This window comes from Rhyacophila brunnea, unplaced genomic scaffold (assembly GCF_057557595.1).
Source record: "Rhyacophila brunnea isolate RB1 unplaced genomic scaffold, BYU_Rbru_1.0 scaffold_6, whole genome shotgun sequence".
In the NCBI taxonomy this organism is placed as follows: Eukaryota; Metazoa; Arthropoda; class Insecta; order Trichoptera; family Rhyacophilidae; genus Rhyacophila; species Rhyacophila brunnea.
In genome coordinates, this window is record NW_028233276.1 from 39,246,369 (window position 1) to 39,318,457 (window position 72,089).

General features: G+C 31.0%; 1 protein-coding gene across 2 annotated transcripts; it reads right to left on the bottom strand.

The window, feature by feature from the left end:
- Positions 1-16,802: 16,802 nt before the first annotated feature.
- LOC147065672 (uncharacterized) lies at positions 16,803-53,742 on the bottom strand. Of its 2 annotated transcripts, none has more exons than XM_085957119.1 (7): positions 53,410-53,742; positions 37,925-38,040; positions 36,063-36,229; positions 30,750-30,942; positions 21,522-21,655; positions 18,401-18,683; positions 16,803-17,278 (listed from the first exon to the last, which is right to left on the bottom strand). In XM_085957119.1, the coding sequence occupies exons 2-7, from the start codon at positions 37,986-37,988 to the stop codon at positions 17,211-17,213; spliced, it is 909 nt and encodes a 302-aa protein (XP_085813245.1). In that variant the 5' UTR covers positions 37,989-38,040; positions 53,410-53,742; the 3' UTR covers positions 16,803-17,210. The 2 variants fall into 2 exon arrangements, with proteins under 2 accessions (XP_085813245.1, XP_085813246.1); XM_085957120.1 differs by having other exon boundaries at positions 53,406-53,742.
- Between the last annotated feature and the right edge of the window lie 18,347 nt (positions 53,743-72,089).

Sequence of the window (72,089 nt, forward strand, 5' to 3'; positions counted from 1 at the left end):
ATAGCGTGAAATAGATCCATCTCTGAGAAAACAACGAAAATATTTGCAAACATGCATTTTATATAAACAATGTCTCGTGCACTAGATAAATAATACTATTTCTTAGAATATGCAATTAATGAACATAACCTTATGATTAAATTCGAATCATAATATGATGTATAATGCAGAAAACAGCTAATAAATGCTATTTTAAATTATTTTAATTCATGTTTGTACCAAAAACAATTTTATTACATTATTAGAGGTTCGTTTTAGGAATACTTAAGCTGATTTTTCACAACCCCCAAACTGGTTGGATTGTACTCGTATATAAGATAATATATAACATTTCTGAGAGTATAATGGTAACAGGAGCTTCCAATAGATCACTCTCTGGTATTAAAAACGTTACCTTGAAGCGCTATCAAGATTCAGTTCCGGTTCAAGTATCAATAATAATAATAATAAGTTAATAAGTTCTTCTAGACATACGTTAGATTATTGGCATACATTCTACAGAAAAAGAAAATGACAAAATAATAGAACCTAAGGATTTAATTAATTCCTTATTATCGTTGCCTAACATATAAATGGTTGGGCCAATTACGGTAGCCATAATTTATTTCTTCCCACCTATCTCAAATCCCCAATTATTGTAGCGAAACCAAGCGACCATCAGTCACGAGTCATCAGTCGACCGTACTAAAGTTACATTCAGTTACTTCAAAACCGCGGACGCGCCTAGTCTTATACAAGCTAATCCGTCGTTAACCACAGAGTGACTCATCTAAAATGCATCTGATCGACCTTCGTTGCGCTAAATATGAAAGGGTTTAATGAACGTCACGTCTATCATCTATCCTAAACTTGTCATCATCATTGATCCCAAAACACAAGTTAAGCCATGAGAGTGATATTTCGAACCGTTTCGAACGTTTACCAGTGCGTTAGTATGAAATTGTAGTTCACTGCAAAAAGCGCAACCAATAAATAATATGCTCTCTATGGTAAATACCAATCCACCAAAATAACTTCTGATCTGAAGCATAAAATATTCAAATCAATCGTATTTTCTTAACAATATAAGCATTATATTGAAAAATCTATGTCAAAAAATATGCTTGTAATATCAGCTAAAACACTTTTCAATTTAAAAAATACAGAAACAATATTTAGAGGGGTTTCTTTAAATATTTGTTAAGGTTCCTCCTTCAATTTTGTGTAATTTTCACTTTGTTAAGAAAATATAACCTAGCCGCCTGAGGAAAGTTGAAACCTGTTTAATAAAGTATGAAATAGATCCATCTCAAATTCTGATGGGTAGCGTAATAAAAATAACTAACTACAAAATTATTATTTTGATAAAACATTTTTTTTTTATACCAAGAACGACTTTTGATTGGAATTTTTTATAGCTATTACAGTCAGGTTTATAACAATTACTCATTACTAATATGATGAGCATAATAGTATAGATAGACCAAATTCCATTTTTTTCCAATACCTACATTAGTTCTGAATAATTTGTAGACTTTATTAGAAAAATGTATAAATCATAATGAAATCTTTGTTTCATGCATTGTTGATTTCTAGAATGAAAAATTATATGGCAAAATACTATGTTCTAACCATAACCGATCCTAATAGGTCTCATAGAGGCTTTCAAAGAGTGGAGTTTTTTATTAGGATATTTTTGTTTTTATGAGAAATTGATGTTAGCCACTTGCTCTACCAATTAAGTCCATTCTTCGGGTCCAAACACAGATTGAAAAACAAAATGAGTATTTGCCAGACGCAGGATCCAAACCTAGAACCCGTGATATTATAAGCTGACACGTAAACCGCTCTGCCGTTGTGGGCATAATACTGTCACAATATATATATTTTTTACACCAAATTGTTCAAACTAAGCTCCCAAATATGCATTTTTTTATAGTCTTATTTACATGTGAAATGTGTTGATATTTCTTAAAGCCATACATATTATTATCATACAATTAAGTTAAAACGTATAGTAAATATACCTATATTGGTGTATTTTGTTCATAATTAATATATTTTTAATCACAAACTTTTTGAAAAAAATCATGTAACATAATATTATTTAAAACGAACTTTTAGTAGTTTAAAAACACTGCCAAGGCGATTCACTACTCATGATGAAATACGAAATTTTCTGAAATCGTAAATGTGTGTGTATATCTTTCATTTTTAAGGGCAAGCATAGAGTTTTTTAATATGTTTTTCCATAATAACTCCTATCAAATGAAAGAAAATAATGCGATACACATTTTTTGTCCATCGCTAAGCTGGTAGCAGCGTAGCTAAAATTTTTAACTAAGAACATGAATGGCTACTCTATGAACTATACAACAATGGAAGATACTCGTAGTCCTGTGAGATAAGCGTAATATTGGCTCTGCTATCTAAATTCTAAGTGAATAAAAAACAAATTAACTTTATTATTCTTGTTTATCAGAATGATATCTACTCTTGAGAGTACAACAATTTGAAACAATAAGATTGACATTCTTCGACTGTGATATTCATCTTCTGTATTGTGTACCATTAGTTCTTTTTTCCTTATATGATACACATTCGGAAGTGATCTAATAGTTTAATGGTTAGCTCAATACAATCACGATATTTTAAATATAAAACACACCACTACCCCAATTATTTGTCCGATATTTTTACTAACACATTTAATATACTTTTATTTTATATGTCGTTTGAAAAACATTTACTATCTACGGAAATTTATATAATATGTTTTGAAATAAACATGTTTAGTTTTATTTATTGGATTGTTTCTATCGAAAAATCCTTTTTAAATAAATTCGACCAATTAAATACATAAGTAGGTATATTATCCGATTAATGGCTTGAAACAAGTACGTTTTTACAAAAGTATTTAGGTTTTAAAAAAAAAGACAGAATAGAGAAAAATAAAATTTCTCTCATTAGATACACAGTATTTATGAGTTTTCTTAATACTCTAGATTCGTATTCATCTATATAACTTATAGCTTTTCTCTATATACGAGCACGCCCATTATCCGGCAATAAATTTGGACAAAGAGTCCTTTTTCAGACATTATCCTTTTAAAAACCTAAAAAATAGGTTTGGCTTCAGCTGCCTTTGAGGTGAATTCATTTGGCGTTTGAAAAGAGTTAAGCTGGCTTTATCCTTTTTGTGCTCTTGGATAATTTTTGATAGGAACATAAAATGGATACCGAGAACTTGTTTTCCATATGTTTATTCTTCATCTGAATATAGTATTTTTGCAGTAGTGATATATGAGTAAATATGACTATTATAGTACGAAGTTAATAATCTAAACAAATTAAACTATGAAGAATATTACATGGTAATGATAAATATCACTGGTAATTTTAAAAAATAATTATAGATTGCTTTACGTTTTCTAGTAACTACTAAAAAAATATTTTCTTTTAATATTGACGAAAGAATTACATCATAAAATGAACATTTTTTATAATATACATAATTTGAAAAAATCTGAGATAAAATATATAACTATTAGAAAAAATCTTTTTGAATAAAATACGATGTCCAGTGAGATTCTAAACCATATTCACTGAATTTGCATCAATGTTCTTTACCAACTAAGTTATGTACGTCCTAACTAATTACGACGAAATTAACTAGTAGTTTTTATATTTTTCGAAATTAAACACTTCACAAATTGTATTGATTTTGGAATTCGGATTTTTTATTTTAAATGAAAGTATCAATTACTTATCCTAATTATTACTAACCGGTTTCAAAATCTCTACAAATTTGTAGTCATAGAATATTTACATTTGCTAATAAAGCAAACATAATAATAATACTTATTACCTATTTATTAATTTCCCATGTAATCTATGATTTTTTTAACTTTATAATTACATTTGTTAATTATTAATTATAATTCAAATACAATTCTCATTATGCTGTCTCGATAAGTATTATAATAAAAAACATATTAATATAGGTATTAGAAATACCTACACAGTTTTTAATGATACAGTCAATTAATAAAATTAACTAAATTTAAAAAAATAACACAAGTGTTTATATATAATATTTTTTATGATTATTTATTAATTTAGCTGAAATTTGTCACAAAAAATATATGTTATCTAGACTAATACATATTATATGCTATCATTGCTTAATTGACAGACATTCCTTTGTATACATAAGAGTGTCCATATTTTCATGTATCAATATTGCTAAGACTTTATCTTTAATCATTTTGAGGTTATTTACATTACATTATGAGGTATCTATTTAAAAATATGTCGAATAATTGCAAGATAAAAAGAACTTTTTATATACAACGTTTTTAAATTTTCTGTTGAATCATATAAACTTGACTTGACAGCTTAAACGATCCATCTTAAATTGTACTTGATAGAAATAATACTGAAATGTCATTCTGACATGTCATATTGATTTCCATAGTAACGCACGTATATATAAATAATTTAGTTGCTAGGATCTCAGACCTAGCAACCAATAATAACTTTTCATACAAAACAGAATTAACTGAAAATGAATTCAATTCTACTTAAAGATGGCGAAAAGTAGTAAAAAATGCATTGGCATCGTGTTCTAATATATTCTAAAAGTTTTAAATATCTATCTAGTCGGGAAATTCATTAAAAATCGATTGCAATATTTGTACCGGACAAATAACCACCGGAAAAATAAGAATACGAGCTTAGAAAAACGTTGTAAAATACCTAATTGGTTAAGCAAGTGGGTAACATCCATTTCTCGTAAAAGCAAAATCTGTTAATACAAACATCCACTCTGTGAAGGTCCATATGGTTTTATTAGGATCGGACATCGGTGAGCGTAGAGGTTTAATAGTTATTATCGTTATAAATTACCCTCATTATCATAAAATATTTATTTTTAAATAATTTTCTTAATAATTTTTTTTAATTTAGCTTTTAAATAAATATTTTAAATTGGGTATGTGGCGAGTATTTTCTTTAAATCTCACAAATTAATGCAATAAATTCACACAGTCCTGATCGATAAGCATTCCATTTGGCTTTGACGTTGTTCTGCCATTTGTTATCTGTAATTCGTCTAATTATTTTTCATATAAATGATATATATTCCGTTCAATTAATATCGCAAGTGTAAAAATGGAGGTAGGCTATTAAGATCCATCATAAATAGTGAAAAATAAACTTTTTTAGTCATACGTATTTATTTTTATTGAACTAAGATAACAATTTAGACATGGATTTGATTAGTTTTTAAAAATCAATTAAACTCTGCCTAAACCTAACCACACGGTTTTAGTATATTTTTGGCGATACGACAAAATTGTGCACACTTTTTCAGTCATACTTATTTATTTTCATTAAATTAAGAATACACATCGACTGTGTTTAGGAAAAATGGCGTAACCCTCGATTTTTCGAAAAGTGTTTTTGTTAGATATTAACAATGTATACAACTAAATACACGATCTGTAAAAAGGAAGTAAGCCGCAAATGCCGATTTATAATCTAAATTTAGTTTTTCCCTCAATTTTAATAATTTTTCTGTAATAACTTCATTAATTATTAGTAGATCGAAAACATATTAAACCAAATAATCAATCATCATGCACCCAATGTCTGTCACTATTTTTTTTTATTAATATTGAACCAAAATCATTCAAAAAAACGTTTTTTGCCTCTCCTGTAAAATTTGTTCTGTGTGGGTTACGTCCTTTTTCCTAAACACAGTCGATATTACACATACTGTTTTTTTTTTTTAATTCATTTAGCCCTAATAATCTAATCTAACCTAACTTAACTAATCTAACCAAACTATAATATATACAAAATATTATTCTATCTATAAAATGTCCAAATAATGTATTATCTAATTGCATAAGTTTGGTTATTTTATTGATAGACGAGTATTTTTGACTATATATTACTTAGTTTTCGCAGGGTTTAATTGGCAAAAAAATGTTACCAGTAAATTGCAGTATTATTTCAATGAAAATATGACTTAAGAGATTTTAATGTGCACTATTTATGGCGGATCTTAACAGCCTACCTCTGCCCTTCGCTAATAAAATGAGCAAATATATAAGAAATAAGTATTACAATCATCAATACCATAGATAATTGACTTCTATATTTTGAATCAAGACCTACAGTATTTATCACCTAGTTTGTAGCGGTACCACATTTATTTTCATAAAATTTATTGTGTAATAAAAAAAAATTCATTAAGTATAGTATCTAAATTTTGGTCACTCATAAAACTTAATGAATACAGCTTTTTGAGGTCATATGAGTGAAACTACACACACGAAAAATATAAGTAGACAAAAAGAGACGGGCTATGTAATTAGCGGTCACGTGCGTGATACGTGTCTCGACAAATTGTGATAAGCAAATTAACCAATAAAAATGATTCCCTTAATAAAACGTGTGTTTTAATGTGCTTACATTTGTTATAATTGGATGACTTGTGCTTTTATAAAACAGGGTGGAAAAAAAACAACTCAAACGACGATGAATAAATTATACCCCGCTGTAATCTAAATTAATATACCTACACGTTCTTTAATTAGCGTGCTTTACATTTTTACATGAAAAAAATACACAAAATAAACTCTCTACAAAACATAACTAGGCTATAAATTTTCACCGGTAATTAAATTTGTAATTTAAAATAATTGAATTTTTAGTCTAATTATTGTTTATTTTACGTTAGTTTAATAAAAACAGAAGCTGTAATTTAATTATCATTGTTGAACAATATGAAAAAATTATGGAATTAAGTTATTAAATTTTGTATTAAAAGTTTGACGTATTATAAGCTACGTGATCACTGTACTCTGCATATTTACGCATTGCACATAACTTCGCGTGCTCTCTTGAATTGCACCTTCTTGTATATTACACCACGATGCAGCAGGTGTTGAGAAGACTTCGCAAGGTAAGGTTTCTAGACTCTTCAGGTAGCAAAATATATGCAAAATAAAGCTTACATCTAGGATAAACTTTAAGGTGACAACTATATCTGTGGCTATCTAACCTGAAAAGGACTAATACTACCCTAACCAGAAGGAGACAGACTGATTACATGGAAATCGATTATAGCCATTTATAATATTAAATTATAGGTGAAAATAACTATATTAGTTGCCGTCAATGTATATAGTTTGGTTTCAATTTTCAGTAAGTTGTTATTGCCATATTTCATCAATTATTATATTTGTAATCTACTGTAGATAGAAAATTTGTATATATTTAGATTCAATGTTCAAATTTGATTGATTCAAAACTTATATATGAAAATCACAATAACAAAAACTGGCTGACGATATTATGTAATCGTGTTCTTGTAGGTAGATTATTTAATGAATAATTTTAACTGTAGAGTTAGATTAAAAGCAGTATAAATAAATTCATGATTTTAGCTTGAAAAAAACTAACAATATAATTATTTTTTTAATTAACATTTTAGAATTGACGAAACTTTAAATCCATATTTTTTTTTATGTAATGGAAACTCTGTTTGTATAAATTGTTTTAAATCTATATCAGTTCATAGTAATCAATATTGTTATTTAATTAATATATATGAACGATTGTATGTATTATACAGTGATTCCTTTATCGCCTCATAGAGTAGAACACCTGAACTGGGATCGTCTTATTTCAAGGATAAAAGGCATCCAAGTAGTCAAGAAGCTTGTCTGCAATTGACTTGGAGATAAATGAGAGATTCGGAAATAGTATGAACTGATGTAGTAGGGGTGTGTAAAAAAGGCATAGCAGCTACATAGCTAACCCCGTGAAATGAGCTTATGAAGAATATCTATTAAAGGAAGGTAATCTGTGATCGGTAACTAAAAAAAGGCTTAGGACAATCATATTTTACGCGACATGAATTAGAATATTTTGTTGTCTTCAGTATTTTACTGATACAATTTGCTAAACATAATATATTAAATTTTTTATAAAAGATATTTTACTAAAAATACAATATGCACAAAAATTGGCTTCGTTAGTTGGACTTCTTATGCGATAAAACAGCCAGGTTTCCCTGCTGTATAATATATACTTAATAACATAACCAATGCACAAAAGTAGGTATTTAGGGTTTATTGTAAAAGCATTGCCCGTTATACAATGAAATAGACGGTTTTCATGTTTCAAGGACAAACACCACCAAAGTTCATAAAAATAACTTTGGATTATATCAAATCTTTGTTTGCATACTATATTTATACATTATAATTATGTATATATGTATGTGAATCCTATTATAGACTGATTACTCATATTTCTTAAGACGGTAGACTATAAATAATCATATATGTGGATACCTAGAATGAAGTCTTTGCCGCTGGTGTCTCATGATGGAAAAGTTTCCAGGAGATAACGAAGATCGATATTAGGTCATATTCCTGATTATGATGATAACATTATATTTTTGTCGACGGTACGATATAACCCACGGTGCTTTAATTGATAAACTCTTGTATTTTGTATTGCACCAAGTCTAATTGACTTTTACTGAAAATAAATGCCAGTAAACAAAATTGTGGAAGATTCTCCGTGTTTGATGGACGGCAAAGCGTACAAATATATATATTCTGGAATAGCTTGGCATCAAATAACCTTTTAGGTCAACTGCAAGAGACGCATTCTCCAAATATTCGGTCAGCAGCCTGAAAAAAATTTGATGTCACCTTATGTTACCATACGAGATTGATAATATTACAGTAGATGAAATAAAAGTGCATATTATTATAGCAATATAAATAAGGTCTAATAAGGTTTCGTCATCGTTATTTGCTATTTTTTTAATCTATAAAATGATCAAAAAGGCAACAAAACTTACATCTAAAAAGTCATCTTGATCTAACGCCTTATTTTCATATATTTATCCCACACTTATTTCGCTTATTGTCATACATACTTTTAGATCTATCTCTTTTGTTTGCAATGGAATGCGACGCTCTATTAACAGTGTGAATTTATAATAATTTATGACACGTATATGAAATCTGACGGATATCTATCAATAATTATACGACTGTATTAACTGGATAATTATAATAATTTTGAAAACAATAACATTTTATTTGGTTGTAATATTAATGACTATAGAATCAGCTGAACTATAAAGATGACGAAGAGAATATTAACTGAAAAAAATTCTCTTCAATGGACTGGCTAAACTAAGGTGACAATACAGTGTTCAATAAAACAATAAATTAATCAAGACTGAACATTATGAACACAAATCTTAATTATTTTCCTTATGTATCCTCTTTTATACTTTATACTCCCAAGTAAATTTGCTTCGTGTACTTTTATGTTTATTTTAGATTTTCATTATTCGTATTATTATGGTATTTTTCACCATTAAAATTTGACGTAAAAACTACCCTTCAATACAACTCTCATGACAATATAAAACGTTGATTAAAATATATATTTACTAAGTGTACATTACCACAGGCGTACTTAAGAAAATTCTCTGAATGTTGTAAGTAATAGCTATTCGTAATATTAAGCGAAGCTGGCATAGTTTGTTCATTTATTTCTAATGTACATTTTTGCGTCCAACCACCGCATGGCTCCCCGTGACACAATTTCTCTGAGTGCTTTTTTCATATGAAGTTTGACAAAGGCCTGCTTATTTTTTAGGTGTAAGTATTTTCACTTTTTTATTAATATCAACATCCACAAGATCTTTTTCGCTAGGTATTGAAATGTCAAAAATATTTTTAAGGAAATTGATCATATTTTTCTTTGTAATAAAAGCTTGACGTGTTAATTGAATAATATATAAAGCTTACTGAATTAAACTTAATTACAAACTTACCTTTCTATTCCATTTAATTTAAAGCTCATTGAGTTATACCTACATAAGGAAATTATGGTGATCTCACGCATAATGTCACGTCTACTTATGATAATAGCGATATTTATTTTCTGCATTCAAATATTTTAATATTAACGCAGAATAATTTTTGAAATCATTAAATTAATTTAAGTTGTCTAGAATTATAATTAAGATTTTGCAATTTTGTCATTTTTTAGTTAAATATACCAAGTGATTCTAAAGGTATTAATCTATATAGAGAAAAAAAATTGTCTATCAAAAATCTCTTTAAACCATGTGAATATTGTTGACAAACACTTTTTTTAGTCATCAAGCCTTTCTGACCAATCAGGTAGCTCTATTTCTCATATTGTGCTGTGTGTCTGCAGTATTATATATATATATGTAAAAAGTAATTTAAATCGGCTTACTTAATTATTTAATATTCAAGGGAGTTAAATACTTTTCTTCTAATTACAAAAAACAGTAGGTACTCTGGTGGTTTATTGGTATTATCTCAAAACTCGATTTTTGGAATAAATGCTTTATGACTCTAGGCAACTCATTTATTTATATAACCCATGATGTCGGAGCATTTACGCATCAGGCATATAATATTGTGGATCCCGGGTTCTAATCCCGGGTCTGGAAAATACATACGTTATTTTTAAATGTGTTTTTGTACTCAGAGTATGAAACTAATAGGTTGATCCATCCATTTCTCGTAAAAAGTAAAAAATCTGTTTCTGCAAAAAATGTTTTTTTGTCTCTTTTGTAAAATTTGCGTAATTCAAGATAAGTGTTAAGATTGCACAATTATTACTGTTTGTATTTTTTTTATTTTTCGGGATTTCGGCCTTTGGGATTCCGGCCATTCGGGATTACAGCATTCGGGATTTCGGTCTTCGGGATTTCGGCTTTCAGGATTTAGGCTTTTGGGATTTCGTCAAGCACCCAAATTATAATATATATTATAACGATCAAAACAATGCACTTTGTGAAGATCTATATAACTTAACATATAATATTTTTTAATACAAAATCTGCATTTAGAATAAAAAAGAAAAACCAAAAACGTTAAAAAAAACTTTTCCATATAAACCGAGACTGTAAGAAAGTTAAAAAAAAATACTGAGATAAATGACGAGGTAGGCTAGGCTGCTCCACTGGGAAACGGAGTACTGGTAGCATCCAGATTAGATGTGCAATCAAGTGAAGCACCTCTTTGTAATTACGCCAATCAGCGACGACTGACGTATAAGCTCACAAACTCAAGAGTTTGTAACAGGGTCGTACTAGTGTACCCCCAAGATTCAGCGGAGATATCGAGTCGCAATGCTCAAAAATCGACACCTATGGACTCAGGTAAGATGCCACGTCTCACAGCCATACATGACTACAGGTAGTACGCATGCACTGAACAAACTGCATTTGGACTCATTAGTCACTGTATGTTATCTTTTCCACTACTTTTCCCACGGTGGTCGGGTTCTGTGAAACTTTGACTCGCATGTTTGATCCCACGTTTGAAGAAAAATTTTGTATTATTTTTTTAATGCAAAGACCCTGTGTATTGCATGAATAACTAACAATGATTCCTCGTAAAAAAATGTTTATTAATACGACCTCTATATTTCAAAAACATCTTCTTAGAACTAACATGCTCCTCCCATTTTTAACCGCACTTATATTATAAACTAACAAACTCCTCCCATTTAGTCGGCAACAGCGCTTCCTTACGTAGCCAAGAAGATGTTTTCGCACAGTACTTTGTGGCTGCCCATATCCTCCGCTTATGAGTGAAAATGGTAAATAACTTTTGATACATATTTTTCAATGCGCTAACGTCCAGAATATTATTTTTCTCTGCGGCTTTATACACAATAAATAAAATATAAATTGAATATAGATATTCTAATGGATTTAAGTTTTGTACATATATATAAATTAAAATGTTTATATAAGGATGTACTGTTACTGACGTAATATATACATCGGTAACACATTGAAAAGATGAATTATTGTTGCAATCGTAAATAATTGGCCACCAGAGAGCCTGTTTGATTTTTATTTGAAATCCACGTTGTTTTAATTCCCGCCTTACAGAGAAAACTTAACTAAGCGCTTCCGAATTCATATATCTGGGTTCATTAAAATTTTGCTCTTATTCCATGCTAATATGAGTAAGATTCCATTCAATATTCAACATCAGCTACAGGCTTATTTTTCGGGTTGACAGAGCCTGTTGTAATCTCGAGCCCCGCCAATAATCTGAAAATCAATTCCATAACCGTACCATGTATAATTACGATATAAATTTGTTTTGATATAAAATAGTATCAAAATAAATGTGTTTGGTTAGACCCTACTGTAAATTAAGTACATTATTATCAATTAATTATCCCTCGAATCGAAATTATATTGCATTTCCTGCCATTCGCTGTAAAGTACCATACGCCAAAAATGACACTACATACGTATATTTGTAGGCCGAACATTATACAAATTCGTACGTATTCATTGTATGATCTGTAATGCATCTAAAATGTATTTAGTTTTGAAGGATACACATCGAGTGTCTAATAACGATTTTCTAATGTCAATACCCTGTATCTGACCCATATGACGCAAATGACTTTTTGATGTAGGAAAACCAATATAAATATTGCCCATCGACTGCGAAAGTCCCATATCTGTAGTTACGAGTATTTTATCAAAAATGGTACAGCCGTTTTACTAATTTCCCGTATTCGAACATTGCAGGAACAAGCCTGTTAATAGCCCGTACTTGCCTCTAACCAACCTGTCAAGCGTGTTGCATGACGTGTGTTGAATTCAGTTTTAAAATGTCACTTTCGAATTATTTGAAAGGTAAAACAGTAACTAATATAAAAAATTTGGATGTTTATCTTTATATATAATAATGTCACATTTTATTGGATGTTGTCATTGTATTAGGCAGTATGTGCATTGTTTTACCATTTTTACGTTATGGATTATTGGCATGCTATGTAGTTACAATAAATGTGTGAACCATTAACAGTCAGATACGGGATATTAAATATTTAGTTTTTTTTAGCTTCCTGCCCAATTTGTAAACAGTCACTTACGGGATATTAACATTAGGCCATCGATAAGAGATATTATTCAAGTTTGCTATATTAAAATTACAATTATTTTATTATGTGTAATCTTATTTTGGGTATTTTTTTTTTATAAAAAACATAAGCATACTCAACGTAGACATAATGATAGAATTGAATGTGTAATGCGTGATGATTTGAATGGTACAAAAGAATAAATTAAATGTACATGTCAAGTTACGAAGAGTACACATCGAGTTTTCAGTGAGCGGGATTCAAGTTTGATGCGCTGTCAATGTGTTCCTCCCAGTACAATTTGTACGTGTCTTGAAGATGCTTGGCGTGCGACAGATTTCCCAGTAGAACCATTGTTCATTACAATGCAAAGAGAATGCGCAAAGTAACAGAACTCTTGTCGAATGATATCGAGAGATGAATGTATATAGGGATTTGGCACCGTATTTCTTTTACTCTTAGTGTTTTTTTTCACATACTTTCCATACGTAATAAGGTTTCAAGTATAATACAATTGATAGATAGATAGATACTTACTTATATTGACTCATTTTATCGACGCTGGCGGCAATCAATTCCTGAGAATAGATTGATTGAAAACGTGGTATATTTTACTAAGCTATTGGCATAGTCGTATAGAGAATAGTCATTTTTGAAAAAAATACCATAATATTATGTATTTATCGTGTTAATTTTTAAATTTTGATGGAATTTTAATTAAAATTATTATTGATTTAATTTTTTTACTATTCTATTTAAGTCGCTTTTTGCGACTCGGATATCCCCATTTGGTATTTGCAGCACACTGTTAATGCACACTGATAATGGATACAGTTAGAATATTACATATTATATAAACTATTTATTGAATTTATCTAAGATAGTAATATAAAAAAATTGCGAATGAAATAATTATTCTAGTAAAATGAATTACCTAATCAATCAATAATTCAATTCCATGGTTAAACAAAAACAAATGAAATATTGAGCATACATAATTCGGAAAACACTTTTGAAAAAATTTAGTCAATAGAAAAAAAAATTCGAAAAAAGTACGGCACCCAGCAGGAATCAAACCTGCGTCTCTTGGGTATCACGCCCTGTAAATTATCACTATGTTACGACTGCCATGTTGAATTGCGACAAACTTTAACGATTTGCTTGTTGAATACCTGCTCATAAGCGCCCTCCAATGTCGCGATTAAGGATGGCAGTCGTAGTATAGTGATAATGCACAGGACGTGATACCCTAGATATGCAGGTGCGATCTTACCGGGTGTCTTACTTTTTTCGAAAAAGATTTTTTCTGTTGGCTATATTCTCTCATGAGTGTTTTCAGATTTATGTAATATTTTCAATAATTAGATTGGTATATTCTTAAATTTTGTGAATTATTCGATGAATAAAAGAAATAGTAAATTAAAAGTGAAATTTTGTCATAGAAAAATTACAAAACATCTGAATTTTATAGCACTCTCTTAATTAATGATTTTGTAAGTAAAAAGTTATAAAACCACGAATAATATTGTCATTTCAGTAAAACCGTGTATGTTGGGACTTTTTGTATTATTAAACAAACTGTTTATTTTAAATTACAATCTCTCTGTTGTCAAAACATATATAAAACCACCAAAAGTCACCAAATACAGGATTCCAGAATTGATAACTCTAGTGTATACTTTTAGCTTGTTCAAACAATTTTTTCCATTACCCTTCCGTTGTTTCATTCAGTTGTAATATTTCGTTCAGCTCCAAATTTAATTTTGCATACCTATAATATTATATTATATCAAAATTGTAAACATCTGAAACCAATACTTGTTCATTATAAATTACAACCAAAGTTAATTACATTATGCGGTTAATACTTAATTTGTGATATCGTTTTCCAATAAAATTAATATATTTTTTAATAATCACAAAAATTCATTACATTACACTACATATTTTTTGCTAAACTGATTAAAATTCATTATTTTAATAAGTTTCAATTTAGAATACACAAACAGAGTTTGTTATAACGGAACATTAAATTAATTTATCTTCGTACTCTTTATCAAGTACATGTCGGTGGTAGAATCTACGTATAATTTGTATTATTTTGTATTTATAACTAGCGATAACCCATGACTGCATCTTCGTCCAAATACGAAAATGAGGATATCGACTGAGTGCATTTTTTTCAAATGAATGAGATATGCAATTATTGCATGGATGCGCTTAGTCGCGCTACCCAGATATTTCATGTGTATAAATATCCAGTCAGATGACTTTAGAGAAATACATAAAGATTTGAAAGGTGGAGTGAACCCGCGTAATCGACCATGGTTTGTTTTAGATGCGCATCGTCTACTCGGACCCTCTACTTCTACTTCTCTTCATCATTCCACCGCTATCTATGATGAATTTTTTCGTGTGAAATAGTATCTATTATCTATTAACTTAGAAAACTTTTAAATTTTCAAATTGATACTGGTTAAACTAAGTGTTCTTTTCATATAATAACAGAATATACAAACAGTTAAACGGGTAAACAATGATTTTAAAAATAATTTCTTAGGTATCATGAATATTGTCAAAATGATGAATGCTCAAAGAGTAAAAACTTTAAAATCAACCCTTATTATTAGTATAGATAGATATATGTCTTAAATAGATTCGTATTATATACATAATAAATACCACAGAAAGTATATTCGAACAGTATCTTCTTGGCTATGTGTTAAAACTATGAACTAACAAGCTCCTCCCATTTAGTCGACAACAGCGCCTTCAGGCTTTTGCCTAAATCTTATTGTTGGAGAGTAGTAACCTGTATCAGTTAACGCTAAATCTTTATTTTTTAAATGAATGTTTATTAAATAATACTATTTCGTTACTACACCAAGCTAGTTTGATTTTACCACAATCTTTAAAATCCATATTTTTCCTTCTGTTGCTACAAGCGTTGCCCACCTCTAACTCCTGCCTTCGACAAAGTCAGTCCAAAACTGCTTCCTTCCAGTTTTGAAGTCCAAGGTCTTAACTCTTCTTAACTCCAAATTCTAAGTGATATTACTTACGTATAACACTTTATTTAAAAACAACTATTTATTGAAAAATTGATTAAAATAATAATAGTAACATCATTGTAAAAAATAAACCTACCAAAAAATAATATTATCGTAAATTATTTTAAGAGACGTACATGCTAAAAATAAACACTTAAGTTTTAAAAGATTTTTTTATCACCAGACTTCAAAGATTTCTACGTAATGTACAGTAAGTGATTGGTTTGTAATGATTTTAACAGGAATAATATTATGTTATAATGAAATACGTCAAAATGAACACACGTGTTTGGGAAATATGGCATTTCTATTAAATTTTCACGTTACCAATATGTGAATAAATTTTCCAATCTATACACCTATATTATAATATTATGTCTACCTAAAAATCACATCAAATAATATGTCACATACAGATTTTGTCAAAATATTCTATTAGGCTTTTTTCTTTTTAGATTATTTTTTTTTTGCCATAAATAGCTTGACTGAATGTGTGGAAACACGTCATGTATGTAAGTATAAAATGGTAATTTTTATTGATAAATTTACTTACAATATTAATAAAAAGGAAAATTTATATATAATAATAACTATAAACACAAATAGTAAAAGAGCTTTTTAAATATTTACATGTGTATTTATTTTAAAAATTTCTTTTAATTCTTATATATTTTTTTATAAATAATATAATATATTCATTGTAAATATTTATTTGACACATAATTTTTTTTAAATTGATCTGTCAGCATTTTATAATGTAATACAATCATCATTATAATAATGCTTTTACTAACCCACAAAAAGTGATGTATTTCAAATTTAAAAAATGTGCTTTAATATAATAGGTATGTATATATTATTATGACTAGGCTTTTGTTGATAAATCTAACGTTTTGGCATTGTGGTGACTTCTTTGGCTTATATAATTACATTATATAATTAATATGTGTTGTAATTTATCTTATTTATGTGTGTAGTATACATTTTATAATATTAGATTGTGAATATTTTAAATTCATGTGCATTTTTTTCTTTATTAAATATAATACTGCCAACTTAAATGTGATGCAATTAATTTTTTTTACACTAATAATACAATTACACAATACATAATCATATTTGGTTTTACTTTAGATACAATGGAATGTAAAAAAATTAAAACTACTTTTATTTTTTTAATATCTAAGCCGACTGAAAGTGAAGTTATCAGTAGTATTCATTTAATACGATATAAGCTGCCAGCACTATGCACAAGAGTGATGTAATTCTTTTATCTGAAAACAAAAATAAACATAATAATTAATTAAAATTTTAATATTCAAATAGTTAGTTCCAGGCATCAAATGGCGATTGGAGATACCAAATATTTGACTCCTGACCATCACACCAGTCAATTTGTGACTGGTCACTGTGGGTTCGCTGGCAAGCTCTTTGAGCTTGGACTTGCAGGCCGTCCGACATGTCCATGCGGAGGGGAAATACAGGATGCCAACCACATCCTATTAGAATGTCTGAGTGCGTGTTCCGAACGGGAGAAGATGCTCAGGTTGGTCCAACTAGCTGTTGGGCCCATCGAGCCGTCTGACTTGGTTGCTACTAAGGCCAATTATCTTACATTTAAAAATTTGCGGCGTCTTACTGCGGGCGTGAAGATCTCTTCACATAATCTTTGCTGTCCGTATGATAAGTTTCATTTTCATATACCTTAAATTTATTTTATTTTTCGTAATTTCCATGTGGTTTTCACTTCCTGGCACCTTGCATTAGAGTAAATTCTTTAAACCTTGACCTCACCTTGAGCGTAGCAACCTCAGTCTTGGGTATTTTCTCCCAGGGCATTCCTAGGCAAAATTGAAATAGATGCTTCACATCACCACTGTGGGGTCCCGTGATACGCTCGATTAAGACCTAGTGTGGTGCGGGGCGGGTTTTAGTTTGGAGGGATTATCATTAATAGTGAGTAGGTACTATTATCTATTAAAGATAATAATACGTTGTGTTATGTAAGATTTTGTCAAAGAAAAATCAAAATAACTTAAGAATTTAACATATAATATAATATATTATTATAACATACTCCGGCAAAAATATTGAGTACCTCCTTAAACCAATAATTACTGATAGAGATGAAGCTGTCTTAAATTGAAATGGGACATCATTTTGCTTTTAATAATATAGAGTTTTAATAAAAATAAATGTCCTATTTATTATATTCAAATGTCTTGAAATGAACATACTTTGCAAATTTCTATTTTCTACTTCAAAGAAAAAATACGTCATGATTTAATTCACCACGTCATTATTCTATTCAATAGGTATTTTACAACATAATATTCAAGTAAAAAGTGCATGCTCTATAAAATATAAATAAGGCAGTATAATAAAATAATCTTTACCGGCGGAATTTGGCAAAACCAGTTTTTGATTCCTTAGCAGAAGTTGTGGAGCAACCAGAGTTGCCACTGCCTCCGAAGTCACAACTGTCTCTGGTATGGAGACTACACCAGCAGAGCACTTCAAGTGAAGTGTTGCACCATTCCCAGCATTATTTCCTCCTGCTGCGCTGGCAGATGGTGACTGGAAGTGTTCCAGAGTGAGCGTGACGACAAAACGTGCGGATGTGTGGTAAAGCTTATCGTCCAACATGTCTGTTTTTCGAGTTATAAGATTTTCATCAACCTGTGTTAAAATTTTACTTCATTAATCGCATATTTATATAATTAAATTAAATATATTAGAATATCAGAGAGCAATTTTATTCAAATAGTACACCTCAAGTTCGACGGCACCGAAGCTATACGATAACAAAATAATTTAAGAATAATCTTAATTCATCCGTGATGGACAATCACGACAATAAATTCTTATTAGCTTATTTTTTTCGTCATCATCATCATCATCATCATCATCATCATCATCATCATCATCATCATCATCATCATCATCATCATCATCATCATCATCATCATCATCTGAAGAGGTCGATCCACTGTTGATGAAAAATCTCCCCTAACTCCCTCCACTCTTCTCGGTTTCTAGTTTTTCGTAGCTAATTACATCTAGCGAGCTTTATGAGTTCGTCTATCCAGAGGGTTTTAGTGCGTCATTTAGTACTATTTGGGTATAATAGCAGCATTTATCTAGTGGTTGTCTATTCGGCAAGTGATATGTCTAGCCCATTGTTATTTCATAACCTCTATCACATAGCGTTCGTATCATAAGTATACCATAATGAAAATATATAGGTACTATAAAGAAAATCTTTAAAAAAGCTTGACTATTTCAAAATATTTCCTATTATTATTATTATTATCATCTGAAGGGGTCGAACCACTGTTTGATGAAAGGCATCCCCTAATTCCATTTACTCTTCTCGGTTCTAGCCATTCGCTGCCACTTTCATCTAACTAGTTTTATGAGTTCGTCTATCCAGAGGGTTTTATGACGTCGATTAGTACTATTTGGGTACCACTGTATAACAGCAATTGTCGATTGTTTGTCCACTCGCCAAGTGATACATCTAGCCCATTGCTGTTTCATAACCTCTATCACATTGCGTTTTTAAATAAGGTTAAAAAAAAGCTTAAATATTTTAAAATCTTTCCGAAACACCGTAAAATACACATTATGGTTGCCATAATTTTATATTGGCTAAACATTGTTTTAGTAAAATTTTCAGGCTTTTAAAAAATCCTGAAAGGTACACAAAAGAGTTTTATTTAAACTCAACATTTTGAGTTGTTAAAAATGAGCGGTAAAACAAAGCTTATTTGTATAATAAAATCTCAAAGCGTTTTCACAGTAGGTATGTATGAGAAAAAAACAAACTGTGTTGTTTCCTTTGTTTCAAAAATATATAAAAAGCTGGCGGTGGCATGAAATATAACATCAATCTGTTGACTCAAAGGCGAGAAAGAAATGGCCTTGGAGATGCGATAAGATAACTCGGTTTAGTTAAGAGTATTTACTTTCTAAAGGTCGAAGAACTTTGAACTCAAAGAAAGGTGTCACCCCACCTAAGTCATGAGATTTATCCAGCTGGTATATATTTAAGTAATGATACCGGGGGGAAAGAATGAACTCACAGGTCTTCTGGGTAGATGTGGGGATCCGGCATCACTTCGGATTGCATTTATTTACTCTAGGGCATAAGCAAACATTGATAATATTACATCATTTTTACATCTAAAGAGGTCTTAAATTAGTCACCACACTGTCTTTATATTAGGGGTCGGTTTATCATTATTATCCCGCGCACTAAGCACTGATTCATTTTTTCTCTCACTAGGGAATCGATTAACTTTCGTTGGATTTTTGCGCGAGTCACCGATTGGTATTACAACGATTACGAATTATTAACGATTGATTTAAAAATGGGCCGGGAGCGCCATTAATTGCGCGGGGGCACGCCTCGCGCCCCTCCGGCGTGAAACTTATTTCATGTTGTTGCTTTGGTAGGTAGGTCCAAACTGACTTTTTTTCAAAAGCATCTTTAAATTTTGGCGGGTCTATTCTACGGTGGGGAAGAGAAAGGGGCAGGTCACTAACGGGAAAAACATTTCGGGGCGGGCCAGGTAATAAGATGTATCTTTTCTGAATGACCGTTTACGAAATGTTATTTGTAATATTTTCGTGTAAGTCAGCGGTTCTAAACATTCGTCAGGGGCAATAGTGTTTTTGATTAAATCGCTGATCTGGAATTTGAAACTGTCGGGCACCAGGGACTTTCTTTTTCTTCTGGTGACAGTAAGTATTAACTTACATATTAAACAAATATAAATAATATAATAATCTATGTAGTAAAAATTTGTGAAACGTGCAAGTAAAAAAAATATTTGAATAAAATACTTTTGGCACAACCTAATTGAATTATTTTGAAACAGTCATAAGAAAATAAATTGAATCTAATACCCCATTTACACGCATATGGATTTACTGCTGACAGTATATATTATCGCGGTCATAACAAGAAAATGCACGTGTAAACATGTATTATCATGCAAGTTGCAAGATTGCATGCATGAATCAAAAAAAATCGGAAGCTTCTGAATTTTCACGCGACAGTTGGTTTATTCGATATCTGCACCTGCGCAGTAGAACGATCGTAGCAAACCTGGTGGTAAAAAACCGAACTACACCGCGCAGAGACTCGTTTCACTACCTGGCAAGTTTTACACTACCTACTTTTAAATAACAAGGTCGTGTCTCGCTTACTCTTGAAGAATGAGATTGGCAAGTCAGTCAGCACTTTTACGTGTAAACAATTATTATCGCGATAGTTTAAAATACAAGTAAATCCACGCACCTGTACAGGCACTATAATGAGATGATTTTAAGTCCGGTCATACATAGAGACTCATCTCGACACAGCATGTCAAATTTATCGATGTGATTTTATTGTTATTCATAAAACACATGTCATTTAACGTACGAGCGCACATGCTAGAGCGTGACATGGTGAAAGAAAGAAGAAATAGCAAAATAAAATAACTTAATTATTAAGATTCATGCATTTACCTCTCCGTTATTTAAATACATTAAAATATATGGTGGTATTGATGACAGTGGAGGGGTACAAGTAACATCCAATATTTCTCCAATTGTGTAAGAGTCCCTTAACCCTTCAATCTTTGGGAGCTCAGGGGGTAAATCTGAAAATATTCATCTTTATTAGAGACCTACGATGTATTAAGTTATTTGTGGTTAATAAAACAAAACAAATGTTTTAATCACTCAAGATATTTTGATAACAATCAAAGCTAGATTTGTTCATTTAACTCTTATAATATAATTTAAGCGGACAAAAATAGTCGCTGTTATTAATAAACTGCTGCATTAATAGTTATGTGTTGTGTTTTATATAATTAAAGTTTTCAATAAGATAGAAAGTTAACCACATTAAGGTTTTTTATAGTTAATACATTAGTTTATATCGTCTCTCTGAGATGCCGTACATTCTTGTTAATATGAGAGCTTTTCCAATATTATTTAAATCGTCAAAGCATGTATATCGCGTCAGACCATGGATGACTTAACTTTTGCGTTCTGGTAAACGTCATAAGTTCTAAATAAACTGTTTGTGTATATTTTATAAATAATATTAATTTATCATTTTAGTGTGAATTCACGATAAACCCGAGAAACATTTTAGTTTCGTAAGTTTTCACAAATATTTATCATTCTGTTCCTATTTAATATTTTTTAAGGGATTTATTTTATTCCAAAAATAGCTAGCCACCTACAAAAATTGGCCGACAGTGAAAATGTTAAATCACATACATAATATTAATCACACCTACCGATATACAAATAATATTATGACAAACTTTTGGAGGTAATCAATAAAGAAAATCCAAAATTAAAATGCAATTAACAACGCATCAAAGAGAAATTCTTTACATACTGCATAGTTTTTGTGGTGTAAGAGCTATGCAAAATTTTTCCGATCGTCCCAATTTTGTTCCAGTTTAAATTTTCATTTGAACCACCTTACACAAAAAAGCAAGGGCGTGGTTATTTAAAAAAATATGTAATTGTAATTTTTTGGGGAGACATGCTCAGCGTAGGTCAAAATGGAGCTTTTGTTCTATTTTCAAAGCATGATCCTGGACATACCTTAAACATTGTAGATCGTTACCCGAAACGTTGTAATCTATTTTTATAATTTTGAAGTCTGTCATGTTATTTTATAACATAACACACTAAGTCAAGGAAGTCTTTACGAGGGCAACACTACGCATAAGTACGACCGGATCGCGCCTGCGCACGGGATAGTTTGTACGGAGTTCGTGACACTATTTCCGGCGCTATCGGAGCTAGCGGGCTTTTGACACGTAGGCGAAGCGAGAGTCGTTCTCTCAGTCCTGATCGTTCGAAGGAAGCAGACGTCTTGGCCAGTTCCGAGCCTCGGGCCCTGGGCACAGGGCTTTCGATTTCCTGACGTTTTGGAGACGTGGACGATGATCATCTGAAGGACGTCCCCCCCACGCCAGGAGATCGGAGTAACTCAACGGTCCCCACACGTTTGAAGACGCACTCCTCGATTCCGTCCTGGAAGGAATCGAGGGCAGCGAAAAGGCTGGAGAGCCTTTTGTGTGATCGGTATTTATTGTTATTTTATGTTACGGTCCACCGGAACTAGTCTTTGTTTCGAATTAGCTTTTGGGTTTTTGTTCTAATTTATTTAAATATTGTATCGCATTAGGTGCTCGTGAATCACTTAAGTAATTATACACTTTTATACACTGTAGCCCGCAAGTTATCTTATTTATTAATATACAATTGTTGAAATTTCTCTACTTGCTTTTCATTTAATTTTCCTTATCACAATTGTCTCTATGCATCAACATAGAGTGGCGCTCAAACCGAGATATTTATATTTATCCCATTTATTATGCCTTTTTATTAATCTAGGAACATCCAACGAATGAGTGTAGTGACCGGACAGGTAACTGAGGTCTTAGAGGCAATAAGTCAAACCACCCACGACCCTGCATCCCATTTCCCCGAGTCTCATGCTTATTCCTATATCCCTAACCTATCCCTACATCCCCTATCCCGTTCCTGATCCCATCCTTCCTTAACCCCCATTAAATCCTTTTTCCATGACATTGGCACCCAACAAGCATCGTGTTTCTTTTTGAATATTTCTTTTCCAAAACACGATGACTTACCTCTTAAAGACTCGCAGTTATTTGTTTCGGATTATGAACTCGTTCGTTATTTTGTCCTAATGTTCTAAATTTTACTTGTTCCGATTATAAAACTTTAAATTTTGCTAGTCACGATTTCATACAATAATTGTTACCGTAACGGTATTTTGTTTTCAGAGTCATTAGTTCTAATTATACCGATTTTTGCCGGCTCACTTTTAAATTTTTTGGTTTACCGTCGTGGAGTTGCAAGCGAATCCGCATCGGCCGTGATTTTAGACGCATTTTGATATTTTTTTTTAATCCATAGTACTTATTAAACTTATAAATTAATTAATGACAAATTAAAACGTATTATTTGCGTAATATTTTTCTTAAATTATTCTGGTTCGGTGGTCGTAACTATGTGTGTTATATTTTTCATATATTTAGATAGTCTTTTATTGACTTACGCGGTACTTGCAACAGACGTGAGACTAGTCGATGCTGTACGCGAAGAAGGACGGATCTAAATGATAGATCAATACGTCACGCCAATTTCATTATTGACCTTGTGGAATTTATTTAATTTTGTGTTGTAAGTTACAATTATTCCTTCGCAAATTAATATTAAGAGTGTTATATATGGTTTACACCTAATTTTGAAATACAATTTGCACATTTATCATCAATACATACTTCTTCTATAATTTATGTGATACCCACATTATTGGTATGGAAATGTCAATAGTTGGGCATCGGAATTTGTGTTAACCATTGATTGTTTCAGCAAAAAGTTTGTTTAATGTTTAGTATGGTGCTATAAGTGATTTAATAAAGTTCCAAAGGAGAAGGAAGGATGTTAAACTAGGACGATATCGACATGAACATTTATATACCTACTGGATGACAAGAATTATTAACCTCAAATTTGATAGAACCATTGGATTGAAACATACTATGTGGATGTAACACCAAATCAATTGGACAGCTGGATGAACCTTATTATGGAATGGAGTTTACAAAAGGTCCTTTCGTTCCATTTCTATATTGTGAATAATTAATAATTTCTATATCTCGAATAAAATCATTATCGGGTTATTCCACCATTTAGTAGACAGTCGCGCTGTCATCGATTATTTGAGTGATATATTTTCATTCTTGTTAAAATTTGACACTAAATTATTCTGAATTCATTTCTTCTTAATTATTAACTTTCTATTCATTTTATTTTGCTATTACAATTAATTATTTGCGACGGTAGAATACATTTATTTCGGATAATATGTTTCTACATTGTTTTTCTTACTAGTTTGACAGTTCGATATTAGTTTTTCAAATCTGTTCTTTTTATAATGTAGACAATTGAAATTATTCATCTCGCGTTCATTATTGATAAAATTGAAGTAATCTTTCGTTCATTGAAATAAATTTAGTCATTTTTAATTCCTATTCAATATTCATATTTCAAATTGATTTCTGTTTACGTTAAACGTCAAGCGCGCTTACATTTGCGGTCGCTAGATGACACCTTCATAGAATTTATTTGAAATATTTAATTTCAAGATTCTGTTCTTTCGTAAGAATGATTATTTATTATACATAAATAATTATTTTTACAGGTGAATATTTTTAATAAAATTTTCCTTCTTAATTCCTATATAAAACTTCCGTCTACATATTTTTTTGAATCAATTTAATTTTTTCTCTCCTGTCAATCCTTTCTAATTTAAAGACATATTTTTTTTAAAGCTTTTTGATTTCATTCTACATGCTTTCACTCAACTATATGCAACTTTCCGTCCTCTCCTAATTTTTTAAAAAAGCATATAAGCTAACATTAATTAATATTTTTAAATTCTTTTTTTTCTCTTTTCAAATCCTAGCATTCAGCTATTTATTATTCATAAACATTCAATTTACTTTCACTAAAATTATTAATTACATTCTTTTTGATTTTGCAATTTTTTTATATAAATAAATAATTATTATTTAAAACTTCCATATATGCATTTAGAGTACATTTTAATTTTGAATATTCTCTTTCATTGATATTTGGAAAAAAAAAATTTTTCTTTGAGTATTAAAATGTTTTTCTTTCAAATACAATCTTGAATTGATATTTAATTACATTTACATTGGAACTAACTAAATTATTTTTTCTTTCAATTTAACTTGAATTTAATAATTGATTATTTTTTTTGCTTGTTCAGCGTGCTTATTTTACTGGGCAAATATTTTTTAAAAATGCTGATATTTTATTTATTATCAACTATGTTTGAAACTTTTAGGAGTTGTCAAACCTTCATTCAGTATGACACACAATGTCAGAGATTTTTTCTTTTGTTATTATGGAAAGGTGTGTTTCCGTGCTAGTCACACTCAACAAATTATTTTGGAATTTTGTCAGGGCCGCATTTTAATAATGCCTATTTATTAATATTCAATTTTTTTTGTGAAGGAATTTTGTACTGTTTGGTCTTTTGTCTATTACACACCTCAGATATTTATAAATTATAATTATTATTTTTGCTCTTTTACAAGCTTCTTTTTTGGATTGATTTTCTTTTTATCGAATTAATTATCGCAAATTTTATACATATATTATGTCATTGAGTAATATTTTCTATTATAAAATTCTATATTTCTTTATTTCAATTTCTTTGTGAATTTTTACTCACCTATGGTAAACTATTTCAGTTACTGACTTCTTTCCTGCACATGGCAATACACCCTTGTTCCGGTGAACGTCCATCGCAAAGGTGGTGGTTGCAGACCTTTCGGGAAGGAGGCCTACTCAATTCATACCACACATTCAGCATCTGGACCTACTTTTGGTAAACAAGCATAGTTCTAAAATCCACCATAGTGCCAGGATGAGAGTTATGGTGTTCCCGGAAGACGCAACCGCTGTCTTAGCGTTTGGAAGGGCCTGTCAGTTTAGTTACCTAGTGATATAATATCTATATTTAAAATTACCTACAATTGTCTAATTAAGTACATCGCGCTGGTGATCGTGTGATCTTTATTTATACCAGTTGCCTTTGTACTTGTTTTTGCGTGACGGTTTTGTTTGCTATTTTTATAATATATTTTTTTTATTGATTGTAGTGATTGGTTATACTTGTTCTGTTCAATGTATCTTTGTCGGTACAGGTTGCGGGGAGATTTTATTATTATTTGTTGGCTGCTAGCTCCTTGGAAGTCGTGGGAACTGAAGGTGTCTCACTACTGTCCGGTGTGTTTTAGTGTTCCGGGGTGCCGAAGATGTTCCTCGGACGCGTCTGATTTTTTTTCCTAGCAGTCAACCCTCTTGGTATTTGGGTTGAACTATCGGTGCTGAAGACGGTCCCGTTAGTCCCCTCTCTTTTTGGCGTTGGAATCTGCCGCTGATTGTGTGGATTCCACCGCACTCTGATGTTTATGGTGGTGAGTTGGCAGGCGTGATGCGAATAATAGAAGCGATCGTCTGTCAACACTGATGATGTTGTGCAGCGGCCTGGACTGTATGAAGGAAATCAACCTACTTATCAAAATTCCTTGAGGGAAGAAAGTGGACGTTATAATACGATCTCTTTAGCCTTTCATTTTTTATTTTTTGCAGCCCCAACTTGAATGTCGGACCAGTTGCGAACCATGTTGTTCTTTAATTACATTTAGCTTCCGATGTGTTCATGGTTTCCTCGTCGTTGCCTGGTTTTCGTGTGGTGCTTCCTTAACTTCGTTTTCTAGCTCATCCGGATCAGTTCTCTTCTTGATGGAGCTCTAACAGCAAAGAGGGAGTTGTCTCGAGATGGCGTCTCGGGTTTGGCGGGATTGAGTTGGTCCAGAATCTGCGGCGGAGTATTTTAAGTAGTTAGCTTTAAGTGTGTATGAAAGGGATATGGCTAGTTTTGCTATCGCGAGGTTTTAGAGTAGTTTGAAGCAGAGCCGTATATTCTGGAACGGACGATATCTTGCTACACCATTGTAGACTTTAACGTAGTATACTAAAATCGATGATTAATTTTAATGATATATTTTGTACTAGGAATTCTTTTCTAGCTTAGTTTCCTCCTTGTTCGCGTTATTTTATTTGTGGGAGCGCTGCTTGGGATCCGGACCATGGCTTGGAGGTCCATCACACGTCATTTGTTCTTTCAGGCTTAACAGAGAATCCACATCACAGCTGTTGGTTGTTAGCCACACTGTTATTTTTATTCAGATTAGACATCTGAAAGTAGTATATTTTAGTAATGCTCTTTCTAAATATTCGGACGGTGCTTGACGCACAGTATTTATTACTTTCCGACAGATACGCCCTCACGCAAAAGCAAACTGGCACTCATTGTTTATTAATTAGTATGTTATTTGTTCGAACCAAGTTGGTGAATTTATTGTATTTATTATTTTTTATTATGTATACTTGCCAAAAACTACGGCATATACGATTGAGGATTTATATATTTTTTGCTTTGTGCACTTTATAACTTTTGCCAACTATTAAAGGTTCATCTTTTTTTCAATAACTTAATATCAGTTGAAATCAATTTATTAAATCATTCACTGATCTATTATTATTTTCAACTTAATTACTCAATGCTTATATACTTACTCAAATTATGGAAGCAATTTTAATTTCTATTAATTACTTTATTATATTATACTATCTCTGCAATTTTATCAATTTAATGAATTGAATTAAATTTCTTGAACCAAAATATTAATTCATTTATATACAATATATTAATTTATTATACCATTTCATATATTATTATTATCTGAGGTGCATTTATGTAAATTTTTTGGCTATTATTTCAATTTTTTATACTGATATCAAATCTTTTCAAACTAATAATTATTATACAACTCTTCATATCTTTTTGGAAGCTTTATCTAAATCAATTTTAATACATTCTAAATATTGCAGTTTTACACTGCTGGGTTGAATCCCCACTATTTGTTATGATGTGAATTATCTGTGATAAATTATTATATTTTATTTATTTATTTCTATATACACGAGCTTAGGTGTTTTTATATTTATTAGATCTTTTTCAAAATTTATAAATTATTGGTGGACCGGTTAGGTAGGGTAAATCTACGAGACCTCTCCCAGCTCTTCACTCTTCAGCAAATAATCTTCTTCGTTTTTTGGATTCTTCATAAGCCTCTCCCTCTGTCACCAAATAACAGAGTGGAAATTTCATCTATATGTCTCCTTCGCTTCGCCTGTAGCCGCGCTATCTCTAAGCATGCCGTCCATGATGCCCAACCCCTGGGAGGATTGATGCTATCAGAAGACCCCCCCCGAGAAGTTGACAGTCGAAGTCCTCGCTATGGCTTGTCCTTCTCTTACCGAGGTTGGAGGTAATGTCATGTTATTTTATAACATAACACACTAAGTCAAGGAAGTCTTTACGAGGGCAACACTACGCATAAGTACGACCGGATCGCGCCTGCGCACGGGATAGTTTGTACGGAGTTCGTGACACTATTTCCGGCGCTATCGGAGCTAGCGGGCTTTTGACACGTAGGCGAAGCGAGAGTCGTTCTCTCAGTCCTGATCGTTCGAAGGAAGCAGACGTCTTGGCCAGTTCCGAGCCTCGGGCCCTGGGCACAGGGCTTTCGATTTCCTGACGTTTTGGAGACGTGGACGATGATCATCTGAAGGACGTCCCCCCCACGCCAGGAGATCGGAGTAACTCAACGGTCCCCACACGTTTGAAGACGCACTCCTCGATTCCGTCCTGGAAGGAATCGAGGGCAGCGAAAAGGCTGGAGAGCCTTTTGTGTGATCGGTATTTATTGTTATTTTATGTTACGGTCCACCGGAACTAGTCTTTGTTTCGAATTAGCTTTTGGGTTTTTGTTCTAATTTATTTAAATATTGTATCGCATTAGGTGCTCGTGAATCACTTAAGTAATTATACACTTTTATACACTGTAGCCCGCAAGTTATCTTATTTATTAATATACAATTGTTGAAATTTCTCTACTTGCTTTTCATTTAATTTTCCTTATCACAATTGTCTCTATGCATCAACATAGAGTGGCGCTCAAACCGAGATATTTATATTTATCCCATTTATTATGCCTTTTTATTAATCTAGGAACATCCAACGAATGAGTGTAGTGACCGGACAGGTAACTGAGGTCTTAGAGGCAATAAGTCAAACCACCCACGACCCTGCATCCCATTTCCCCGAGTCTCATGCTTATTCCTATATCCCTAACCTATCCCTACATCCCCTATCCCGTTCCTGATCCCATCCTTCCTTAACCCCCATTAAATCCTTTTTCCATGACAAGTCTTATTATCCTTTATATTTATTTTAAACATTTGATGACTGCATGAAGTATTTTTATTACATAAAATAGTATTCTTTTAAACCTCTCGCTCTAATGTTTTAGAATATAGTCATATTTCAGTACATAAATGTGCAGTGGTGTTAAGATTTTTTACATTTATTAATTTTTAAACGCATTTATAAAACCATCAGTATAATTTATATCGACATTATTATAGTGAATTATTTACGATAAAAAATTATATTGATAATCTCTGTGATCTCAAATTTGACAAGAATTGAGCATTTTATTATTCAAAAAATGGGCAAGATTAACACATTTAAAGATAATTCTAAAGATATTAATTATAAGCTATGTTTTTGACCATTTAAGTGTGATAAACATCTTACGCATAACGATTGCTTTATAAAAATTATTGACCTAAGAATAAGGTAGTGTTTTTTTGAAATACGCCATTTTTTTGGCATTCCCCAATGGTTAAGCTACAACATACGGCCGTAGCCATAAATTGACAACCTATAATTGAAGTAAGGAATAAAATGATGTTAACGCGCGTATTTGAACATGTACCGTTTAAAAAAAATCGGTTAGGTACATGTTCAAACACGCGCGTTCACATCATTTTACTCTTTTTCAGGTATGTTAAAAATTTAGATATATAAAGCTCTACGAGGTAACTTTATGCATATTATGTATTTATAGAGAAAGCTTTTACGTAAATTAATATTGTAGTGCAACGTAAATTTAACGCTAGAGTTGAATATTATTATTGCTCCACCATTTGGAATTATTCAAAGTGGTAAATAAACTTTGTATCACTTACCGGCGACGGTCATATTACTTGTCTTAAGAACATTTCTAAAGGCCGGTCCCTCCGTGGAAACTTCACAAGTGTAAGCACCCGAGGCCAACGGGGTTAAATTTTCAAGAGTGATTCTGCATTTGGTTTTCCCGCAGTCGGTTTTATTACTGATTACAAATTCAACTCCGTTCAGCGGAAATGTCAGCACACTTGGCTGAAAAAAGATCACATCCATTTAATTAGCATTAAAATATTTTACTCAATATATTGACCTAGGCAAGTGATTGCCAATTGGGCTCCGCGGAATTCTGGGGCTACGCGAGGCGTGTTAGGGGCATCGCATAAGCTCTAACCTAAAATTGGGTAATAGAATTAAAAAGAGTTTGACCTTAAACAATGAAGTATAGTAAGGCATGGTTAATTTTATTTCTATCATAATATTTAAAATTTGCACGACAATGTAGTTACACTATACAATATACAGAAATGATTTATTATAATACTATTTCTTGATTAGAATCTCTGTGTTTATTAAACCTGCCCAATAACTTCATTAACGTCAGAGTATAATATGTTCAAAAACTAGATCATGCGATTTATGATTCTTTAAGATAAACTGTTACGACCTCGTCACAAACAATCTATTTCGCGAAGATATGCATTGGGATAGCGATTACAAAATCAACGGCGCTCTGTATAGATTCGGATGATTTTTTTTTTAAATATCTACGGGTGTTGCAGGTTTGAATATTTAATCTTTTCTATGCCGCAATTAGTTAATTGATAGTAATTAACATAAGAATTGGTGTAATTAGGGCGTCCAAAGACGCTTTGGGCACTTAACCGGTTAATGAGGCGCGCGATCTGCCGCTGGACCAAGGAAAATACCGTGACCATTATATGCATACATTATTTAAAATATTGGTCAATTATTAAGATTTAATTTATAGAAATAATATGTACATATTTCGATAAAAAGCCTTTTATAAACAGCCTGTTTTATCATTAAAAAGTTATCATAATTTAATAACATTTTAATTCTGATTTCTACTCAGTGGTGCATTAAGTGACGTAGAACAGTGACGTACCGACTGATTTTGAAGCCTCGTACGATAAAAAATGTAATCCAAATTTTATTTACTAAAGGAATTCATGAATTCAAAGAATTTATTATTTTTATTTTGTATAAATACAATGATTTGATTGCAAGTATTAAATTTATTCACGTCGGTAATGGATATTTTACACACAATTTGTGACAAACAATTTTTTATAGATTTGATAATTTTATGACTGATTGAAACTATTTAAAAGCCTCTTATTAGGTTTTCTGACTAATTGTTTGCATTATATGCGTTAAAGAAAATCATCGCTGCTTCTACTAACTGACATTAATTTAAATTTATTTTATTTTTAATCATTAATAGTTGAAAAGATGGCAGTTTAAATTGTATATAAGTATGTGAGATAAATAACACATTGTGCTGTATTATGTTATTGTGTTATGATTCATATAGAATAATATTATATTATGTGTAAACCTTTAAATAAAACCTTTTACGTTTATCACAATTCCTCATATTTCATATTCTAACAATATTGGAACAATGCCTAGATAGGAAAGTTTTGGACAATATGAATTGACATTCCTTTATCACAAAACATATTGTTTTGTACGATTAGAAAATACCTTTTCACGTTTGTTCAAATACCTCGGAAATTGTTAGAAAATTTTCAAACGTGTTACAAAGGACGAAAACCTTGAAATTTAAATATGAAACTAGCCGTTTATCATAAACTCCATGTATAGTATTTGCTTACACTGTAATGAACATAATGTACATTTAACATAACATAGTAATATACGTATATCCACCTTGCCTAAAAATAAATAATGTACAATGTAATAAATATAATAATTTCTTTATTTGTGTTAACTGTCAATTCATAGTGGAAATGCACTGTATTAAGTGAGTAAGTAAGTGGTTATTACTTCATAATGTTCTTTTAATTTTGTTTTTTGTTAATAACTAGAAATTTTGTTGTAGTTAGGGATTCTTATCCCGGGATCCCGGACGGAAACATAATTCCGAAACATACGGGATTGATTTTTTTTATCAATTTATTTATGGAAAATAAAATATAACAAAAAAAAAATACTTTTAATAACATAACACAGGTAGAATCACCGGATAATAAACAACCATTTTTTGCTGCCTTTTGCAATTGTAACAATATCGGAAAAAACTAAAAAAACTAATACTTGGTAATACTTTGGGTGTAATATTCAGAATAATGTTTCAACTAATTAAATCTTTCATTTTTTAAATATTGTATTTATTGTCGACACAATGTTATTTTTTATTTTAATTTAACTTGTATTTGTATGTGTTATCTTTTCATAAATAAATAAAACTGTTTAACTTTCACATTATTATTTATATTAGGTACAATATTATTTACTCCATAAAACCTATGTATTTCCAAGATTGAACGAACGCAATATTAACAATAAATGTCTTAAATAGTATAAATTATACTAGATTTATTTTTCACCAATTTTATCAATGTTTTTTGAATATATAAAAATTTTATATTAACTATCGAAAAAAATGTCAATCCCGGGATCGTCAAATTGTAATCCCGAAATCCCGGGATCAATATTTTGGCTCGGGATTAGATTCCCTATTTCTAGTGTTCTATTAATTATACCTAATGAAAAATTATTAATAAGTATTCAATTTATTCATTTTAATTACAGAATATGAGTGCCTAATATTTTTTTAATTCTAATATTATAAACGTTTTTGTTTATTTTATATCAGTTAAAAATGCCAAAATCAGTACAAAAAAATCCGTTTTTATTAAAATTAATAATGACCTACAATATTACTAAATTTTATCAAAATCGTAGTAATATCGCTACCTTAGTTTAAGCTATGCGATGTGTTTTGTGATAATGCGATTTATTATGGTTTAATTGATTTTTAACATTAAATAATATATAAACTCTTAAATATATTGATTGTATATACTTTAGTGCCCTCAGTCTAAGCTTATCACTTTATGAACACAAATATCATTATCTTTTTCCCTCCACGGATTGTTTAATATAATAATAAAAAGTTCTAGATTATTTAAAAGCACCTAAGTATAGTAATTTATTATTGTACTCTATACTCTCATCTTGAATTAGATATAGAATATTTGTTTAGGTAAGAGGCATGCAATAAAAAAAACAACAAGTATAGGCAGTTCCAATGCGTTGATCGCATTCAACCGATAGATCACGGGATGGGCTTGAGTCAATCCCACCGTAACCCCATAAAAAGTTAGACGTAAAATTGTAAAATGCGTATACATTTAGTTGTAACATAATATTATGATTTCATTGAAAAATTGAAGAGGAAGCAATAACTATTGCTATTAAAGTATTTTATTAATCAGCTTACATGAAAGTCATTTTAAAAATAACCATGAAAACCCCCTCATTACCTCGCATCATTTGATTCATATTAGTATACAAATGACCTGCGACAAGAGTGAGAGAAAAATAAGATGTGAATCCCAGGCTTTAAACTTATGCAAAGTTTTCCATAAATGAACTTTTTGACGACGAATGGAAAATTTGGCATTCCTCTGTGATGGTAAAATACGAGTACTGTTATATAAGTCTCAGTATCCTCAGACAAAAAATATAATGTGATAGATCACAGCCAAGTTTAGATGCTGGATAATAGATCACAGACTATTTAAAGTTGGGCATACCTGGTATATAAGGCAGGGCAGTATTACGAATAGTAAAGGCAAAATATGATAATGGCTACTGAAAAGAGACCCAATCTATTAATTAAGTTTTTTTCTCTCACAACAAGTTAGAAGTGTGGCGATAATATAAACAAAATGTTTATAGCGATAAAAATACCGTGCATTAAAAATAAAATTAATAATCTTATAGTACTTATATAGTAGAATTTAGACAACTAATTACGTAAACCTTTAATATTAATACGCATAATATAACTAATCAAAGCAAAATTTTAACAGTAAGACGTCATTTTGATTTAATTATCTTTTAAATTGTTTATAATTCAACCTGATACTAAAATATTTATGAAATTGTCGTCATGTGTGTTAAATTAATCATTTTTTCTACAGTCAAACCTCTTTGTCAAAACAAATGTCCAAAACTTCAGATGGGCATGGAACTAATTTGACTATATAATTGGGATTAAATTTAAAGTGACGTTCCAATAAAAATGTATGACTCATGCTTCTGTCAATTATACATTATATTATATATCAAAGTTTTAAAAATTAAATTGGTCAATTTCGATGAGAGTTAATAGACATCAATTTAGATCTATACTTGCCAAAAACTGTCCATATTAAATTTCATTTTTCTAAGAAATTCAGACTCCGTTATATAGACTGACTATATTTTCAATTAGGTCAAAGTTGTTTAAGTCAAGTATCATTCAAAAAGTTCGCGACTTGGTATTATTAAATTTGTCATCCTATTATTTCATTCACAACACTATGAATAGGAACTATACTATCGTATTAAATATAATACGAGTATTTTATGTTAATGTTAGCAAACTTGTTTATGCTCAGTATATTAATTTTCTCGGTAGAGTGACTCTACATGATGTGTAACGATTTGCAACTCTTAGAAGAACTGCCCACGGTATATCACGTTCATCAACAAATCGTCAACCTTTCGGTTGACAGAAAATCGTGCTACTAAATGCACCAATGAAGTTATGGAAAATGTTTTAAAAAAAAATAAAACACCTACATACTACTTGATAATTTGTATAAAGGATGCCGAGGTGGATTACTTTACTTCAAGTGAGCCATCCAACCGCGTATATTGCTCAACTCTCACAGAAATCGGCCGTTAACACTGACATGTAGTAAATAGTAATTTGGAAGCACTAAAGACAAGCCACATCAGCTAGTTTGATTATTCATTGATACTCGTAGTAACTTTATAAAAAATATCATATCACTTTCGTTTCTAGAATAAGAGTTAAAATTTTCTTATAAGACTTATCACTATTTCACTTGCATAAACTTACCAAATACTACATATACTAATTTGGTGTATTATAAAAATATAAAAATTATGTAGGTACCAACGAACGTGTTTTTCACCCAATGTAAAAATATAAATAATATTACAAATATCAAACCTTTTATTATGTAACTGAAATGAAAAGTATAGCAAAAATTGGACTGTTGGACATAAATGATATTATTTTAAGGTATAAGGCTTACACTTAGTAAATCTCGCAATGTGAAAACATACGTATGTTCTTCGGTACTTACCGTTTGAAAAGGCATATATCTGAAGAGTTCATGGTCATCTTTGTACCACTTAACAGAGTATAAAGCATCTTGCCCGGTATCATACGAGCAGTCAAGAGTTGCCGGAAGTCGGAAGTCCGCCAATGATGGAACTTCCACTCCAACTATCTTCAGACATGAGCTACTTCCTGTTATGTCAGAAAAAATAAAATCTCGTGAACAAAACTTAATCATTTTGATATATATTTAAGGATAAGTAGTCAAAAGAATACGGCAATTTTTCAAAATATTAATGCTGTTTGAATAATTATACTGAAATTGAGTAACCATTTTTATCCACATAACGTAATATATTTATAAATGTATATTATACTATAACTAAAACAGTTAAATCGGTTTGATTTTATTAAAATAAAACTATTTTAATTCATTATTAATAATTATGTTAAATTGTATTGCTTCAATTAATTTCCTTGATAATTCTTAGATTACGTTTTATTTACGTCAATGTTACGAAAAGCATACAATAGTAAATTAATTACTAAATTAATGTGCAATTAAATATAATTTATTAAAAAAATATGTTTAAAAGTATTTAAAATAATAATAGGTACGTACCTATCCAATAACAATAAAAATAAATAAATTATTTTTTTAAAGGTCATGAAATGAGTGCTCATTGGACGATTTCAGTAAATTACATGTTTTTTACAACGTTTTTATTAGCTCGTATTCTTGTTTATCCGATACAAATCTTGAAATCGATTTTCAGCTAACTTCCCGACTAGTTAGACATTTCAAACTTTAAGAATATATCAGAACACGATGCCAATGCATTATTTTAATACTTTCAGCCATCTTTAAGCAGAATTGAATTCATTTTCAGTAAATTCTGTTTTGTATGGAAAGTTATTTCAGAAAAATCTATAAAAAGTAAAAGACTATAATTAGTTGCTAAGGAGGTGGTCCTAGCAACGAAATTATTAATATATACGTGCGTTACTATGAAAATTAAAATGAAATGTCAAAATGACATTTCAGTATTCTATATTTGATTGTTTTTTATTTACTGCATATCAAGTACAAGTTTGAGCATATTGAGCATAATAATTCAACAGAAAATTTAAAAACGTTGCATATTAAAAGTGCTTTTTATCTTGTAATTATTTTATGATTATATGTATTACTTTAGTTTTATTTTTTTAGTAAAAGTTTATTAGATTTATGTACAATTCAAAGTTCTAATGTTTTTTTAAAGACGTCGATTATTAAGAGATAAAAAATGTATCGTACTTGAAATCCTTTTTTATTTATATATACTAACTGATCAAGCTTAGGTATTATGGCAATAGTGATGGTACTACACTACATCCTAAAATCTCAAATAACCCATGGATAATTAATTATTATAGTAGGTGTACATTTTTATAATTATTTATTATGACTAATTTGACAAATTATTCGATTTATAATGGTTTCATAGATATATTAACGTTCATGATAATCAATAATATATATATTATGAATACCATAAAATAACTATGGTATGTCTTGACAAAACAACTATGCTTAAAACTAACCAAAGTATCTTCAAATAATGTTTTTGTTTATGGTTTAAATGATAGGACATTTTCGTAACTTAATATTGCTTTCAAAGTCTAGACTCGTAAGTGGTAGGTCGAGTTTAATCAGTGTTTCATCGAAAAACTACAAATTTGATATTTTAGTGTATATTTAATAATAACTTTCTGATGTATTTAATTAAAATCAATAATTGAGATTATTTTCCTATAAATATAATAAACCGCAATAATTGGTTCTACAATACATTATTTTTCGGTATAGTAAATTATTTTAGTACAGAAAATAGAATTATTTCTTACCAAATAGTATGATCACAGTATATGCGGAAACAATGGTTCTTAGTTGACAGCTCTCTGACATCATCTTAATTTTTGGAAACACATTGGGATTTGACAGACGACTTTCAGTGTACTTTCTGAAAAAGAAATTATTTCATTTAAAAAAGTGTATTGAATAATATTGTGGTAATTATGCCGCTGATGCCCGTATGAGCTTTTATAATTTTTTTTAATGAAAATAGTTTATTCTATGTAGACAATTATATTAAATACCCTTTTCTGTCGGCGCAGATGCTTTTCGATCCAATAATTGTTAATTTAAAATTTGAAATTTTCATACATTTCGATGCATCATTATCGCACACTAAGATTACATTAGATTAGGTTAGGTTAGATTGAGTTTGGTCCAAAAATATAGTTATAAAAACTCATGCGGGCATCTGCGGTACATTTACCAATGTTGTTATCGTATTATAATAGTAATTTAATTAAAATGACTTGAAAGTAATGCCCTTAAAATTATTTATAAGGGAGTGATTCTTAACAGTTTTTATTTGGAGGCACCATCGAAGCACTATGTAAAATCTCGAGGAACTTTTGCCTGCATGGCACATATTATTAGGTTGCAAAAAGCTAAAGCACAAAATATACGTAGGAAACAGTTGCATAATTTGGCAATTTATCATCTTTAAACACCCTCAAAATGCCGCCACACACTATTTTTAATCTCACATTGTATGTTAATTCATTACCATAATAGGTATTTAATGATTTTTGCATAGGTAGATACATGTACACCTACAAATATCAACAATTTATTAACTTATGATTATCAATTTTTTATATCCGCGGAACCTGTTTTAAAAAGTTATCTTATGTTATAAAATAAATATTTTTCAAAAAATTATAATACAATATGATAAATTTGTTAATTTGTATCTTTAGTTAGGTACATGTATTATCTTAAAATAATGTTATTCTATTGTCAAAATTATTATATTATATTGTACTTTTTAGCAAACTTTTGAAATTTCTCACTAAATCCTGGTTAGAAATCATTGTAGCTAAGATTATTAGTAAGTTATTAAATTATAAATATCAGTTTAAATTATAAAGCAATGATTTAATACCAAGTATTTAGAGGTATTACTAGTTTTCTATCATTGTGAGTTCATTACTTACGTTTGAAGTAATAAATTAATTTTCACTAGTTGTGACAATTGCGTTACGTTTAATTTAGAATTGTCTCTTAGATGCTTATTTTAGGTACCTATTTCTACGAATCATGCTAAACGTTATGAATAATCGTTTAGAATCAATTTTACACCATTTACATTAATTGATATAACATATTTAAGGTAATATTATGTTTTATTCATTATAATAAATAGCAGTGATTCCTAACCTTTTTTGTTCTGTGGAGTGTTTGGCATGTTTTTTTAAATTCTTGGGGGAAAGGTATAGATTTTGAATATAATATATGTGTAAAGTAGCTATGTGGTGACATATTTAAGCAAACTACCACTCTTAAGCAGACGTAAAATTGTGTCTTAGAATATTTTTAGTCTGAAATCAAATATCCATAATTAGTTACCACTGCTATGTACGTTTTGACAGAAAAAAATACATGTGCCTAAAAAAAAATTTATTAATTTTTTTATTTTTTTCTTTATTAAATACCTCATCAGGCCGTGAAGCCCAATAATAGTGGTAAAACTCCCAGGCTTGAGAAATTGACATAATTAAATTATGTAAATATATTTTGACCTCACTGGGAATCGAACCCAGAACTCCGGGATGGAAGGCCAGTACCTTACGTACTATGATGATGTTTAAAACAGTTAAGATTTTATTAATTCACTTTTTTCTCATTAGTCCTTAAAGGCGAAGGTCGCGGAGCCTCAGTTGGAAATCATTGATATACATAAATATATGACCAGTTTAATAAAAATAAAATTACTTGTTATTATTGGCTATTCTCTCAGACGTTAAAATTAAGAGAGATGAGAGTAAAAGAGTAAATATAATCTTAGGATCCAGAATTCAAATTAAATATGGTACAAGACGAAAATAATGTTATATTGGCCACTCGGTCGAAACTTGATTCTACGCTTATAAAAACTTTATATTTATATAAAGCTTGTTATAAAAATAGTAGTACGAAAAGGTACGTAGGTAAACACGTAATAGAAAGATATCAATTTTTGTTTTCATAAAACTTTCAGGGGTCTCGTCTCGCAAACGCCCGAAATAAAATACATAGTAACGAGATATCCTAGCGAAACTATTTCAATTTAAACAATGTGTATCTTTTGTTTTGAATGCGAATGTCGCATATCACGTTACTAAAAATAGCAAAGAAATATTTTATTGAAGTTTTCTTTGTGAATAAATGCGATCGAAGACATGTATTGACGTATCCGAAGATTTCAATTATTTCGTTTTTATTTTAATCTTTCGATTCGTGGATATTTTTATTATATTATTTATTCACTTCACCACTTATTAGTGACTTCCCCATCAAAGTCTTTATCTTTCCTACAATCCAACAATAACACAATGTCTATGTAGGTATATTCTATTATCTATAAAAGTAGATTGACGATACCCATTTTTTACGCTTATATCTGGATACCATACATGAAAAATATATTGGTGTTTCAACTCCAATGGCAAAGGGCGTGGAGGTAGGCTGTTAAAGTTTGCCATAAATAATGCACACAAAACTTTGTCAGTCATAAATGGTTTTCATTGAAATACGACTACAATTTACAAATGGTATTGGTTGGTTTTTAAAATTCAATTACACCTTGCGACCCAAGTCAAAAAGTACTCGTCTATCATATAAAATACCTAAAAATATGCAATTTAATCATATATAACTTTAGATATGTTATAGACAAAATAATATTTTTTGCTATTATAGTTTGGGTTAGGCAGGGCTTAATGAATATAAAAAAATAAACCAACATTATAATATAATATTACATAATATAATACACTAAGCCTTTAAAAATACATATTATGTATTTTTAAAGGAACGAAAACAAATAAATAATATGAATAAAAATGTCTACACAATTTCGTCGTATTGCCCAAAGTATACTGAAACTGTTATGGTTTGGTTTAGGTAGAGTATATTTTTTTTAAATAGCCAACATTATCTGTAAATTATAAGTCTTACTTCAATAAAAACAAATACGTATTACTAACACAGTTTAATATCTACTATTTATGGCGGATCTTTACAGCCTACCTCCACCCTTCGCTACTGTTCAACTCTATATTGATAGTATCATTAATAACAATTTTGATGAAACGCTTCTGCGTTTTTCTAGTACACAAAACGCACAAATGGAATTAATATATAATATAAGATTTACGATTTTTAAGTTCACTTCAAAGAGTTTTCATTCTGAATATTAGAGTCACTCAAACCTTTGAGACGCCTTTAAGATGAGAGAAACGCGTCCTTTGGGAAGACCTTTTAAATATTCACCATACGAATGTCAACACGAGGATTCCGAAAAACTTTGAGGATCATTAAACTTGCAAACGACGTGATTGTGTTCTATTGAAATCAGTATTCAGAAGCGAAATTTACACCTGCAATAGTCTTTTATTCAATCATTTTTCTTGACAATACTTATATTATTTAAATACAATTTTAATGGATTTAAGTTTTGTACTATTTCATTTGAGTCGTCTTTTGCGACCCGGGTTTTGCCTTTCGGCATCTTCAGGCGCTGTGTACCCTCACCAAAGGCAACCAACTGACAACACTCTTAACTCTTGCTTATATAATAATTCAATACAATAAAGTAGGTAAAAACTCCATTACCTACCTATCCAAGTCAAGGGTCAACAATAAAAAAAATACAACAAACAAATTATAAATAGTTAAAGTGTTAGTAAAAACCCTAATTAGTAAAAACCCCTACATTAATAATAATAATACACTCGATAAGCATATTATAATAAATCGTCAAAGCCTAATAATAAATTAGTACCAAGAGGTGTAAATCGTCAATTCTAGGAATAATGGTAACGTATTGGAAATTAATGGTGTTAAGTAATGAGATATTAGGCATTAGTTAAACAACCGATACTCAATATACTCCTACATGGTACCCACTTTAATATTTTTTTTATATAATAAAAAAACGACTCAAATGGAATAGTACAAAACTTAAATCCATTAGAATTTAAATTCAAATTCAATCCAGTCCCTTTGGCTGATAGTATGAATATACAAATTTCATTTATTTTATTACAATATCATTATCATTGCTAGTGTATTTTTTTAAAATGATTATAATATGAATTGACTTTGTAATAAAACATATTTTATTACTTATTAATTTGGTATTTTGGTATTTATCCTAACATAATTTTATTAGAACTTATGAATAAAATTAGTTTATCATTTATTATATTATTCACCGCATAATATAATACAAAAATTGTTCATCGTGGGACACTTCTTCGTGAGTCGCAGTTCGAGAAACATGACGTACTCGTATAACATCTAATCAAATGACGAGTTCTTCGTTGAACATTTCACCGTGGAGAATATTTGTACGCATGTTACAACATGCGGGGCTAGTTTGCAAACAATAATGTTCGCGGTGAACTGTATACGTACAAATTTTCGGACACGAACATGGGGTGCCGGTTCAGGATATGGAGGCCATGGACAGCAACCGGTGTTTTTACTCTATTCACAATAAAATTTAACTTTTATATCTATATCTGATTCGTCTTTTATACGTTCATATAATCTCGGTAAGAAAATTAGCCTCGATGAAATATGAACAAAATTTGTTCATATTTCATCGAATTTCATTTTTTTTCCGGGATTCTAATATTTAATAATATAACTTGCGAAAGAAGTAACACCTACCTCCTCATTTTAATTATTTTTATCAATTTGTGTTACCTCGTAATGTTTCTAATTTTAGTCAAAGAAATTGAAGAGATAAATTTAAAACAAATTGCCACACACAGTGAAACAAAAGTTATCACACTGGGGCCTTATACTATAACTTGTGATATGAAGTCACCCGACGACATGACGTAATTGTGACGTAACCTCAATACACGCATCGAGGCGACCCGCCCAAGCACACGGCTCACCATAGATATTATTATGCTGAAACACCTATTTGTGTATGGGGATAATGGATAACGCCAGTATTTGAGTAGCTTTAATTTCTAGAATGCTATTATCACTCCAGTAGTTTGTCACAATGATGTCATATGACGTCATGTCGACCGGGCGACTTTAACTCGCAAGTTACAACATAAGGCCTCTTACTGTAATAAATAGCTGGTTATATAAATTCAGCTTGACGATTGTTGTTTGTATTTGAATATCTTCGATATATGGATGTATATATCCATAATCATGGATTTTAGCCATTATGATAATTATTTGGTATTAATTTTTCTTCAGTAATAATACTATGTAAGATTTCCATTCTAATTTTAACCAAAACCATGAGTTTAATGGTAGGAGTAATATCTATGAAGAATATTTTTTCTGAATTCCACCAGATACAAATATGTCAAATATCAAAAAGCATCACTCGATCATGTCACGTTATTTGGCTGACGATATTATGTCACAATAAATCAATCGTGAATTCCTCTCAAATGTATTGAAACAGCGAATTTCATTATTCGTTTCCGGTAGGTATCTAAACGAACATATTCTTATGTTGGTAATATTTTGTCAGTAAATAAGAGAATATACTATAAAAAAAAGTCATACATAAAATGTTATTATGCCTTAAGTCATTAGAAATTATATGCTAACATTGAGTAAGTACTACAAATACCTAGATATTACATTACAATAATATAATATAATATAATCATGCCAGCATATTAGAATAAACCATCGAGGATAACAGAAATCATAAATATTTTCCATTAGTTATCTTAAAAAGTAGATTGAATATTAACGACATTACAACTAGAAAAAAAATATAGTAAATAGTAAAATATTATTAACAAGATTTTTTAAAGAATTTTGTATATGGATCAATGTTTGAAGCATCTGATCGCCCCAAATTTTAAATGTAATATATTATCAATACATTAGTACCGGTATACTGAATTACAATTGACTGGATACACGGAAATATGCGAAAAATTTTCAATACAACAGACACATAATATTATATACACAATATATAAAGCACTATTCGAGTGCTTAAAATCAGACAACGTTATCTACAAAAAAGTGTTTTTTTTTTTTTGAGATAATGTTATTTTACATTTACGGCTACATGATAGTCAAACAACGTTATGTCAATCTTTTCTAATTTCTTATTAAATCGTCAGTAAAGTTTAACGCTAACTACATAAGTTACCCTTGTTTTCATATATTTTTTTTAACTATCCCTATAAATTTTAACATCATCATAAGCAAGATAAATGTACAATACACAATAAATTATAAAATATTAACATTAAGTTTTAAATAAACATCTCCCTTGTTGAGTTACAAGTATCTAAAATAACGTTTTTTGGCTCTCCTGTAAAGTTGCACTTTTGTAGATAGTGTTGTTTGACACTAAGCCCTCGTATTGAAGTTAATAATATAAAGTGTGTAAAAATAGGAAGTGTTTTTTTTTTGAATTTTCAGATATTTTTAACATAATTTACCATTTTATTTTTGTGCCATCCCATTACAAGTCAGCCACCATCAGGAATATCTTCGTTTCATCGTTTGCTATCCGAAATAGTTCGGTAAAGCTACACCCGTACCAATCACGAAAGATATTAAGCCTATTGTCTGCTACGTCAACCGTTAATCTTTCCTTGAATAACGATTTGCGAAATGTAGTAAATGTGTCCTCTCATCATATGGCTGAGGTGCGTACTATAGTTTTCTGTTGTTGATATAGTACTTTAAGGTTGTTTTCTATTCATTTGAGGACATTCATTTTTCACCATGTCAGTCTAAGGAGTTTGATGATACATCAATTTAAGTGCTTCTCGAAAGCCTCAACTCTTTGTGACGTCTTCTAGTTTAGCGACCATTTTTTATGTCATATAAAAATATTGAGATACCATTATAACAAATTATCTATAGTCACAAGTCTAGGATGAAGTCTCAATTATTACGAAAATGTCTCATTTAGTGAAAAACACTCTTTGCTATTTTAATATCTTGTTTTTATACATTGAGACTGGTTCCATTTTTCTCCAACCCATTTCACAACCATTTCTCGTCAAAAAACAAAATTTGTTAATACAAACCTCCACTCTGTGGAAGCCCATATGATCTTATAAGAATAGGACATGGTCGGGAAAAAATATGTTCAATATATACATATTTTGTATTATTTAAAGGAAAATATCATGGGACATAAAAATAATAATTACAAGATAAAAAGAACTTTTTATATACAATGTTTTTAAATTTTCCGTTGAATCATATAAACTTGACTTGACCAGCTTAAACGATCAAAAAAAAATTGTACTTGATAGAAATAATACTGAAATGTCATTTTGACATTTCATATTGATTTCCATAGTAACGCACATACATATTAATAATTTAGCCCCTGGCAACCAATAATAGTAGATTGGATTACAGATTTCTTCCGAAATAACTTTTCATACAAAACAAAATTAACTGAAAATGAATTCAATTCTACTTAAAGATGGCTAAATAATGTAATGCATAGTCATCGTGTTCTGATATATTCTAAAAGTTTCAAATGTCTAGCTAGTCGGGAAGTAAGTTAAAAATCGATTGCAAGATTTGTACCGGACAAATAAGAATACGACCCAATAAAAACGTTGTAAAAAAGTAGTGCGTTACCTTCTAGGTGTGATTGTAAGATGGTACAATTCATGGAGAAATGAGGGCTAAATTTAAAAAACGTGTTCATATTTGTAATGTTCACATTTTTATTACGTAGCAATGCGTATTAAATATTGGTGGTATTTGAGAACATTCAGGGGGCTATTTATATTTATTGCGTTTAATTGCATGTCCCCATTAAGCCGAGTAACCAAAATTGCTATCAAAATTTTGGTCTATAGCGTCTGGCTCAAGTATTTGTATTTTATCAATCTGTTTTGCGGAAAATATATTTCATCTTCACATTTTATATACAATTAATGGTACCTGTCTATTATTAGTGTTAAATCATGTATATACTATACATGATATCCGCAAGATTATATTGAATAACATCAGCCTACGTAACAAAATGATATTGAGAGAAATTTTTCCCGTTATATACTTTAATGAACAGACATCTATTTCAACTTTGTCGATATTTTCAAAAGGTGAAATTGTTGAAAGCTTTCTTCAAAGCTTCAACCTTTAAAGTTGTTGTCAGTTGCATATGCGCTATTGACAAGCTGAAAGAAAACAAAGAAACAAATATCATTATTTTCTTTTTGCAATAAACGATACATTAAATAATAATAATACTGCCAAAGCTAAGCAGGTCTTGAATGACACAAATACAAGAAATGTTCAATTTCCTTATTATGTTTTAATGGTAAAGTAGTACTTATTGGCATGTTCTTAAAAAAGCAAATATGTTTATATTATTTCTTTTATTTCCATAAGTCGATGGATGTAGTTTAAATCGCTCGGTAGAAATATTTATATTTTTTAATCGGTAGGTACTTATGTTTCTGATTCTGAGGTTTTTCAAAATATGTAAGAATACAGTTGCTATTGATCTTTTTTAGTAAAATCTCATAATAATTAAAAGAGTGTTAAATAAATATTTTATTTATTACTGTTAAAATAATATACCAATAACAAAAACCATGTTTAACAGCATTGCGCACAAAAAATAATGATGACAATGACATTTAGATCAAACAGACAAACACCTACGCATTTTATAAATATTTTCAATAATACCGCAACGCAACAGAAGCCGTAAACGCCATAGTACAGATTTCCTATCGGCATCCTACAAGGTGATACAATTTCACCCAAAATATTTATTACTACTCCATTAAAATTTCAAAAAAACCGCCATAAATGGAGGGTATCAGAGTCATTTTTGCTTTGTTCATACCATAGAATGACTCAGAAGACCTCCAAAGAAGAATGTAATAATGAACTTGAACTGAATTAAGCATCAAAGTAATGAATAAGATTATATTTTTTTTTTTTTTTTTTAACATATTGTGGACATTACAAATTATAAGTTTAACACGTTCACAACATGACATTTAGAAACAAAGATATATAAATATAACAGTATAACATAAAAAAAGAGATAGATCAGTAGATAAATTAGATAGGTACAAGGAAGTACACCGGATGAGTTAAGCAGACCCTATTTTAATAATTCATAAAACAGCGTCCACCTAAACTCATTCTCACGTAGGTGGAATATATCAACACCCAAAGCAATTTCATTGAACATAGTTATCGCCCTCCCAATTGGCATTACCAGTGGCAGGTTGGTTCTGCACCTTGGGAGAATAAATAACTGATGGTCTCTATTTCTAAGATAGTTATCAGGGATGGCAGAGTTCTCATTTATACCTCGTATAAGTCGAAAAAAATACGTAACTAAATAAAGATTTCTTCTAAATTGCAGATTGCAGTATGTAAGCATACTTAAGAGAAAGTCAGTTGGATAAAGCCACGGATAGTATCCATACAACCTCATGTAAAGGAGTCTCAAGAATTTCTTCTGTACCCTCTCCGACATAAGTCCATACTTCAACTGATGCGGTGCCCAAACAATAGACCCACTCTCAAGTCTGCTTTGAACTAAAGAATTAAATAAAAGTTTTAATACCGTAACATCTGAAAAGACTCGGGAAGTACGCATGACGAAGCCCAACATTTTAAGCGCTTTGTTACAAATGGTAACTATATGGCTAATAAATGTCAGTTTACTCTCAAACTTAATGCCAAGATCCCTTACAGATGATATTCATGACAGAACTCTGCCATGCATCGAGTATTGGAAACTTATGTTACTTTTATATCTGAAAATAGATCTCTATTAATGACAGCTATTTAACAAAGTAAATTACACACATCTGAGATAAGTGACTTTGGATGACATTGTTCATAGAAAAAAGCTTTGCAGGAATGCTTTTAACCACGTACATTAATATTGTCTATAATAGTGACCTCATATTATGTTTAAATCAAAAGGTTATCAATCAGTGAGTCTTTGTAAAACAGTAAAAGAGAGATTCAGAAACGTAGCGTAGCACAACATTATATGGAAAGGTGCTTGTTGAATGTTATAAGCACACAACAGATAATAAATAGAATACCGATAGGCCATATTCAATACGCCCCATGGTGAAGCAGGATTTTGAATGTGTGAGTGTCCTACGAAAATGAAGCACGCATTATGCACGTGCAATGGTGTGTGTAATACACCAACATTAAATGAGCGTAAATGCATAAACCGAGAGCTGTTTTCAGTATTCGACGTAAAACGTATTATTGACACGTGTGTAAGTTTAACCCGGATTCTTCCTTACTCGAGTCGGTTACCTGCTATCGCCGTACCCGTTATGTATTTCAGTTCCCATTATTTCTGAGTTCCCTGGTTATAAGGTTTGCGGTATATTATATTGTCAAATAAAAACTTCTTGTCCATGTGTTAACACTGTGAACTAACCATCCGCTCTAGTATAACTAATCGTACTTCCGTTTTAAGATGAGGAACGCCCCCAAAATATCATTTCGTTTTACGCTTCCGTGATGTACGGATCTATCAATGTACACAATTTTTTAGCTTTTTATAATAAAAAATGTCTAAAACGATAACATCACTATCATATAATTATTATTAGTCAAATTTTGCATTATTGTCAATACGAAAATGACTTGCACCTAAAAAGAGAGCCGATACATTATTTTTTAAACATGCCAGCCGTACGCGCGAAGCCACTATGACAGATACGTCACTGAGAAGTCTTATATGCGACTACAGCACCTAACTGGTATCCCCAAATTTTTTTGTTGTTGGACTATTACAGTTTGCAAAAAATCTGGGCAGGTGAAGAGACAATTGGTGAATAAATCTATTCATCCAGTGATGACCCAGACGATAAAGCCGTCCGAAAGGTAAATCTTGAAGCCGCCTCAAAAAGAAGTGAATCAGAGGCTGAAGAGCAATGAATTTATTCAGGCATATAATGATGATGATTGCAATGGCATTCATATTCATAATAATATCTATAATATCCAATCCAATAATTATAACGCACCTAAGTACAAAGATTATAATGTATATTATTAGATAATATATTTTACTAAAACTGTATTTTTATCCATTTATAAAGTTACAGTTAATATTAAACGTTGCCAAGATTATAGAGATAATCAGAATTCATCCCGTGAAGTTTCAATGTTGACTTAATGTGTGATTTTGTTGAACACATAAAATAATATGCATATTATACAATCATAAGTGCTTAGTTACTACACAATAACGAACTCACGTTTTAATATAGTAATATGGAAGCTTACATAGTATATTATATTGTTGTACATAGAGTGTACTGAGTGTAGTAAAGCCAGAATTTATATCACGAAGACTATTATTATGTTTCAATTAATTTTATCTCAAGCCACGTTTATGTACATTTAAAAGAGCATTTTGTATATTTAGAACTACACTACTTGTAACGGTAATGGTATAATGCTTTTATTTATTATAGTATTCAGATATATTATATTATAATGCATTTATTTAATCACTTAAGTCAATCTACCAATTGTGTGCCATAACTCTGTTTAGAACTTAATTAATGTGTAAATCCAGCATTTTTCAAGTCGTTGCACCAATTATTTATACCGTCATTTATTACAGGTTTTCTATTTACTCCGTCATAACATTATGTTTGTAATATTATTTAGAACATTTTAATAACATATTACATAATAATCATCATACTATAATATATATTATTGTGCATTAGTAACACTTGTGATCTTTCCGCGTTATGCCCAATATGCACTATTCCATGGCAATATTTTTTTTTGCAAAAAATGTCCTTTTTTTGAATCAATCATAAAAACTATTGCGAATCAACAATATAGATACAACTACTTCCAATGTTTTTTTTTTATTGAAGAGCTTGAAAATGTCTAAAGTCGAAATCCAAGTTGTTAAAAATAATTATAACGTAGTTATCAAAAATATTATCAATTTTTATTTAAATTAAAATTTTAGCAAGTACCGTTATTATTAATTTAGAAGTACAATTTGTACGTAAATATGAATTGGAATATTAAATTCTGTACAAAAAAAATAGCTATCGACTATTGAACTAATATATAAAATTTCAATACAGTAACACCCCAAGTTACATAAGATGTGCATTGACATTAATTATATAACTTGAATTTTACGTATTAATACATGTGTAAACATTATAATTTTGTTGTTAAGATGTATTTATTTAATTTAAAAAAAACGTTGTATTAAAATCATTATAATTGAGTTCTGCAACGTAAACGACCCTGAAGGCAAGGGAACGGAAGGCAATTGATGCCTTTGAGATGTGGTATTGGCGCCAATGCTTCGTATTTTTTAGACGGAGCACAGGACGAACCATTCAATCATCCAGAGACTGCAGATAAAGAAACGGCTCTCGACAATATGTCTGAGATGAATTTTGCAGTTTTTTGGACATACTGTCAGGTGCGGACCGGACAACCTATAGAGACTGGTGGTTTTGGGTGGCCTCCAGGGAAGGCGAAGCAGAGGAAAAGCATATTTGCGCTGAAGCGACTAAGTGAAAGAACTGACTGGGGGCACCATCCATTCTGCCCAGAGAGAAGCGGAAGATCGAGAAGGATGGAAAGTCTTGGTCGCTCAAAGGATGACGAAAATCCACTGTGGTCACGATCCTCAGCCATGAGTGTACGACCAAAAATAAGATATATATATATATATAAATATATATATTATTATTAATGTACGTAATATTATTTTTTTAAATCACGTAGAAGTATGTAATCTGATATAAGTATAAAAGTGTGAAAAATTTATAAAAGATTATAAAAGCAAAAAGAAATATTCACTTTCCAATTTAAAAAAATGTTTTGAAACTCCGGGTATCATTTTTGTCAATCTTAGAAATACTTATTATTCTACTATGAAAATGCTAATTCAATCATTGAATTATGCGTACGTAAGATTGCAGATATGTGTTTATAATAAAATTTAGTTCTGATAAAAAAAATGTATGAAAAATTCTTGGTTACCTTTCTTCAAAATTCTGTTTTCATTTCTACATAAAATTAATTAAAAGGGTAAATTGTAAACTGTAGTAAGTGCCCACCTACCTTTGGTATGAGCTATTCATTTAGTGCTAGGCAGCTTAGAATACTGGATTCGCGCCGTTTGCGTAGAGCTGTAATGACGGGAAGTCAATTGTTTGACGGCAATTTACATCGAGGGAGTTTTTGTTATAACGGAGAGCTTCCGTCCTGGTTTGATTAATTTACTTTTGATTTGGCCTCTGATGCTAATTACGCATAATAAATTGCTTCTATTAAAATGTGCGGCGAGTTTCCAACAATTGATTTTCCTTCCGCGCGCTTCAAAACGAGGAAATGGAACGGAAAATTGAAAACACTTTGCGTTTTCAAAAAATAATTTTAAAATTTGAATGATGATATTAAATTCCAAAAAGGAACGTGGATTCAAAATGATTTTAGTTAATATTCTGTAGCAATTGAATTATTTCTTCGCGGTGCAGTAATTTCTTGCAAATGAAATAATAATAGATCTATCCTGAAAATTTGAAAATAAAATATCGATTTTATAATAATATATAGAACATACATAATTATGAAAACACTTTTGAGAAAATATATCATAACCAATAGAGAAAGACGTACAAAAGCCGATCGCCAATAGTAGCTCAATTCGGAAAGCGTTTCAGAGAGTATTAAAAGCTTTTAGTTTAGATTTGTCGCAATTAAGTATGACGCCTTTAGTATAGTGGTATATGTGCATGGGCGTGATACCCGAGAGATGCAGGTTCGATTCGCAGATGTCTTACTTTTTTCAAAAAGATTTTTTCTATTGGTTATAATATATTTTCTCAGAAGTTTTTTTCAAAATTATGTATGTTCAATAATTAGAATGCTACATTCTTAAATCTTGTGAATTATTCGTTGAATAAAAAATAGTTAATTACAAAATATAGTTATTGCCATTGCCGTAGAAATATAAAAAAAAATTAGATAATAAATCACGAAATATTGTAATCAAACAAATATAAATAAATCATCTAATAAGTAAATGATAATGATCCATTACTCTTATAGTATGATGAGGAGTATTATTTTAGGTTAAACGATTATTCAGATTTGAATCTCGAACTTTTTAAAGTTTAAAATCGTTCAACGTTAATTTAAATATTCAATCAAATTGATCAAATCGATTTGCTTGAAGATCAACTTATTAAAATTAGTGATAAAATTAGGAAATCACCTTAATCGCATGTTCCTATTTCAGAGGATGTCTTGAAAGAAATGCATGTTTATTTTTCAATATACGATTCAGATAAAGAACCCGGTGAATTGGCCAAAAGGTTAATAGCCATTCATCGTATTTTAAGGCTTGTAAGATAATCTCTACCTTATCATAATTGATTTTTTACTTTTATTAGTTTACTGTGAATATAGTTAATAATAAAATTAGTACCTTTCTTTAAGTTTTATATTAGTTACTCTCTGCTTATTTATATTCATAATAATAATCATGGCATTGCATGCAATATCAAAATCCCTACCATCCCTTTAATATTTTTATAACATAAATTTACTACCTGCATATTAAGTTATATACCGTTTTCCTGGTAAATCTCCAATAGTTAAACTTCAAGTAACGTATCTCTATGTCTAAGATAAACTTTATCATAAACTTTCAGTATTACATGAGTATACGTCATGTACCTACATAAAATTTGAAAGCACATGCATTTTTGTTAAATTAAAAATGTACAGTGATAACATAATATAGGTTTTTATTTTCAGGCAAATATTATAATTTTAACTAGGTAATTAAGACAAAAATATAAATACATGAAATTAGCATTCATCATAATTCGATGGCTCAGTTCCATAGTGTTCCTACAACTAGGAATTAGGTAGTAGTTTTGAGTAATGGCTGATCAAAGTTTTGACTCACCTATACTGACTTGTAGAAAAGTGGCAAAAACATCGATCCTACGAAGAAAACTAGTAATTTGTTATGAGCGATACACGAATTTATAATGGCTAACATAACTCAAAACTTGAAAATTTTGACTTATCGTATGGAAGTTAGCCATTATTAAAATTATATAAAATATATTTTACAATATTTGATAAAGCTTGCCATGTGAAGGAAACACGGGTCATATTTTTATTAAGTATATTTTTATATTTAAAGAAGATGAAGTGTGATATATTTTATAATTATTACGAATTTCTACTGAACCTCTCTAAAATTTGAAATTAATAAAACAATATTATTACCTACCAGATTACCAATTTAATTAAGCAATACTAACGTCGAGCGTATTATCTTAATAGTGCACCATGATAATCAAAGAATCACTGATATTTTTTTTTTTTGATAAAATGTTAAAACACACATACACTGAATACAAAAATAAGTTTAAAAAAAAGTTAATCACTCAATCAACAGATGAGACGCTCACTAGCGGCATTAATAAAAACGAAATGATGGTTAATTTCCCCGGCCCACGCGACGACGCGCAACGCATTCTTTGTTTATGACCGGTCGTTGGTAAGGGGGCGTCAGTCAGATGTGAAATTTAACACGGGATAAGTGATATGTAACACCCGTCGAATCCGGCGGCCGATGCTGTACTGACCTCGCGCGTTGAGGCGCGCCTGCGTCGGCTAAGAGTTGCATCCGTTGGGATGTCATTCAACGCGCGATGCATTTTCCCCACAATTAAATAATGGCGGTTCATTTATCACTCAGTTCTGTGTACGATTTAACTCGATATATTTTGTACACTATTGGAAGAGTTATATATGTCCCAATGCGCATACTACTTAGCGAATCATGGCACCTGGCACCTTACGAAGGCTCAGAGCAACCGTATACCTCTCATCACGCTGAAAGTGAAGAGGCGACGTTGGACCTGGCTCGGCCACGTGCTGCGGATGCCAGAAGAGAACTTTAACCTGGCTTGCCTGTTCTTCAAGCCGACCGGATTCCGGCGTCCTGGAAGGCCGCTAAATACAATCTATAGAGTGTATACGGCGGAGCTACGGGATGCAAACGAAGCAAGAAGACTGGCGAGCGACAGGGATTCTTGGAGGCGCCGAGTGGTGTCCATATGCTCCAATTAAGGAGTGGATATGGGCAAAGAAGAAAAGAAAGAAGATTGGAAGAGTATGGCATCAAAGAACGTCTCTTGTTTACTTGAAAGATACATGTTCTTCGATACGTTCTTCATCTATACTATGGGAATATCAAACAAGAGATTATATTGAACATACATAAATTGAAAATACCTCAAATATAATTTACTCACTAGAAAAAATCATATTTGAAAAAAATACGTACCTCGACAGGATTTGAACCCGTATAACCATTGGTGTCGCGCCAATCTGTGCATTAACTATATATTGTGCTACGAGACTAATCTAATCATGTATGACCTACTAGTTTAAATTTTCGTAATTACGATGACTATTTTTTCTAGTGGGTATAATTAATATATCTGAGGTATTTTAAACTTATGTATGTTCAATATATTATGGAATGTTACATTTTCAAAATCTTTTGAATTATTGGTTGAATAAAATAAATAGTTTATTAAGAGGTTATAATATATTTAATTTTAAATAAAAACAAAACGATATAATATATCAATGTAATATTTTTCTTATTTTGAAGAATAGTTCATGGCATTAACATATTCTAAACAATTTCATATTATAAATGACCGCCTCTTGGTTTTCTTAAATATTCTATTCTTATACACCCATTTGTAATCACTTTTCCATATAGGTACATCTACACTTATTTCACTAATAACATGAATAATGTTGGTTTTAAGGTCATTGGGTATTTGTGGTTTATTGGTGTAAACCAATAATTTAACATAACCCTAGAGAAAAAAGTCCATTGGCGTTAAATCACATGATCATTTTTTGAGATTACACGGTAATTGAATTTATATCTCAATAAGTTGATTATGTCAAGATCTGTGTAGTGTGTTGCACCATATTTTTAAAACCACATATCGTCCAGATCAAAATCCTCTAATTTATGCCAGAAAAAAAAACAGTTATCATGTTTATTCTATAGAAACTCCATTGACAGTAACTGCATTGCCATTTTCGTTTTCACAGAAATACAAACTGCTAATTTTTGTGAATGTAAAAGTGTTTCAAGAATAGCATGTGGGTTTTAATTACTAGCTAGGTTAAACGGTTCGATAAGCCTAACAACTGGTTGAACTGATTTTAGCAGTTTTTCACTTTCTGTACATATTTTATGGATACTCTCAGAGGATGTGGCTTGCATCCAATATTTCTCCGTTACATGGATATGATGATTAGATTCCAAATCCAAGCCCATAGAGTCTGTCAGCGTAGCCACAATGTCCAGTCAAGAATTGACTGGTGTAATGATCTGTAGTCAAAGCGGTTATCTCCATTCGCCAATTTTGATATTTCAAAAAAAAAAACAAATACGTGTGCCTTTGTTGGAGGCATCCCATTTTTTCTGCCAGATCTTTAACGCCGCATCAGTCGTGTTAATAATATCTATATTATACGCATTAATCCCTCTGCTCTATTTGACATGGCTATAAAGAAGAAGCAAATAAAAATGAAAAACGAAACCCATGAATTGAGTTGAATGGACCGAGACTTTTGCGTTTAATCAAAACTTAAATAGCCTACCGATCTGTATTATTTGTCGGAAAAAATTGGCGCATAACAAGAAGTCAAATTTGGTAAGACACTTTAAAACTAAGTAAACACACCCAGTCACGTCATTTAGTATTAAATATCCTGTCGGTGATGCAAGAAAAAATCAGTTTAGGAACTTTAGAAGAGTCGAGAAAAATCAGGTACTGTATTTAATTACTGAATACAATCTTCCAATAGTAAATTGATAAGTCATATTATTGATGAGAACCTGGAATCGAGCTTAAAATTAAATACAACAATATGCAAACCTGACTTACCCAAACTTTCCAAGGAGATGCAATGTCATTATTCACGTTGACTGTTTGTCAGTCATTGTGATGATTTAATTTTATGGATACCATACTTACAATTTAATATTTATCAATAAATAAGATCATACGTATGATATCAAGTTTTATTCAGTGTACCTATAGTTTAATTAAGACTTAAAACTTTAACTTAAGTTTATTAAGTTAATAAACAATGTACCTAAATAATTATAACTTGAGTTTAAGAAATTTGGCTCTCAATAGAAATCTCAATCGTTGTACTGTTGATATTTGGCTCTATTGACTAATAAGTTTGCCGACCACTGGACTAGTAGACATATTATATTATTAGTAAAAAGATCTAATGAATGCATTATTAAACTATGTAATAAGCTATATATTATAATAGTTAATCTAATGACATGCCAGTAGCGAAAGGTGAAGGTGGTCTGTTAAGATCTGACATAAGTAGTGCATACTAAACTTTGTCGGCCATAGGTATTTCGTTTCATTAAACTAAGAATAAAATGTGTATTATAGTGATTAGCTTTTAAAATTCAATAAAACCCTGCATAATTCAAGCCATATTTGATATTAGTAAAAAAAATCGTTTATATATCTAAAATTATGCTATTAAACCATACATCATTTTAAATATTTTACAGATATAAGAATAGTTTTTATCGATTATGTTTTGGTTAGGCAGAGTTTAGAGAATTGAATAAACTAACTAACCTCATCTATAATTTATATTATTAATTCAACAAAAACAAATAACTATGACTGAAAAACTGTGCACAATTTTCCCGAATCGCCCATTGCATACCTTAACTATTATAGTTTTGGTTTAGGTATGGTTTAAACTTAAACTTTTAATTTTTTTTAACGTTTAATTTTAAAAACTAACCAGTGCCATCAGCAAATTTTATTCTTATTTCAATGAAAACAAATAAGTATGACTAACAAAAATTTTATGTGCACTATTTATTTCGAATCTCAATAGCCTACTTCCATTTCTCGCCACTGCAACAAAGTTACTTTATAATGATTTACTCAAATTCTTTCGGTTAGCGATATCAAAATTGGGTTTCACTTTGACCAATCTTCGTAAAGAAAACAACACTTGATAAATAATTATATATTACACGCAAAATTATATATTGAGCATATCGTATTTTGTAGTGTATCCATATTTAAAATACCTACATCTTTTGAGTAAACTTCAAAGTTTTTATTTTCTTCATTGCCTCACGGTTAAAAACATTTTGCAGTATCTTCCATAAAAAGTTCTTCGCTGTAGAAGTGAAGTTGGTCCAAAGTAATTCAGTTGTCACAACGATCGTTGCAAGCGACACTCGAACTTGGAGAAAAATGAAACTTGCTTATGATATTTTCCAAAGCTTCAAATAAAACTTCCGTGAAAGGGACATGACAGCGAAACTGACTGCAACGGGATATTTTGTTAACAAAACCAAGAGTAAATGTTTATTATATTCGAGTATAAAAAAATACACTACGAGTACTTATATTGTTTTCATAATATTGAAACTAGTCTGTGAATAATATAAATGTTTTAACTTTTATACAAAATAAATATTTGTGTTGCAAGTTTTCGACTACTTTTATTATCAAATAACAAAGTTAATTAATATAGTTCTTCAAAAAAATAATAGATATATAAATAACATTGGTAAAAACTATTTTTTTATTCACAAAATTTGAGAATGTGTCATTCTTTATTAAATATACAAAATTTGAAATCACCTCAGTGGGTCTATTCTATAAGCAACACGGTAATCGTTAACGGCGTCTATTGACGGCAGTTTATAATATTTATATATTGAGGCGGTTAATTGTTACAATAAGTTAACTGTCTCTAAACTGTCAAAAAGTGCTATGTTTTAACAGTCTTTCTCTTGGCTTTGTTAACTTTTAGAGCGAGATAGATAGTTCTAACAGTTTATACGGCTAATTTATAGTAACAATTATAAAACCTCAATACATAAATATGATACATTACCGTCGATAGCCGCCGATAGCCGCCTTGCATATAGAATAGACACATAGATATACATACAGAAAAAATCATTGAAAAAAAATATCGATATTAAAAAATATATATAAAAAATTACATTAAAATAAACGCTGAGTTAGATTAAGCGTCAATTACATTGAACTACTTTACGAGCTGCTTGTTGGCGAATTTACAATCTGCCTGTAAAGTCACCCAGTGTCATCATTAGCAATCAGAATGTAAGCAGTCTACCGAGAAAAGTTGAAAGCCGGTCAATTTTACACGCTACACGCCAGCGTGTGGGCCTACTGCGTCTGCGCAGTAGAGCGTAGTAGCGACCTCCCGGTAAAAAACTAACTACGTTCTGACGAACTTATATAGTGCCCACCACCACCCGTCATATATGCACGGCCGCTTTCTATGACGCTTTAAACGTGTCTGAAAGAAGTAATTTTAAGTGCTCATTCCGTTCCGAGACGGAGCCGCACGGGACTGTTGCTGCACCCATGCACCGTAGTGCTTAAAGAAGAAAGTTAAGAAAGAAAATGTTTGTTTTTGGACTGGCTCTGCTGTCCGCTGACGTTAAGCGCTTTGTGTACCCGCATACTGAATGTCACGAATTGAAATGGATGAGTCTACAGAAGAGTCGGGACTATCCCGCTCCCCATACGACGCTGCAAATTTCTCAAATGCCGCAAAGTTGGCCTCGGTTGCTAACAGATCTCCATGACCGATTGGGCCCGTGTGAGGACGGACCCTGGCAAACAGCTCCGCTCATTCGAATTCCATAAGCGGGCAATCCCAGAGGATGTGTTCAACATCTTGGTGGTCATGCCCGCAGGTACAACCCGGCCCATCTACTATCAAGCCAAACTCGTGGAGTCTGGCGGCGAAGTTGCCATGGCCGGTGAGAAACTGGCTAATCCAGTGCGAAGGTAAGAGTCTTCTAGTTTAGTGCCTGCAGAATACGTCTGGAAAAAAAGGGTAAGTGTGCCGCCCCTTGGGGGAGGCGGGCAACCTCGCCTGCCATGCCGCAAATGCGGTCTTATACACAATGTTACTTACAGTCTTCCTGTAAGGAACGTCCTCGGATTTCTGCGGTGGTGTCAGATGGACACCGGCAAGTATTGTACTGATCCCCCTCAAGAGGAGGGTGCAGATCGAAGGGTAGCACCCCCGCGAGTACGACAAGCGCATCAGTAGAAGTTGTGCGGTAGGCTTTGGTAAGCGAGATCAGCGCAAGTCGCTGCCCGCTTAGTAGTGCGCGTTTCACGAGAGTTAAGGAGTTTACTCGGGAATGCCAAATGCTGGAGGTGTAACCGGCAATTTCCATGAAAATTGCGCCGTATGCAACCTTAAGGGCTCTAGGCTTAAGTCCCCAATTGCTGCCCGCCATTCGGGCCATTCTCTGATAGGCCGAATTGGCCTTAGAGACGGCGGCGTCTTGGCGTGGTGAACGAAAGACAGCTTGTCATCAAGAATTACTCCCAGATACGTAACACTTTCGGAGAAACGCACTGAGGTCTGGCCAAAACGAACCGTGGGCGGCCGTCGAGTTATGTTGACCCGAGAACTACCCCTGAGGAGGACAGCTTCCGTCTTGCTCGTAGCAAAGGTCAGCTTGTTCAGCAACCCTCAATCAAGGATTCTGCCCGAGGCGTCCGTGGCTGCACGCTTAAGTGCCGGTCGGCTCGTTGCCCCAACAAGCAGGAGCAAGTCGTCGGCGTACGCAACGAGCGTGCAGCCCGGATGCAGTAGCAGGGACAGAACGTCGTCAAATAGTATGTTCCACAGAAGGTGTCCTAGGATGGAGCCCTGGGGACACCCCATGGTGGTCCTCCTGTGAATCAGGCTGGGGCCGGAGTCGTAGGTTTCACAATCGCAGTAGCTGAATCGCCCGTTTTTAAATTCGCCAACAGGCAGCTCGTAAAGTAGCTCAATGTAATTGACGCATTAGAAAGTTGGTGATTTTAATTATGATTGTTTATGTTATAAATTGTATCTCCGCCGAATCTTAAGGGTACATTGGTACGACCGTGCTACAAATACTCAAGTGAGCTCGTAAGCTGACACGGTCATGGCCCCCACATCCTGAAGCGGGCCCCAAGGCTAGGATCTTTGTCGGACCCCCCTACCTATCGCCAAGGTTAAAGGCAGTGTGACGTACAACAGTAGCGTTTTCCAAATGGCGTGCACGGTAAAATTAAGGGTATTTAGTGTATTTTTAATAGGCATGGCAGGGGGTGCGAGAGTTAGTGATTGACCGAGAGAAGTAGTCCAAATGCCATAGTGCTGGGGCGTGACAGGGTTAACTAGTAAGTGGTATATTTGAAATTATGTTTCCTTTTCAATTACAATATTATACAAGTAACCAAGTATAGATTGTATCACATTGTATTATAAAAACTTAAATTAAAGTGATACGCTTCACTATTATTAAATTTTTCCGAGGAATGATAAAGTTTTATCTAAAGTACGTAGATATTTAATTAAAATCTGCTACTAAAATGGTCGTTTTTGATTCTTTTATTTAGTAATAAATGCACTGCTTGTCTTTTACTTATAAACGAAACTAAGCTTGAATGAAAAAACATATTTATGACTACAAGTTAAGGGGGGACATGTTTAGCGTAAGTCAAAATGGAGCTTTTGTTCTATTTTTAAAGCATGATCCTGGATATTCCTTAAACGTTGTAGATAGTCTACTTATATAATTTTGAAGCCTTATTATCCTTCATATTTATTTTAAACATTTGATGACTGCATAAAGTATTTTTATTACATAACATAGTATTTTTTTAAACCTTTTGCTCTAACATTTTAGAATATAGTCATATTTCGGTACATCCATGTGCAGTGGTGTTAATATTTTTTAGATTTATTAATTTTTAAACGTATTTACAAAACCATTAGTAAAATTAATGTTAACATTATATTGTGACATATTTACGATAAAAAATATATTTAATAATCTCTGTGATCCCAAATTTGACAAAGATTAGGCATTTTATTATTAAAAAATGGGCACACATTTGAAGATAATTCTAAAGATACTGATTATAAGCTATGTCTTTGACCATTCAAATGTGATAGTCCTACGAATAATGTTTGCTTTATAATAATTATTGACATAAGAATAAGGTAGTGTTTTTTTGAAATACGCCATTTCTTTTGGCATTCCCCAGTAGTTAAGCTACAAGATACGGCCGTAGCCATAAATTCACAAACTATCATTGAAGTAGGGAGTAAAATGATGTTAACGCGCGTGTTTGAACATTTACCGTTTAAAAAAAATCGGTTATGTACATGTTCAAACGTTGAATGGTCAAACACATAGTTTATAATCAGTATCTTTAGAATTATCTTCAAATGTCTTAATCTTGTCCATTTTTTGAATAATAAAATGCCTAAATCTTGTCAAATTTGGGATCACAGAGATTATGAATATATTTTTTTATCGTAAATATTTTACTATAATAATGTCGACATTAATTATACTGATGGTTTTATAAATGCGTTTAAAACACCACTGCACATTTATGTACTAAAATATGACTATATTCTAAAATATTAGAGCGAGAGGGTTAAAAGAATACTATTTTATGTTAAAAAAATACTTTATGCAGTCATCAAATGATTAAAATAAATATAAACGATAATAAGGCTTCAAAATTGTATAAATAGATTATCTACAACGTTTAAGGAATGTCCAGGATCATGCTTTAAAAATAGAAAAAAAGCTCCATTTTGACCCACGCTGAGCACGTCCGCCCCAGTAAGCATTTGAATACATTATAATGCATAATTATCTCTTTTTTTTAGAAGAAGGGGTTTCTCGATTTTGAAAATTTTGAAATAAATATTTATGTTATGACACACTTATTTATATGTACCAATCGACTTCAAATCACTGTTGAATACACAAAATAAAATAGGCACCGAGTGCCCGAAAATAGAAAAAAAGTGAGTAATATGCAGAATTTTTCTATTGGCGGTGAAATATCCTAAACACAAATGCCAAAATAAATATTAGAGCTTCTATGAATATTCAAAGATGGCTCTGGGTGTAAAAAGCAGCGTGATTATTTTAAAAATAGGTACTATGTGCCGTTTGGTTAATATGTATAATTGAGACTTAGTCCCTCGTTTTTTTTATATTGAGTGTGGCACTAAGGCCTTATTTTAAGACATTAGTTTTGCGATGTGTTTAATTCGTGTATCATATTATAATATTGTAGGTGTGTGTGGTTCATATACATACTATAACAATTAAATTATTTTAATTAATAATTTTATTATTAATAAGTATTTATATTTTATCAGTATGATAAATCTTCAGTATTTTTAATTAATTGCATGTTTATAAAAATATGTGAAACTTTCCTGGGCAAATATCAAATAAATCATAACCATTTAATCAGAATTAAGAAACTTATAGAATAAAATAATGATATAAACTGTTTACTTTATCTTTTGCATTGTAGAGTCTTTCAATTAGTTTGTTTTTAATATTGAATAGTTTTGCAAATACGTGCAAATAAAATTTAAAGTACTAGATATACGTAATGCATAGGGCAATGCAGCTAGTCCGAAAGAGAAACAAGTTAAATACAAATAAACTTTCAGCGTTATAGCCGTAATAAGCGTTACCTCCCAAAAGCTATGAATATTTAAGTTACAAACAGAAGTCTCCATACTGCAAGCATTTGTCTCCAACGTACAAAAGATGTGCTTCGATCCAAGAAAGCTGCATAATTATTAATGTGAACAAAAAATAATAAACTATTTTAAATATTGTAACCAGTGGCGATAATTCATTTAGAATGCAATCCATAATAGTTGACCGGATGGCTAGAATGATCTGGGGAACTCTGGGCACTAGCCTTTAGTTATTGGTAATTACAGAAACTTCAGCTATGTTGTATCCCAGTCACTCACGAACACACTTTAATGATAGTCACAACATTGCTCATTTGGAGCGCACGATTTGCACAGGCGCAGTCTCCTGCAGTTTTGGTGTTTATTGGTTTTGATTTTTTAACGTTGTACTCAGATTGGCATTGGTTTAGAATGTTTAGATAGTGCCCATGAGATATATTATAAATGGGTCTGGATTGGGAATTTTTGGTAGGGGTTAAACGTAATTGGCACAAATAACCTGTATTAATGGTAATGGTTACTCCGATGGCTCATACGTGGTTTATAGTACTCTCCTAACTGAAAAACCTTGCATGTATTCAGGTGGTGGCTATACAATACTTACTGCGATGGTATCGATGCAAACAGTAATTTATCTGTAATCCCGTAAAAAGTTAGCTATTTATAATACACAAAAACTAATGTAATAATAATATGTCCCTTTAGTTTCTTTAAGCCTTGATATCAAAATAGCTGTAATGAATATGCATCATAACTATTATATAAATATTAAATACCTACCTTCTAAATATCTACAAGATTAAAAAATGTTTGATTGTTATTATTAAAAATTCATCAGTTTTAAAATCTTTTAAATATACAATAATAGAAAAAATCCTAAGCAAATCGTTTGACTATATGGGATTTAAACACACACCTTTCACTATTTGGATAATTGCTCTTATCATTAATTTATACTTATGTCTATGATCTATCGAATTAATTCAATTAACTACAAACATAAAAAATATGTTACCTAATCATATTACTAAAATGATGTCTGGATCTAAATTTATTTATGACGATCTTGCACTTGCCATTTTAAGGCTGGTTGTGTTTAAAAAAAACATTTTTTTTAAATTTACATGTGACGTAACAATGATAAGAGTCAGTTATCAACGTTCGAGACGAGAGCTTGAAACCCACGTTTTCTTCCGACGTGTCTTAATATATGCATGAACCAAACTTGCTGTTGGCATACATGTAAATATTCAGTTTCGACAAAATGCGATCATGTATTCTATAGGTAACTTACATGTACATATCATTTTACTTAACTGAATCCCAAGGGTAAAATAACACATTTAAAAACCTTTTTGAGAACATTCAGTGGAGTAAGTCATACTCTGTACTCAATAATATGAGTTAAAACTACATGAAAGTCTTAATATTACCAACCAAAGGTACTTGATGGAATTTAATTTCAAATTCTAATGGAATTAAATTTGTACTATTCCATTTAAGTCATTTTTTGCTACCCAGGTTTTGCCTTTCACCATCTTCAGATACTATGTACACTCACCAAAATACACACTGACAATGAATACAATTAATTATAACTTATTTAAGAAATAAAAACATTAAATTAATTTATAAATTAAAACAACAAATTATGAATAGTTGAAATATTTGTAAGAAACCCCTATCAATAATAATACAATCAATATATTATGTATACTTTGTCAACACTACCGAACTGTACCTAACCGAATTTTTTTTTATTTATTTTTTTTAAACGGTACATGTTCAAACACGCGCGTTAATATAATTTTACTCCCTACTTCAATTATAGTTTGACAATTTATGGCTACGGCCGTATGTTGTAGCTTAACCACTGGGGGATGGCAAAAGAAATGGCGTATTTCAAAAAAACACTGCCTTATTCTTAGGTCAATAATTATTATAAAGCAATCATTATTCGTAAAATATGTATCACACTTGAATGGTCATAAATATAGCTTATAATGAGTATCTTTAGAATTATCTCCAAATGTGTTAATCTTGCCCATTTTTTGAATAATAAAATGCCTAATTCTTGTAAAATTTGAGATCACAGAGATTATCAATATATTTTTTTATCGTAAACACTTTACTAAAATTATCTCGTCATTAATTATACTAATAGTTTTATAAATGCGTTTAATAATTAATAAATTTAAAAAAATCTTAACACCACTGCACAATCATGTACCGAAATATGACTATATTCTAAAACATTAGAGCGAGAGGTTTAAAAGAATACTATTTTATGTAATAAAAATACTTTATGCAGTCATCAAATATTTAAAATAAATATAAAGGGTAATAAGGCTTCAAAATTATATAAATAGATTATCTACAACGTTTAAGGAATGTCCAGGATCATGGTTCGAAAATACAAAAAAAAAACTCAATTTTGACCTACGACGAGCATGTCCCCCCTTAGTGTTATTCATTGTTGCAGAGTTCAAGTTTCAAGTTAATTTAGTAATTTAATTAATTTTCAGTGTCAAAGACTTATTTTTAAATTATGAAGTAATCATAAATTTGTTTGTTTGCGTTTTTCACTGTAATACCGCTGAAAAATGTTTACATTAGTTCACCACTATTTCTTATGGTTAAATTAACTAATGGTTTGTTAACATCGCCATAATGCGGGCGGGCATCAATTTTGTGCAAACAAACCGGAGCTTTTAACGAACCAGAAAAATAATGAAATAAAAAGCCTCATTGTGTTTGCTTGAATACATTTACTGAGTGTTATTTTACCAGTTTGACGTTTAATTTTACTTTACAACAGAATTTTTAAAAACCTGAAAAAGCGGAAAATTTCCAAGAAGGATCCTCGCCTGCTAGATTTTTGTTTGCATAAATAAGTGTATTTTTAAATAAGTAGGTACCTTCTACGTTTATGCCGGCCGTTGAATGTTAATTGTTTAACAATTCGAAAATATTTTGGCACTTGGAAGAAACTCACTTTCAGTGGGTCATAAAATATTCGCGTAAGCTTTTGAAAAATAAAAATACATTTTTTTGAAAATATTTTTCTACCCTTTTAAATTTCCTAAGTAATTATATCGACCGTGCTTAGGAAAAAGGACGTAACCCACACAGAACAAATTTTACAGGAGAGGCAAAAAACGTTTTTCGAATGATTTTGGCTTAATATTATTAAAAAAATAAGCACACACATTAGGTGCATGGTGATTGATGATTTGGTGTAATATCTTCTCTATGTACTAATAATTAAAGAAGTTATTACAGAAAAGTCATTAAAATTAAGAGTAGATGCTTTTGTCCTTAAATTAAAACTTAATTGAAGCTCAATTAAAACCTGAATTTATATAATAAATCGGTATTTGCGACTTACTTCTTCTTACAGAACGTGTATTTAGTTGTATACATTGTTAATATTTAATAAAAGCACTTTTCGAAAAATCGAGGGTTACCCCCTTTTTCCTAAACACAGTCGATATATTTTCATAGATGCTTCTACATAGCCGAAGGTTTCAAAACCCCGTAGTTGTCTTCATTTGATCGTAGCACCATGTATGGACCTCTCTTTTATACCTACGTCAATCCTCGATGTTTTTGCTATGCGGATATGCTGACGTGCTGATATGGTTTCCGATACAAACCGGTTTTCGCAGGTAAACTTGTGGTAAATCATGAGCGTCTAGCCGGCGCTTAAGAACTGAAAAATTCTCTTAATAGGTATATTTTGAAAGAGCCGGTCACTCATGTGTATTTATTTTAAAACTATGATATTCGTCTTTTTCACCACCTGTAGAATCATGCACGAAATACCTGTCATATATTTTTTAATATCGTCGTTGCGCCTGCAAAATCCGTCAAACATTTTTTTTGTGTTTTTACATTTTTACGCTATGTGATAGAACGAGACGCGACGGAAGGGCCTGTAAAACCCGTTTTTTAATATCAACGCTAGTTTAGAAAAATGCAAAATAAGCTATGTATTTTCACTTAAAAATGGCTTGCAAAATACGCTATAAATATTCCGGTCACATATTGCATTTTAAAGTTTAAAAAAGTTACTATTAATTGCGCCTGTTAATCACACATGACGGAGTTTGCACTGACCTTTGCCTCAGAATGCGCCTTTTACTACCAGCGCTAGTGCACATAGCGGATTATTTACATTTGTCGACAAATAATATTTACGCAATAAAAAGTGTAAAACTACATTACATTGCACAATCATTTGTGTTTACTTAAAGAAGAGTGTTACTTTTAAAAGCCCGGTAAGTAGGTAGGTTATACAACTGTTTATTATAAGCTAATGTAACTTTCTTAATGTACTATAATAAAATTGTTTAATTATTTATCCATCCTACTCTGGATATTTTTATTTCCCCTTCACTCGATAATTATTACTTATTTATATGTCAAATTTTGGCTGGGAAGATAAAGATGTGTTCGATACAGACTATTGGCTTAGTTAAAGATGTTTTACGCATAAAATTAATATCATTAAATTATGCAATTATCATTTTTTACTCGTGGCAAAATCGTGGCTAAAATACGCGTTAATTTAAATCCGCTATGTGCTGCCTCAACCACAAAACGGATTTAAAGACCCAAATAAAACAAGCTATGTGCCTTTTACCCATAAAAAAAATTATTACGACTAAAGAGTTAAATATTGTATTACAAAATATCATTTATACTGAATCCGAAGTAATTATCTAATTTTCAGTTTATTTGCTTTGCAAAAAACGTGAGGCATTGTTGAGTAAATCAGTTTTTTCCTTCTCCTGAAAAGTTGTGTTTTATTACATAGCGGATTTTGCAAGCGCGACCACGATATGTGGTGAATACTACGTAAAAAGACATTATAATTTATCAATTTAACGTCAAATTAACAAAAAAATGTTGTTATTATGTTTTAGCAATAATCTCCATTTTATAAAACGCAGAAGTTTCTATCGCGTGATATCTCTCAGATACTTCAGCTTTCGTCTTTTGATTTTAAAAAGCTCTGGATGCTTTCATATGTTTTCAAGAAACACGATATCTAGCTGAAGCTCTAAAGAAATCCAGCTTAACGTGTTTAGAAAGATCTTATCGAATCTCGCTCCAAATTTTTCCTAGAATTCTTTACAATCGGTATGTGTATGAGGATTTTAAAGTTATGTGTTTTTATGCAAGAATATACTTGCATAAAAACACAGTCAGCATAATAATATGCAGTCTAAAATAATAATTACAATATTAATACTATCGACTGAAGGTACATGATCGAATTTGAATTTAAATTCTAATGGATTTAAACTTTGTACCATTTCATTTAATTAAAATGGAATAGTACAAAGCTTAAATCCATTAGAATTTTAATCACAATATACAAAAAATTTACAAATTTGGAGCAATCTTGAAATCATACATGGATAGCATTTTGTGTCTTGATTTTATGGTGCTAAATAATATAGCTAACACTGCATTAAAACTGCTACCACACCCGTTAAAGTACGTTATTTATTTATTATTTTTATGCCGTGGACTTTTTTCGCTAAAATCAACCCTATTCTGTGAATTCTAATTGATTTAAGTTTTGTACCATTCCTTTCAGTAGTATTTTGGACCTTAGACAGTATGCGCCAACGGTGAAATGGCGCAGCCTTTAAGTGCGCATTTGCCATTGGTGAGTGCGCATAGTGCCTGAAGGTGGTAAGACATACCCGGGTCGCAAAAATTACACAATTAGAATATTAAAAAACTCAGAACAAGTATTTAATTTTTTTTGGTCGATAGTAATAATTTTTAATTCTATGAGTTAAAATGATTAATATGAATCAGTATGAAATAATATTCTTATATTATGTCTAGCAATACAAAATATTTTTTAAACTGTGGTAGTTTCTGGTGAATATTTTCCGTCGAAATTATTATTATAAATCATAATATGATATATAATATTATGATGTAATCATTCTATGTTATGGGTACATGATATTATGATAACAAAAAGTAATATATTATCTGACATTTGTTTCTTTTTACTAGTTTATGGATATGTTAAGACGTAAATCCTTAATTTGCTCAGAATTTAGCAGATACTTGTTCCACAAAAGCCATGATCTCGTGACTGGAATATATATGCGACAGTCAAAGCGATGCTAATGCAACTCCAAGTGGATGCCACTGCTTGTGTTACATACAGGGTTTGCGATCTCAGTTTTATTTATAATAAAAGTAGTTCGGTCATAAACTACGGGACATATCAAGTTAAAATTTTATTAAACTGTTTTAAGTTTAATTTTATTAATTTTGTTTCATCCAAAACTCAAACATTGTAGTAATGAATAACAAATAATACTTTATGTTAAAAGTAAAATAATGGGCACACTCTTCTTCCTGGCACTTCAACCCTGTCTGGGTATTGGCTTCTTTTCGGATCTGCCTCTATCTAGGTGTGTCCATACCGCTTCTTTCCAGTTTATAACGGGCATGGTCTTTAAATCCAACTCAACACTAGCCCTCCATCTTGTACGAGGTCGACCAGGTCTTCGTTTACCTTCCGGCTTCCGAATGTCAGGTTTTTTTATGAACATGGCGCAGCTATCTAATCACAACATTTTATGATATGATGTGCTGTCCCTTTGTCTCCACCCCAGATGTGTGTCTTACTATAATTAATACTATACGAAGTGTATTTGCTTTACTGTCAATAATATAGTAACGGTTGATTCTAAATGGTGGATCGTGGATTCAAACACAGTGACTGTCTAAAAATGACATTGCTAACAAAAATTTTAACGAGATAGTTATGTAGTAGATGAGTTTATTATAAAAGTATAACATTATATAAGTATTTATATAATCGAGGAGATGAATATGTTGTGACAGTCTTTAGTAAAATTCTGCTTCATCAGTATTTTACAACGTTTTTATTAGCTCCTATTCTTATTTGTCCGGTGGTTGATTATCCAATTGCAATCGATTTTAACTAACTTTCCGACTAGCTAGACATTTGAAACTTTGAGAATATATCAGAACACGATAGCCATCTTTAAGTAGAATTGAATTCATTTTCAGTTAATTCTGTTTTGTATGAAAAGTTATTTTGGAAGAAATCCGTAATCCAATCCACTATTATTGTTTGTCAAGGGGGTGGTCCTAGCAACTAAATTAATAATATATACGTGCATTACTATGGAAATCAAAATGAAATTTCAGTATTCTATATTTGTTTGTTTGTTGAAAAATAGCAAAAAAATGACTTTGTTGACAATTGCTTTATTTTTCCTTTTTTTAGTTTATATGATTCAACCGAAAATTTAAAAACGTAGTTTATAAAAATTTCTTTTTATCTTGTAATTATTTATTTTGTAATTATTTATCTATGTCTCACGCAAAAATTTCTAGAATCAAAAATATTGATTCCGTAATCCTGGTTTTGAAAAATCTTTCCGGGATCGCAATCCCTGTTTACATACCTACTTTCTTATACAGGCGATGGAAATTCCATTATAAACGATTCGCTGAAACAAATCCTCCGATTTCTGATATGTGGAATATCTCCCTCGGTTTCAGTTGCAATGTGTAGAGGATAAATCCGGGAGATTAAAAAGACACCTACGAATTGCTGCGAAAGAATTCTTTGTGCAAATAATACCGTGGCGAATGAAAAAAAGATCAATTTTAACTTTTTTTTTGTACGTATTACGTGAGCGGTGAGAGAAAATTTGACGGCGTGGCTGATTAGAACGCTATTGAAAAAAAATCTCAAAATAGTAAAAGTTTTATTACACTCACTGAAAAATATTTTCAAAGGAATATAAAACACAATTAAATTTACAACAACTTAGAATTGTAGTCACAGTTATAGATAAGCTGCCATCATCAGCATGATTTAATCCACAACTGGATAAAAGCCTCCTCAAGCTTTCTCAACTCATTATTTTTTGATATTCTTGCTATTACTGTACACATTGGTGAGTGTATTCATATGGATAAATACATACATACCGATATTGTCGCAGCCATGATTTATTTTGGATCGGAACCATTTCTCCTCGTGTCAAACCTATCAGGCACCATTAGTAAAGGGTGCAAGTCTAGTCAATGCGCTCTCCAAAGACGTGGACATTTTAAGTGACCTGCCATGTATTTTGTATTGGAAATTTTATTTTACCACGTTTTTGTTAGCTCGTATTCTTGTTTGTCCGGTACAGATTTTTTCTTGTTTGTCCAAGATTTTTAACTAACTTCCCGACTAGCTAGATATTTGAAACTTCTAGAATATATCAGAACACGACGACAATGCATGCTTTTAATACTTTTGGACATCTTTAAGCAAAATTGAATTCATTTTCAGTTAATTCTGTTTTGTATGTTTCGGAAAAAATTCATTAAAAGTAATATTTACTATTCACTATTATTGGTTGCTAAGTGGGTGCTAGCAACTAAATTATTAATATATACGTGCGTTACTATGGAAATCAATATGAAATGTCCAAATGACATTTCTGTATTCTCTAATACTTATTCAGTATTTCTATCAAGTACAATAAAAAGTTTTTATTAACACATAGAATTGTCAAGTTTATATGATTCAATAGAAAATTTAAAAATGTGGTAAATTAAAAATTCTTTTTATCTTGTAATTATTTCTATATAAATTGTACTTATGTTTTTTTTATATTATTATATATTATATTCTCTTCTCTCTTGTGAGGGTAATGTTTGTCATAATTTAAATCTCATATTGTGAACATCTTGAATTTAGATTTGTTATGTCCACAATGTTATGTTTTTTTAAATAAATTAATTAATCAATATTTAAAATATTTTCATGTGCTACAAAAGTATGTCTATTTTTTCATCACTTCGGTTCTAACTTTATTGTAAAAGGGACATAAGTTTTTAGATTTTTTACAGATTCTTATTACTTTTTAATTAGTATACGATACAACACGGAACAAAAAGTAAGATACAATACATTAGTATTATCTCAGTATTTATAACTTGTTGTTTTAGAAACAAAATATTTTTTATTGCCATTTGTTAACCCAAATGTGTCACAACTCTCTTTCTCTCTCTCTCTCTCTCTGTCTTCAAAATTCTAATTCATAGTCTTTAATGTTTTGTTGCAATCCCATTTATATTATTAATTAATGAAAAATATTTGAAGGCTTAACAACCCTTAAGTTCATGGAAAAGTGATTAAGAAACTTACAATGAAGTCATTACGTTTCCAATGGATTCGGTTTGTTGACATCGGAAGCTTGTTTAGGGTTTAAACAATTTTCTTATTTGACTTTAAATTTTAGTCTTCTGTTG

Bases quoted from the DNA above. Each gene is read 5' to 3' on its own strand.
- LOC147065672 (XM_085957119.1), bottom strand. From the start codon at position 37,988: ATGATGTCAGAGAGCTGTCAACTAAGAACCATTGTTTCCGCATATACT. The intron at 36,230-37,924 runs GTAAGAAATAAT...CTGACATAACAG, and splicing joins TACTGTGATCATACTATTTG to GAAGTAGCTCATGTCTGAAG. The intron at 18,684-21,521 runs GTAAATGCATGA...ATTTTAACACAG, and splicing joins TGTATTTAAATAACGGAGAG to GTTGATGAAAATCTTATAAC.